The sequence below is a fragment of the Phyllostomus hastatus genome, unplaced genomic scaffold, assembly GCF_019186645.2.
Source record: "Phyllostomus hastatus isolate PE091 unplaced genomic scaffold, TTU_PhHast_1.1 phas_contig_495, whole genome shotgun sequence".
Taxonomy (NCBI): domain Eukaryota; kingdom Metazoa; phylum Chordata; class Mammalia; order Chiroptera; family Phyllostomidae; genus Phyllostomus; species Phyllostomus hastatus.
This window is the reverse complement of record NW_025333895.1, coordinates 5317193-5386557: the sequence shown is the minus strand read 5'-3', so window position 1 is coordinate 5386557 and position 69365 is coordinate 5317193. Positions and strand designations below refer to the sequence as shown.

Genomic DNA, 69365 nt, shown 5'->3' with positions numbered 1-69365 from the left:
AAGGGCGCTCAGAGACGCCACCTCCTGGATGGGCCAGGGTTTTTGCCACTGGAAGGGAAGGAGGGGCGGGGACAGCTGTGATCTGGAGACCACTTCAGGTGTCCTTCAAAAACCAGGACTGGATGAGGGTGAAAAGAAGACCTTCCCAGGGCAGTATGGAGCCTGGGGTGGCTCTGCCCAAGTCCCTGGCTGCTGGGGTGCCCCGATCCTGGTTGAGGGCAGGCAGGAGAAACTGCGGGCATGGGAGGCTCCTGCCTGGCCCTGCAGGAGCCCAGGGGTGTTGGCTGGCAAGCCAGCACTCTGCTCTCCTTTGGAAGGCGGCTTCCTTCCCCAGGGCATGTCTGCCAAGGAGCTCTTCCTGGAGACACTTTCTTACTCAATCCCCTGGATTTGGTACAAAGAGAGGAGGCTGTTTAAGGACCCTGAAAAGTCCCGGCCTCTGCTTTGTGGCAGCGTGCCTCAAGGAGAGAGGCCCTGACAGCCAGAGGGTGACGGTGTCTCCCCATCCAGCCTCACCCGGACACCTGCCACGCCACAGCCCGATTCCCTGTGGGTTCCCCAGCTGTTCCCCAGGTCCTGCTTCCCACCCATGAATCCAACATCCCGATTCCCCTCCCTGCAGTGGGTCATGGCTTTATCTGTGCCGCGGACCACACGGTATTTGGTGACACCTTCACGCCTTGTTTTGTTTGAAAATGCATAACAAATACCTAGAGTTACACCTCGAGCCGATTAATTTGAAACACAGCTAACAAAATTTTTTTAAAACCACACCGTGACGTCACAATAAATGTGCTGTTTTACTAAGCATTCACCAGACCCAGCAGGAAGCCTAAAGCGAAGTTGTGAGGAGCCAGAGTTTGAGGGATCTGCGTCCACTTTGAAGTGCTCTGCCGAGACCCGTGCTTTGTGCTTTCTGCGGGGAACAGAGCGCCGGGACTGCAGGCCGCAGGGGCTGCTGGGTAGTGCATCCCCAAAGGGAGCTCCACTGAAACCAGAGGGGAGGGAAAACGAAGATGTCCCTTTTTTCCCAAGTTCAAGAACGCCCTGAAGTCTGTCCGTGCCACACCCCAGGTTAAGGACCCATTCTCTGCTCCAACTGGGAAGCGGGCAGTCCACTCACCAAACACGGAGTTCTGGGAAGGCAAAGAAGGGAGGTTGGGGCGGGGCCGTGGGCGGGGCCAGTAGCTGAGGGGCAGGAGTCCTGGACTTTTGGTAGAATCCCCTGGCCCCATTTCAACCAATGAAATGTGAATATTGAAGAAGGGGGCGGGACCAGTTTGCTTGCTGGTTTCTCCAACCTGGGGCCCTGGGGTCTAGGGTCCCAGATGGAAGAGGGAGGTCAGAAAGAGGGCGGAAGATGAGGGTGTCAGCCAGAACTGGATCCAGCTCGGGGAGAGAGAGTGGACCAGTCAGCTCTTGATTGGTTATGCCGTGGTGACAACCAGTCTCCCCATCACGTGTCTCAAAACCGAAGAGATCTACTTCCTGTAAAGGTTAGATGTCGGCTGGGCTGCGTGAGGACCTCGGCTCCACTTTTCCGTCACCCGCTCTTGAAATCCAGACCCAGACGTGGCTGCTTTCCGGGTGGAGTGTAGGCCCCACGAGGGCCCGCGTCTGGCTGTCTCACAGGTGTGTGCTCAGCAGCCCGGGCCGTCCTGAATACCCAGTGTGTGCTCAACAGCTGGCATTGCGTCTCCGCCCAACCCTGGACCGGGGTCCACGAATACGCTGCTGAATGAATGAATGAATGAATGATTGAGTGAATGGACGGCCGGGATGCACGCCCTGGATGCACGAGCAAGGAGGCTGCGACCTCGTGCACGTGCATGCTTGTTCTTTGCAGGAGGGGTACCGGCGTGCTCCCAAAGTTAGTGAGGAGGGGCCGGTGATTTGGGCAAGGCTGTGCCCTGGAGGGGGGCTGGAGCAGGGGAGGCCAGGACCCTGCACTCCCCAGCCTGGTCTCCACTCCTTGCTCCAGCACAAACCAGGGTCTCACTGAGGTTGCTTTGTTGTTGGAGGGGGAGGGGAGGACCGAGAGTGAGGGGGCAGCAGAAGCCTGCAGCCAGCAGCCTTCCGTGCTGACACATTCTGCTCCTTCCTTCCTCCCTGACCTCCCTGCGACCTCCATCGCCTGCCTGGGCCCCTCCACAGAATGGGGGAAGGGACAGGGACCTCCCAGTGTCACCAGGCTATGTCCAGCCCAGCTGGGCTTCTGCCTTCCACCCCCCAGTGCGCTGCCATCCCCTCAGCTGCTGCCTGGGCCCTGGGGGAACCTGGTCAGGCTGGAGGCGGGCAAGCCACCTCGAGGCCCGGCGTGGCCCGCAGCCCAGACCGCCTACCCGGTCCCTCACTCCTGCCTGGGTGATAGGTGACACGGGTCACTCCGCCTCTCCGACCCGACCCGTAAGCCCACTGTCTGCAGGGACCGGTAGCACTTGCTCGCGGCCTGCGGCAGCTGTGAGAGCGCGTTCATAGAGCCCTGACACCAAGCCGGACCCTGGGAAATGCTCACTAGTACGATTTCGTCATCCTCACGGCGCTCTCTGCCTCCGGTCTGCCTTCTTGCATGGGGGACCCTGCGGGCCTGGCCCCACACCCCTGGTCCACTGGGGCAGGTCTGTCTGTGCGGCTCCGAGTCCCCAGCCTCTGGCACAGCTCCTGGCACCGAGTAGGTGCTCACAAATGCCTGTTGGAAGAACAAGCCAGCAGTTACTTGAGGGGGAAGCCCTTCCTCTCTCCGCACTCCAGTGTCCTCGTGTGAGATTGTGTCCACAAACTTGGAATCTCTGCTGTCCCTCCTGTCCTCCTGCAGTCAGGACTGGGTGTTCCTGGCGTTGCTGTGCTGAGTCCGTTTATACATAAAAATGTGCGATGTGTAATATTCACATCATAACACATCCCCAAGTCCTCTCGCCCCACCTGGGCACCAGCCACCCTCTTGCTTCCCGGCCTGCTCCTGAACTTTGACCTTAGCCCCTGTCACACAGCGTGCTGCAGGGGTCTTCAGAACACAGACCTCCATCCGCAGGGTGGGACAGGAGTCTTGAACATGGCTCATAGGGCCTGCTCAGCCCAGGCCTTGGGGGCATCCCGGCCTCCTCCAAAAGCCTCCCCCAGCCCCAGTGCATGAGCCTTCTCCCTGCTGCCGCTTCTTCCTCTACAGGCCCTTTGTGCGTGCTCTTCCCTCAAGCTGCAATGCTGTTCCCTCCGTCTTCACCTGGGTAACTCCTACTCGTTCTCCAGAACCCCGCTCTTGGGCCACCCGCTCTGGGAAGCCTTTCCCAACCTCTCCTCCCACCGGGTCCAATCACCCCATTACCGACCACCGTAGCCCCGCACCTTTCCCCCCACCCCCCCCCCCAGTGCCTGAGCCCTGGGCCCTGCGGGACAGTGAGCCAGCAGCCAGCGAGCCCATCTGCACATGGTTCCTGGCCTGGTGCTCAGCGTGGCGCCTTGCAGGGGCCAGGAGGGAGGGGGGCATGGCCTTCAGGGGACATCCCCGAAGCCACTCTGCAGCTGGTCCCCAGCAGGCCTTAAGGGAGGGCCTCAGAGAGGCTGCCAAAACGTGGTGAGGGCTGAGTGTGTGTGTGTGTGTGTGTGTGTGTGTGTGGCCCGCAGGCAGGAGCCTCTAGCAGAGAGGAGCAGAGGGGGAAGGGAGGAGGGGAACGAGCTGAAAGCCCAGCCCAGGGCAGTGCAGCAGCAGCAGCAGCAGCAGCAGCAGCAGCAGCAGCAGCGAGGGGATGTGAGAGCGGGGAGGCGGGGCTGGGTGGGGCTCCCCAAACCTGTGGGAGGACACTGCAGAATTCTGGAACCCTAGGCCTGGCCACTCGCCTGGTCCCCTAGCATTCCTGGTGGCGAGGGCTTGCATGCTGTTACTCCACGACCCCTGTTTGAATTTAGGCTCTGCCCCTTAAAAGCTGCGTGACCTCCGGTGAGTCCTTTGCCCCTTGAGGCCTCGGTTTCATTGGTTGTAAGGTGGGTGTGCTAGCACGTCAGTCTGCTGGGGCCGCCGTACCAAAGAACCACAGACCAAGTGGCTTCAACCACAGAGATGTGTGTCCTCACAGTTCTGGAGGCTGGGAGTCCAAGATCAAGGTGGGGGCAGGTTCGGTTTCTTCTGAGGCCTCTCTCCTTGGCTTACGGATGTCCGTCTTCTCCCTGTGTCCTCACACAGTCCTTCCCCTGTGTGTGTCTGTGTCCCAACTTCCTCTTCTGAAAAGGACACCGGTCCTCTGGGGTTAGGGACCACCCTAGCTACCTCATTTCACCTCGATCGCCCCTTTAAAGACCCCACGTCCACACTCAGTCACGGTTTGAGGCACTGGGGCCTAGGACTCCCACATATAGATTTGGGGGGCACAGTTCAGGCCCTGCTTTGCTTTACCTGAAAAGAGGCTACACCCACGGCTGGCATGCACGTGGTTGGTTTGGGAGTGTACTCTCGGGACGAGAGGGAGGGATGGGGGAACACGAATTGTTGAGTCCACCCCGTTGGAAGTCTGGGGGCCCCGGCCCCCAGCTTGTCTCAGAGTCCTTATGAAACGTGTCTCAGGACCGTCTGCTGGCGGCTACTTCTCCCCTGGATCAAGGGTTGGCCCATGGGGCGTCACAGGTGAGCATGGATGACTGGTGGGTGGGTTCCTGGGCTGGGGCACGGTGTCTCACACTGGGCATCACAGAAGCCCCAGGCAGGGAGGTGCGATGCCCCGCAGGCCTAGGGCGAGGCACTGCCAGGCCAGAGCTCGCGGCAGCTCTTTCCACCGCTGGCCCCGGATGGGGAGGTGGAGCCGAGAGGTTTGCAGAGGTGCGGGAGACGGGTCGGGTGCAGTCCGCCCCGGGCAGCACGCAGCTCTGCCCCGGCCCTGCTCAGGTCCAGTCCATCAGAGTCCCCTTCCAGGCTGGCTGCCCGCCGTCCTTGCAAGGGGTTACCGGAGTCGGTGACGTGAGATGGTTACCGAGACGACCTAGAGCCCCCTCAGCCACGTCTGGGGTAGACCACCCACCCCTGAACAGGAGCTCCTTTCCTTGCCCCCCGGGTCCTGGCATGAGGACCCCAAGGAGGTCGGCGGGCGGTCACAGCTTCGAGTTCAGGGGTCCCACACTATCACAGGTAACCAGGTAACCAGGGCCTCATCCGACAAGAGCTGACGTTGCAGGGACGAGATACACAAACTGACAAGCGGGGCACTGGAGGGGTCAGGGGAGGGGGGTCCTGTTTCCACAGCCGGTTCGTGGGCCTTGTGCCCGCTCCTTGGGACGTGGCACCCGTGACTGGCTGTGAGTGCCGTGCACAGGGTGTCAGGACACCAAAGCCCGGAGAGGGCGCAGTGTGCCGGAGTCCAGCTCGGCTCCCAGGCCTGCGCTCGGGTGACCACACCCCAAGAGCAAGGGCGGGGGTCGCGGGGAGAAGAGGACGGGAGAGGAGCGCCCCACACAGCACAGGCGCTTACTGTCACACAGATCTTCGCTGAGAGACTGAGTGAATGTCTGGGTGGGTAGCTGGATGGACCCATGGACAGACAGGTGGGCGGGACCTAGCTCTGTGTTGTTCCAAACCCCGGGCACCAATCCGGTCCTTCCCTCCTCTTTCATTCATTTTTTTTAAAGATTTTATTTATTTGTAGAGAGAGGGGAAGGAAAGGAGAAAGAGAGGGAGAGAAACGTCAATATGTGGTTGCCTCTCGCGTGCCCCCCACCAGGCGACCTGGCCTGCAACCCAGGCATGTGCCCTGACCAGGAATCGAACCAGCGACCTTTGGTTTGCAGGCCAGCGTTCACTCCACGGAGCTACACGAGCCAGGGCCCCTCCCCTTTCTACCTCATTTGGTTGCTTGCAGGCTCTCAGCCCGTGATGAGCCCGGCTGGGTGTGCCAGGAGTCCGAAGGGAGAAGACTGACAGCCTCAGAACTTCACCACCAGCGCCACTTTCCAGACGAGAAAACAGAAGGAGCGGGGCCCTGGGGTTTGCCCAGCCCCAGAAAGCCCCACCTGGTGCCCACCGGTGGGTGCCTGGCTCACCGGCCGCCTGGGTCAGGAGATGTTGGTAAACTGCGTGCGTGTGTGTGGGGGGTCTGGTCAGCAGATTGGATTCCCTGAGGCCCACCTGTCACTTTGAGGCCCCCCGAAGTTGTTCTAGCACAATCCCTGACACCCCCGATGAAACTCTAGTTGGCTTCTGGGGGGCACAGCAGGGCTCCCCAGCCCCCTGACCCAGGGAATGGGCCGCCTCCTCAGCACCACTCCCTGCGCCCCCTGCTCTGTGACTCTCCCCTACTCTTTTCCTTTCCTCTCTGCCGCCTCTCACCCTTCTCCAAGGTCAGGAGGCAGGACCCAGGGGCCCACCTCCGTGCCCCACGCGTCCTGCGGTCCCAGGCGGGCCTCTGCCCCACTCGGAGCCTCAGTGGCCCAGCTGGGGCAGGCCGGCTCCCTGAGTCCCCTCTGACCCTGACCCTCCAGGGCTCCTTGACCACCAGAGATCTGCCGTCCCTTCTCCCTCTGTCTGCACCCCCTTTCTCTCTGGACCCCCTCCAGTGCCCGCTCTGGCCGGCCTCTCTGGCCTCCTAAGCATGCCCCTACCCCACATCTCCCCGCGCCCTTCTCTTGCTCCCACCCCTCCTGCCCGCCGTCTTCAGAGAATGCCAAGTCTGCAGGTTTCCTGCGACCTTGAGCAGCCAGCGGGTTGGAAGCGGAGCTGGCAGCTCAGAGCTTTGCAAAGGGGCCTCCGCCAGCCCAGCGGTGTCCTGGGGGCCGCACTGCCTCTGCGCCCCCTCTCTCCCCCACACCCTGGCCCGCTCGCCTCCTTTATTTCTCACCACGGCCTCTACTCTTCTCACCGCCTCCTTCACGTGCGCACTGTCTGGCTGTCCATCCCCTCGTTAGAGTGTCCGCTGCACGCGGGTGGGGGCTCCTGCGGGGGTCACTGCTCTGTCCCCCACTCCTGCAACAGCACCCGGCCTGCGGGCGCTCTGTGAGTCACTGATGGATGAAGATGCCCTTTGCTGCCTAACAGAGGCCACCGTTTATGGCGCCTACTTGGGTACCACCTCACTGTCCCCATCGCCAGGTCTCCATGCCCAGGACTATGCCAGGGCCCTGTAGGAAGAGGGGGAAACTGAGGCTCAGATACAGCCCCAAGAGAAGAATGAGTCCAAGGTCACGCATGGGTAACTGGTGGAGATGAGATCCGAACCCACATCTCCAGGCCTTGGCGCCTGTGCTCTTAGCCCTTCCCCCCCTGCCCCCCCCCCCCCCGTAGCCAGGGGAGGTCACCCGCTCTGTGAGTCCGCCAGGAGAAAACCAGGGGGGCGGGGCCAGTCAGCCCAAGGGCCTTTGGCCACGCCCCTACTGGTGGACTGGAGAAACTGAGGCACGAGACTTCCTCGGGTTCCCTGGAAACCTCCTCCCTTGCCCCGCCGCACTCCCTCCCTGGCCCCGCCCCCTCCCGGGCCCCGGGACCCGAGGCGGAGCTTCGCCCGCGCCCACCGGGAGCCAGGAAGGCAGAGAAAAATGAGTTTTCCTGCCGCCCGGTGGCGGTGTCAATTGATCGGGAGCAGGTGGGGGCCGCGCGCCGGGCTGGGGGCCTCGCTCGCAGCTGCCGGCGCACAATTATCGGGAAAAAACTGGGGCGGCTGCTGCGGTGAAATTAGTTATCGATCCCTCGGCGGGGCCGCGGGGCCGCGCTCGGCGCGGACGGCTGCAGACCCCGGCAGGCCCCGCTGGGCGGGGGAGGGGGAGAGGAGAAGCGGGGGCGGGCCCGCCTCACTCCCCCCACAGCCCCCGCCGTCCTACACCTCCTCCTCCCCGCGCCCTCGCTGCGGCTCCGCTCTCTCCTCTCCCATTCAACCCGTCGCGGTATCGACCCACCGCTGACCCCGCGCGCGCACCTGCGCCTCCTCCCAATCGCGCTCCTCTCCCCAGCTCCGGGTCCTGCGCTGGTCCCCTCGCCTGCGGGCCTGGTACCGGGCACCCCGCACTGTGCGGGGATGCCGGGGTAAGGGGACCCACCAGCTGGTGGGGAGGAACAACCTCTGGGCAAGAGGGGGCGGATCCCGCGTGGCTTGGGCAGCTGGCGCAGGGGTGGGAGACAGCCCCGTCTCCAGTAGACCGGGTTTGGAGCCCCGCTGCCTGGGAAAGCGCGTGGCCTCTGTGAGCCTCAGTCTCCTCATCTGTGCACGGGGCAGTTCCTACCTCTTGCTTGTGGGAAGGTAAAATGAGAGGGTTCGCGAGAAGTGCCTGCTCTTGTCGCCCCCTGGCAGCGCGCTGGTGGTTATTCTGTGTTTATATCACCGATTCTTCCCCGCAGTCCTGAGGAGATGGGCCATGCCCCCATTTTATAGATGAATAAACTAAGCTTGGAGAGGGGGGTCGTCTTGTGCACGGCCACACAGCCACACAGCGAGGGAGTGGTCCCGAGACTCCAGAGGCCAGCTCTCCGAGGGGACGCTGGAGGGGGTCTCCTCAGCGGGGTGCTGACACATCGCAGAGCCCGGGTTGCTGGGTTGGTCAGGAAGGAGAGGGTCAGGTCAGAGACCCCCCAGCCCGCCTGGCTCAGGGCAGCTCGGCTCTGCAGCCTCCACGGAGGAAGGAAAGAGGGGGTGATGAGCGTGGGGGGTGTTCAGGCCCGAAAGCAGGGGTCTGAGCTTCATTCCTGCCCCCCTACTCACCCGTGTGTGGGCTTGGGCAAGGCCTTCCCCAGAACTTCTGCAAAGGGGGGTTGGACCTACTGCCCCTGACGGCTCCTGAGGCCCACCCGCCTTCTCTGCTGCCCCCCCCACCCACGTGCCAGCTGCAGCCTCATTCCTCTCTGCAGCACCACCCCACCCAGCACCCACCCTGGGCCAGGCACTGTGCTGGTGCGGAGGACACAGCCCAGAACAAGCCAGCCCCCAGCCCCCGTGTCTGCCCTCTTGGGGCAAGATGGGCATTGAGCAAGTCATTACACGGCCAAGTAGGCGACCTGTGGTAAGTTCGAGGGACTGTGGCGGGAGGCGGCTGAGCCTGCAGGTGGGGTGGTCTGCCAGGAGTCGCCTTCCCACAACAGGCGACCTTTGCGCTGAAACTGAAGGTACAGTGGGAGGGGTCAAAGGCAGGGGAGACGAGCCTGTGCAGGGGGACGGCCAAGGCCAAGGCTGGAGTCCAACAGAGACTGGGAACCTTAGGGGAACTGGGAAAGGCCGGCGTGCTGGAGGGCAGGAGCGGAGAGGGAGCGGGAGGTGGGCCAGGCCGGGCCCAGGAGGGTGTGGGAGCCGGGAAGGAGGGTAGCCCCTGTGAAGGGGCGCACTGGGCCATGGCTGGGTGTGCTGGGCCTCGCTGCCGGAAGCCCAGCCCCTGGAAATCCTGCACTGGAGGCCCGGCCCTGTTCTTCCCTCCAGGAGCCTCAGCGTCCTTGTCCGTGGAATGGAAATAACAAGCTCCGTCACTGCAGGGCTGTGGGCTTCAGAGCAAGTCAGCCTTGGGTTGGAGCCTTCCCTGAAAGCTGGGGGACCTTGGGTGTTGCTGACAGCAGCTCAATCAAAAGGGCGGGCCAGCAAGAAGCTCGGGGTGTCTGTGCTCCCCCCACCCCCAGCTTCCGTGGCTCCCCAAATGGGACTGAGAGGCGGTGCTCAGGATCCAGAACACGCCTTCCGTTAGGCTGCTGTCAGCATGCAGGTCCATGTGAGGACATGCATACATGCACATGTGTCTTTGTATGTGTGTGTCATGTACCTGGGCCTGGTGTGCGTATTAGCGAGTCTGCAGGTACATTGTGTGTTAGCTCTGTACATGCATGAACAACTGTGTACATGTTTGCATGCATGTGCGACTATGTACACGTGCATCTCTGTATTGGTGCATGCACCTGGCACGTGCCTGTGTGTATCTGTTTGCACTCGGTTTTCGGTGCACGCCTGTGTGTGTGGGTGACCGTCTCCGAGTATGCTTATGAGCACATGGAACGTGTTAGGGTGGTTGGTGACGTGGGCTGTGAAAGAATTCACACAGAGAAGAAAGCGCAGAGAGTAAAGGGTTTATTTTCACTTTCCGAAGGCAGGGGAAGGGCTTGGTGTGGAGAAACGCACCAGCATCGGCACCAGCCCCGAGGGGTTGGGGCTGGGAGTTTTGTGGGGTGAAGGGGCGGCGGGAGAGCAGGGCGTTGCAGACAGACGGGCTGCAGCTCGTCTCCGTGTCATCTTCGGGTGCGGGGTCCGGTGGTCGGTGTTTGAGGTGGTCTGGTCTGCCCTGTTTCGTGGGTTCCTGCAGCCTCTGCACCTTCGGGGTGCTGCCAGTCATTTTCCAGGGCTGAGGATAGAGGCTCATCAAACGATGCGGGTCAGTCATGCTCTGTGGGGCCCAGCCAGCTCTGGGTGCGCAGAGCTGCAAGGACATGTATGAAATGTCCGTGTGTGCGTGCACATCTGACGTATATTTGCATTCTGGCGCACAGTGTGTGAGCATGGGCATACATGGGTACGCGGCGCACATGTTGTGCGTGCCTGCCTGTGTGTAACTCTGCTGCACACATGCACACACGCAGGGAGCTATTCCGAGGGCACGCCCATTTCTGAGGCTGCTTACGTTTGTGCCTGCATCTGTGTTTGCCTCCACGCACATTCTGAGCATGCACGCGCGTGCCCTGGTGTGTGCGACCCCACGCTCAGGGAGACAGCAGGCTGCCTGGGGAGGGCGTGCTTCCCCATGTTTCGGCAGGGCGCCAGGACAGAGAGCCTGGGTGGGGCCTGGCTGGCTCTTCTCTGGGAGGGTGCTGAAGAGGGAGGCAGAAGCCAGCCAGGGCCACCCAGCTGCCTCCTGCACCCAGCTGGGGTTCAGGGAAATGGCCTCCCCCCAGACCTCCAGGGCTGCCTGGGGAAGAGGGTCGGGGGCAGCAGGAGGCCTTGCTGAGTAGGCAGAGGCCTCCCCTGGGCCCCTTGCCAAGGGAGGCTCTCCCGGGCCCGGGAGCCGGCAGAGAGAGGCATGCCACCGCCTGCCACGGCCCTGCTGGGCCTCACACCTGCGCCCGGCCTCTCTGCTCGGAGTGAGGGATCCAGCAGGCTGTGGGGCTTGGCTCCTCGCCACTTCCTCTCCACCCCGCAGCCCCGGCAGGATGCGGGGGTGCACCCTTCTCCCTTCTCCAGCTGCCCACCTGGGTGGTGGGGGAGCCCAGTGAGCAGAAAACCAGCTCGCTCGCTCTCTCTGCGCCTCGCTCCCTGCCTCCATGATTCCCAGCTGAGCCTGCGATGCCCTTCCATCCACCACTGCTTGCCTCTCCCTGACCCCCCCCCACTCCCTGAGCCCCTTGTGGTTTCTGGTACCCCAGTGCCTGGGGTCACCTACGTGCCCCTGGCACAACTTTTCTATTTAGGGCGGCTTCAGGGCCTCCAAGAGTCTGCCTCGCCTCTCTCCATTTACAGTGTCCCTCCTAGGCACCACGAGGACCCCCTGGCCAACATGCTGTCCTTTTCTCCATCCTGTCATTCTCCCCCTGCCAGGGACCCTGCCTGGTCCTGCACCACGGTCCACCCTAACCCGGTCATTGCCGGCATGGCCGCAGCTCTGGGTTCTGAAACTCAGCCCTCCCACCTCCCCCTTGCCCCCCTCGTCCGGACTCCTGCATGGGACCCTGGGACAGTCCTACCCCAGGGTCAAGCCGTCCTGACCAGACTTCACCTCCGAGTGACAGCTGTTAGACCTGTTTCTCACCACAGCCGCTCCGCCCAGCACCGCGCCCCTTCAGGCTCCCCACTCCCTCCCTGGGGGTCCCTTCTCGGGTCCCACAGGGCTCTCTGGTTTGCTGCTTGATTCACTGGCGGTGTGCCCTGTGTCGGCCTCGGGCCCTCCGTTCTCCCCGGCTGTGCCCACCACGGTCTCCAGTCCATTGCCCTTTTTTAAAAAGATTTTATTTATTTATTTTTAGAGAGGGAAGGGAGGGAGAAAGAGAGAGAGAGAGAAACATCAATGTGTGGTTGCTGGGGGCCGTGGCCTGCAACCCAGGCATGTGCCCTGACTGGGAATCGAACCTGCGACACTTTGGTTCGCAGCCCGAGCTCAATCCACTGAGCTACGCCAGCCAGGGCATTGCTCTTGAATGCTGGACCTGTCACTGTTGCTGCCCTTGGACACCTCCTCTGTGCTCCCCCAGCCCACACAGGTCCTCCCACCCCAGTCCCACCCCACCGGCCCCTTCTGCAGGCCTCCCCCCCGGGGGGAATGGTCCCCAGCCATGGTCTCGTGGGCCGGAAGCCGGGGCGTCACCCTTGTCTGCTTCTTCTCCCACACGTTCCCCGTGTTTCGGCTCACCCAGCGTCTGTGTTGGGGTTCACTGAGCTCCTTGGACACAGCTTTCATTGCGTTGGAAAAACCTCAGCCATTCTTATTTTCACTAGTGTTTCCGTTTTCTTCCTCTTTCCCCCTGGCACTCTGATTACCCGTCTATGCACTCCGCTGCTGGAATTACGTGATGGCTTGCTGGTGCTCTTTCCTTTATTTATTATTTATTAAGAGCGAGGGGAAGGGAGGGAGAAAGAGAGGGAGAGAAACATCACTGTGTGGTTGCCTCTCACGTGGCCCCCCTTGGGGCCCCAGCCTGCAACCCAGGCATGCATCCCACTGGGAATCAAACTGGCAGCCCCTTGGTTCACAGCCGGTGCTCAGTCCACTGAGCTACACCAGCCCGGGCTCTTTCCTTTTTTTAAAATTCTTTTTCTCTGTGTTTCTTTTTGGACAGTTTTTATGCCTGTGCCTTCAAGTTCACTGATCTTTTCTTCAGCCTTATCTAACCTGCTGTGAGTCCCATTCCGTGTATTTTCCTCTCGGACATAATTTTCAACTCTTAAAAGTTCCTTTTGGCCTTGGCTGGCGTAGCTCAGTGGTTTGAGCGCGGGCTGCGAACCAAAGCATTGCAGGTTCGACTCCCAGTCAGGGCACATGCCTGGGTTGCAGGCCACGGCCCCCAGCAACCGCACATTGACGTTTCTCTCTCTCTATTTCTTTCTCCCTCCCTTTCCTCTCTAAAAATAAATACATAAAAATCTTTAAAAAAATATATAAAAAATTAAAAAAAATTTTTTTAAAGTTCCTTTTGGATCTTTTTCTTATCTTCATGTCTCTAACATTTTGAAAAGATGGAATACAGTTGTAAAAACTGTCTTAGAGCCTCGGCTAGTGTGGCTCAGTGGATTGAGTGCCGGCCTGAGAACCAAAGGGTTGTTGGTTCGATTCCCAGTCAGGGCACATGCCTGGGTTGCAGGCTGGGTCCGGAGTAGGGGGTGCGGGAGGCAACCACACACTGACGTTTCTCTCCCTCTCTTCCTCCCTCCCTTCCCCTCTCTCTAAAAACAAATAAATAAAACCTTAAAACGCCAACAGCCGTTTTAGAACCCTCCACTGCTGACTCGAACATCTGTGTCACTTCGGTTCCAGTTCCGGTTCCCCTGGTGGATTCTTCTTTTCCTCGCGTGTCCCGTTTTCCTGCCTGTTCGCCCTGCCTCGTCATTTTAAACGGGTGCCAGGCATCTTGACTTTTGGATGTGTTTGTATACTTACAAATCTGCCTGAGCTTTATTCTGGGAAGCCGTGTAATGGCTTGGGAACCAGTTCACCCTTTCGGGTCTTGCTCTGATGGACGTTGGGTGGGTTTCCAGGAATGCTGAGGCCGGGGCCCCCCTGCGTCCTGGGCCCGCCGCCCCGTGAACGGGGAGCGTTCCGGTCCGGTTGGTAGGCACGGGCACCGTTGTCTGCCTGGGGTGAGCATCAGACGCTGTTCCCGCTGGTTCTCTCGGATGGCTCTCTCTTGCAGCCACTGTTCCGGGTGTCTTTTTTGTTGTTGTTGTTCTGAAATACTCAGCTGTTTCAAGTGGGATGGGGAATCTGGCCTCTTGGCCAGGAGCTGGAGTCAGTCACGAGGTTCTGAGGCGCGTCCGTCCTAATAAGTCTTGAAACCCTCAGCTTCTCTCCCACCCCTGCCACCGAGGCAGAGCTCATTACCTCTCGTTCGGGTGACACCCGCGACCTCTCAGGGCGCCATCTCTGCCCCGTTCACACCGCTCCCCACGCAGAGCCACCAGGGCGGGCCTCCCAGATCCCCCGCCGACCCTGCCCCTCCCCAGCTCCCACCCTTTTTGCCTCTCATTGTCTGAGTTCATTTTAAACTCCCGTCTGTGGCTCCTCGGGGCTTGGTACAGCCAACCCGACAATTGCTTGTCGTTGTCCCAAGGGGTCATTCTCTGTGCGGGGCCTTCGCTGAGCTGTGACTCCTGCCAGGAGCTCCCGCCCCTCCCCTTCTCTCCGGCTCGTCCTGTAGCCCTGGCCCAGGTGGCACCTGCGCTCTGCAGGGGGCAGTCCCCCTCCCCTCTGCGCACCTGCCCCCCCCCCCCCACAGATGGCTCTGGGCTCTAGCCGCCTGGGAGGGCTGTTCCCAGGACTGCGCCTCCTGAGGGCAAGCCCCTGGCCCTCCCGCCGAGCTGCCTAGCGCCCCCCTGAATGGAAGGGTGAGTGAGGAGAGAATACTGGATAGTCGGGAGGGCTGGCACGATGGGGAGGGAGGCTGGGACCGGGGCCGCAGAGACTTGCAGCGTCGCGCCCGCCCTCCCCAACTTGGCGCGTGGTTCAGGCCCATCACAGCCCACGACAAAGGGGCCTCTGAGGCCTGGCCTGGGTCCGACTGTCACGACACTCGCCCGTTTCCCCGGCATCGTGGAACGAGTCTCAGTCGTGCTGAACTGTCCTTGTTTGACTGGTGGGGAAACCGAGGCCCGGTGGCAGGGGAGACCTGAACCCCAGGTCCCGCGGCACATCCGTGGCAGAGGCCAGCCGGAGGTCCGGGTGACAGTTCTCGGTTCTGCGATTCCGGGCTTTGGCAGGGAGTGTGGAAAAAGCAAGTCCCCCACTCACTGTGTCCTACGGGGGCGACCTCGGGGGCGACCTCGCGGGCAGGCTGTGGCGCTCTGGGTCGGGGCCAGGACTTCTCGGTGACTGCGTCCCCAAGAGGCAGAACCCACCGGTAGGGAGGAGGAGGGGAAGAGTCACTGTGAAGTGGCCACACAGCTGACGAAGAGGGGATTTGGAGGGGAGGCTCAAGGTCAGCCCAAGGTCAGACCCTGTCCAGCTTAATTATTCATTAACCAGGCTAGTCCGGGCACTGAGTTAATGACCCGCACAGAGCTGGGGAGGGGGCGAATTCTTCCCCCGGGGGTGGGTGGGTGTGACCTGCAAGGACAGCGAAGCCTGTAAGCGAGCAGTGGGTGGAACAGCTCTTCCTTCCTTCATTCCTTCCTTCCTTCATTCATTCACTCATTCATTCACTCACACACGAATTCACTGCTCCCTCCCTGTCTGGTGGAAACACACCGCGGTGGGGACAGCACAGTCCAGAGCGGTCAGTGCTGTGGCAGAGACAGCCCAGGGCCCGGGGGGAGGGGGGAGCACAGAGGAGACCCCGGGGCCAGGTGGGTGAAGTTGACATAGCTGCTGGAGGGGGTGAGGCCCCCCCCCCGTAGGCCTGCAGGTCTCACGTGACTGGACCACGCCCCATGGTTGCTGTTGCGGGGGCAGGGGGCAGGGTTTGTTGGTCTGTAACATTCCCTGCCATCAGGGATGGTGCCATCAGGGATGGTGCCATCAGACCAACTTCTGTCCTTGCTTTTCTGTCACAAAGAGTGGCCTAGCCACCCTGCTGCCCCCATCCCCACCCCCTGGCCCTCAGGCAATACTCGAGGACTGATGGATGAGGAAGGGCGGCCTCTCCCTTCTCGGGTCCCGTGGGTGCCCAGCTAAGGTGGAGGTCCCATTGGAGGGGGCCTCTGTGGACAGAGACACTCCAGGAGCCATCTGTCCCTGGCCCCAGGAAAGGATGGCCTGGGTCTAGGTGGGTCTTGTGCGCTAGGGCCGGTAGCGATGGAAATTGGAAGGTGGGGGGGTTCAGCCACAGGACAGCAGGGATGGCGGTGGGGGGACGAGGAACAGGTTCGGAGGCGGTGGGCTGGTTCTCAGGAAGGAGAGACAGGAGGAAGGGGGGCGAGCAGCTCCCTGGGGCGCCAGGGTGTCCCGGGAGTGCGGAGGGATACCGCGGAGGGGAGGGGTTCCGTGGTTGGGACTCCCCGGGAAGCTCTCTGGAGGTGCTTGTGTGTGTCACAACACGTGCATACGTGTGTGTGCGTGTCTGTGTGTGTCAAGGCGCGTGTGTGCTGCCGGTTCCGTACCCATCGGGTTTTCGACCGCTCCAGAAGACCCTGGTCTCCCGAGGCCCCAGCCTCTGTCCTTCCCGCGGAGGCGTTCTTGTCAGAGACACCCGCCCCCTGTTCTCTGGCGGGTGGGGGGGTTTCGAGCGGCCTGGGCCAGTGCACAGAGCCTCGTGGGTCCTCACTGCCCTTAGGGAGCTGCTGGGAGGCTCTGGGCAAAGGCGGCTCTTGTTATGGAAACTCCACGAAATCGCCCTGGGGACAGTTCACAGCCCAGCCTGTCCGGGTGTGAGAACCAGAACCCCAGGGCTGGACCCACGCGAGTAGCCTCCGCGGGGTGAGCAAGGGGAGGAGTGAGCAGGCGAGGTCTCTCCCAAAGTGGCAATGGCACCCCAGGATCTGTCTTGATCTCCCTGGGCTGCCTCGACCCCTGCGGGGCGCCCGGGGCCCTAACCTGTGCGGCTCCCTCTGCATTCTAACAGGTGGGCCCCACGCTGGGGTCCCCTTCAGGCTGGGGGGGAGGTGGGCCTCCAGGGTTGGAGGTGGGCGCTGAAACCCCCTCCCAGGCGGCGGCACCCACAGGGGCGGAAGCTTCAGCGGCAGCCTCAGGGTGTCTCCCTACCCCCGCCGCCTCTCAGCACACGGGCAACAAAGGCCCGAGCCCCAGAGGAGGGGGCGTGTTTGTTGAGCTCTGGGGCTGGGGGGGGGGGGGCAGGAAGCAGATTTTCAAAGCGGTTTCACCCTTTGTTACCCCTTCCTGGCTCCGCCCTCGCGCCCCAGACTGCATTCCAGACCCGGAGGGGTCCTGCCCCTGGGAGAAGTCCGCTGAGCCGAGGCTCGGGTTACAGCCGAGCTGCGCGGCGGGCGGAGGGGCCAGCTGTCCCAGCCTGACGTGGAACATTCTTGAAGGCTGGCCTTTGGGGCCACCGCAGCCCCACGCTGGAGCCCCCTCCGGGCCCTTGGGCCTCGCGGGTGGGAGGGAGGGGAGAAGGACAGAGCCGCCGTGGGCTTAGCTGATGATGGGGAGATACGGGGGGTCTGGGCCTTAGGTTTCCCGCCCCCAGCTCTGACCTCAGACCGCGCGGGCAGGGTGACTCCTGATTTGGTGAGGTAGGCTGCGTGAGGTGGGAGCTTTCTTTCCAGACAGGGCAAGCTCTGCCTATCCTGTGTCCAGTGCTTATTTCAGGTGTTCTGCACATCATATAAAATGTCCCTCGTCTTCCACGCCCTGCTCCGGGATTTCTTACTGTTGTGTCACCGTGTGACGGCCACCCCCAGTGACAAGACGCGGGGCATTGCCATCACTCCGGAACGCTTCCTCCTGCCCTTCCCACTCTTGCCCCCCTCCCCAGGGGGCCCAGGAGCCTGCCCCCTGCACCCCCAGACTGCCTGGCCTGCTCACACAGGTGCGGCCAGGGCACGCGCTGTGGTGTCTGTGTGACTCAGCACCGTATTTCACCCGCGTCATCGTGTGTGTCCCTAGCTGTCCCTTTCCATCTCTCAGTGGTGTGTCTTCATTTACCCCTTCTGTCGTTGGCCACTGCAGTCCCTTCTCCCCTGGAACTCTGATGGGTGAAGCTGAACACACGTGTACCTGTCTTGTGTGGAGAGGGGGGGATTTCACGTGACACTTTCGTTCCTTCCTGGGTTCTCGACCACGAGGGCCCTGCAGAGACACAGGGCCTTTGCAGGTGCTGCTCCCTCTGCCCGGTCGCTGTGCCCCGTCCCGCATGACTGGTTCCTTCTCCTCGAGGCCGTGGCTCAAGGGTCCCTGTCTCAGAGAGCCCCTCGCCCCACCACCTGGTATAACAATGTCCCCCAGCCCTCCGCTACAGATTTCATTGGTTCCATTGTCACCGTGACGTCACTACCACCTGCGGCCACCTAACCCCTGTATTATTTGCTGGGTGCCAGGCCCCTGCTGGAAGGCCCCTGAGCTCTGTGGGCAGTCACTTCGGCCTTTCGTACCCCGAGCCTACAGTCTGGGTGATCAAACATTGTGGTGTGTCTGCAGGCGTTGGGAGGTGGAGACCCTGCTGGGCTCAGAGGTGCAGCCTCCCCTGGGGGCGGGGGGCCACCTGCAACCCTGACTCTTGGCCCAAGAGGCCAGCCAATGAGGGGTGGGAGCCGAGGAGGGGTGGGAGACCTGTGGGTCACACTCATGCCTTCCTTATCTGTGGCTAAAGCTTTGTCAACACTGTTCTGCTTCTAGAGCCCAGGGGTGGGTGGGGGCCAAGCCCCGCCCCGCCCCTCACTCCTACCCCGCCCCCCCCCAGCCCAGCTGCACAGTGGTCGGTGTTCTAGAAACAGGGGCGGAGGAAAGCCTCCCGCTGAAGCGGGCGGTGTGCAAGCCGCGGCTGCCGGCCACAGGGAGCCGTCCGGCGTTTGAGGAGGGGTAGCCAGCTGGGGCGGTCTAGCCCGGGCTGCAGAAAGAAGGGCTGGCCTCAGTCAGCTTGCCATCGGCCTTCTGCAGGCTGGGAAACTGCAACACGTATTTTCAGGGTTGCTTCAGGCCCCGGGTGCAGGAAGGAAAAGACTGGGAGTCCTCGGAACTAGGCTAGCTCGGCTGCCGAGAGCAGCAGGTTGGGGGAACAGCCAGGGGCACCAGACCCGGCTTCGAACTGGGCCGTATGTGCCCCCACAAAAGACATTAGTACCTTCCAACCGTGGGGTGGAGCCCCACTGGGTGAAGGACAGGACCAGGAGGGAAAAGGGGTGAGCCCGTGGTCAGTCCCCTGCTGGTGAGGGGCAGGAGCAGGTGAGAGGCCGGCACTGAGTCCGAGGCAGAGCTGGCTCCCCTTGAACCGACCTCCCTCAAGCCCATCCCCTGCCTCCCCAGAAAGCCGGGCTGGAGAGGGGTTCTCTCTGTTGGATCCTCCTCTCTCTCTCTTTTTTTTTTAAGATCTTATTTATTTATTTTAGAGAGGGAAGGGAGGGAGAAAGAGAGAGAGAGAGAAGCATCAATGTGTGGTTGCTGGGGGTCACGGCCTGCAACCCAGCATGTGCCCTGACTGGGAATCGAACCTGCAATGCTTTGGTTCGCAGCCCATGCTCAATCCACTGAGCCACGCCAGCCAGGGCGGGATCCTCCTCTCTTTACCCACTGGCAGGCCCCCCGGGGTGGTGCCCGGGCAGGGAGGGTGAGGAGGGGCTCAGCCTGCGTTCCTGTTCCCTAGTGGCATTCAGGAAGGGCTGGCCTGCTTCTGTAGGAGGGGCAGGGGGAGGGGGTGGGGCAGCCCTGCCCCCACCCCACTGCCAGAAGCTTTGGGAGTGCAGAGGGGTCAGCCACATCATTAGCACTTTCTAGTGTTTAGGGAGCCCTCAGCATTTGCCAGGAGGAAGCACTCGACCAGGTGGGGGTGACTGGTGGTCAGGATAGGCCTGGACCTGCCCTGGGGGTCATAAGCTCAGGGAAGCTCCAGTCCAGTGCTGTGCTGAGGAGCACTGAGGACAGGCCGGGGAGCGGCGGGACCGGAAGGAGAGAGCGATGGGAGGGGTCAGGAACAGCAGCGTCCAGGCCTTGGGGTGGGGCTCCCAGGAGGGCAGTGTCAGGCTGGCCCGAGAGCTCGTGAGTTCCACAGCAGGGGGTCCTCAAGGCCCCAAAGAGGCTGCCACGAGCCCCTGTGAATCCTCGTCAGTATTCTCCTGTGTGGCTCCAGCCCGGGCCACCTTTCTGTTCAGCTGCGGAGCTTCTCACTCTTCCCCGTGCGGCCAGGTCAAGCTGGGTGGGCGAGGAGGAGGGAGAGGAACAGCTGGCTGAAACTGCAGGGTCTCTGGCTCTGCATCCAGGGCACCTACTGTGGACACTTTGTGGGTGGGGCCCAGGAATCTGCATTTTAAGAACCATCCTGCCTTTGTTTCCTAAGGCTGCGGAGACCACTGACCATGACCTGGGTGGCCCAGAGCCACAGGTTTATTCTCTCGCAGGCCTGGAGGCTTAAGTCCAGACCGAGTCTTGCAGGACTGAAATCAAGCCGTTGGTAGGGTTGGTTTCTTCTGGAGGCGGCCACGAAGAACACCTTCCTTGCGACTTCTGGCTCCTGGTGGCTGCATCCCTTGGCCTGTGGCCCCATCACTCCAGTCTCTGCCTCTGGCTTCCCATCACCTCTCCTGTATCAGATTCCCTCTGCCTTCCTTGTACAGGACACTTCTGATTACATCAGGTCATCCAGGATAACCTCCCCATCCCAAAATCCTTCATTTCAACAATCTGCAGCGCCCCTTTTGCCACAGGTTTCGGGGATTAGGACTCAGGTATCTTTAGGGGTGATTCTACAGCCACACTCCCTACCCCCCTCACCAGTGAGTCCAATGTAGAGGGTCCAGCTGTCCCCCTGAGAAACCCTACTCGGAGAATCTGTTTATTTGACTGACGGCCTCTCCCTCACAGTTCTCTGAGCTGAGAGAAATGGGACGCCACTGAGCAATCACTTAACCAGCCTGCGTGGAGTGCCCACTCCTTGCCACACCCCGCGCTGGACGCTGGGAGCCCCGCCGTCAGTGGACCCGGCCGGAGAGAGAGAGAGAGTTTTGCCTGGGGACAGGTCCAAAGGTTTCATGAGTTTTCCAAAGAAGTCAGTGACTCAGAAAGCTTAAACATCTGAGCCAGATAGAGGGAGAAATTAGGCTCCTGCCCCTGATCCTGAGGCCGATGGTCTTTGTAGCAGACAGAGCCTCCTTTCTGCTGTGTGTGATGTCTTTTGTCATCCTCCCGCCCCGCCGGTGCCCCCCCCCCCCAGTAAGTGGCAGCTGCAAGGCCAGCCTTGCCCGCTGGTACCAGAGGTCTGGTCCGTTCTAAGCCAACCATCACCTGGAAATCTGATGGAAACCTTGGCTGGCCCACTGGGAAGGGGAGGGGAAACTGAGTCTCAAGAGAGGGTAGGCGACTCTCCCAAGGTCACCTTTGGGCACAGAGACACAGGATTAGAACTCAGTCCTCCTGGTCCCGGTCCAAACTAGAGCACTTTCTTCTTTATTCATTTATTTGTTTTCAGAGGGGGGGAAGGGAGGGAGAAAGAAAGGGAGAGACGCATTGCTCGGTTGCCTCTCACACACCCAACTGGGGGCCTGGCCCGCAACTCAGGCCCACTACCCAGGCATGCGCCTGACTGGGAATCGCACCTGCGACCTTCTGGTTCACAGGCTGGCGTTCAATCCACTGAGCCTCACCAGCCAGGGCCAGACTTGAGCACTTTCTGCCGCACACTGCCACGCACTGCTGCCCCCCACCACACACTGCTGCCCCCCACAGGGGGCTGGCTGACCAGGCCTCAGGAAGGGGCGAGGGGGCGGGGCAGGAGAGTAAAGGAAAAGAGTGTGTTGAGGGGAAGGCCTGAGTTCCAGGGCCTGTTCTGCCTAGTCCCGGAGGTGACCCCAGGCCAGAAGGAACTTCACTGCCCTGAGCCTCAGTTTCCTAATCTGTGAAATGGGCACAGCAGCACCCACCTCACAAGTAGTTGTGAAGATGGCAGAACCTTCTCACGGACCGTCCCCTCTGCCTGGGATGTCCCTCCTTGGCCCTGCAGGGGACCGGCTCCTTCTCACCCTTTTGTTTTCAGCTGGAATGGCCCCTCCTCAGGGATGCCCTCCCTGACCACTCCTGTCTAGAGAAGCCGCCACCCCGCCTTGCCCCCTGGCTGCTATCTCATTAGCTTGCTTGCATCATTCTTGTTCCTCATCACAAGCCGTGCTCAGTTCATTCATTCATTCCTCTGTCTGCTGTCTCTTCTCCACCAGGCTGTGAGCCGCGTGAGGAGGGCAAGGAGCCTCCGCTATGGTGGTCTATGCCCAGCATGCCCAGCATGCCCAGCAGGGCCTGGCCAGCGGAGGGGCTCAGTAGACACCTGCGGGAGTGGCAGACGAACGAAAGACGATGTAAGGGGACACGCTCAGCTCGGTGCCTGTCCCGTAATAACCGCTTAGTAAGCGCTAGCAAACAGGCTTGCTACAAAGTGACCACAGACTCCCATCTGAGCCTGTCCACATCCAACACGGTGGCCTTTGGGTCAGTCACTGTTTGAGCTCTGCTGCCTTGGAAAGAGCACAGGGTGCAGCTCCCGGGGTGGGGGGACCCCTCCCCAGGCGGGTTGTGAGTGGTTTCCCGTGGCTGTGGGCGCAGTTCGGGGCATGGCGGCAGAGACCTGGCACTGGCCCGGGCGTGGAGGCTGGGGTGCCCGCTGATCAGGTAAGGGGACCTGGGAGGTCCTCAGAGGCGCCCCAGCCCAGGCTGGGCCCACCTGTCCGTCCTCCCAGCTCCTACCTCTGGCAGGTAATGACCTGTTTGTATGTTGGTCTGACGTGACGGTCCCTGGCTAGAGTCCATCGTGCATCCCCCAGACTTAGCACACACCCGGCACATAGTAGGTCTCCATACATATTCGTTGAGTAGATTCATGAATAAGATGCAATGGAAGCATCTCTGGGGCTGTCATTTTTAACCTCTCTGAATCACTGACTTACTCGGAAAACTCACGAAACCTTTGGATCCGTCCCCAAACAAATGAACTCAAAGTGTGATGTACAATTTCAGGACTCGCACGGAGCGCCCCCCACTCGCCGCCGTCAGCCACGAGGCTCAGCTGAACAGCTTCCTATGGTGGGGCGGGGAGGGCCGGCCCTGCCTGGGAGACTGCGGGGAATCCGTTACCAGGAGGCGCCCGGCGGAGCCCACCCTCCCCCAGCAGGCTGCTGTGGAATGGAGTGAGTCCCTTTTCTCCTACTCTCCGGTCTCCGGGGGAAGGAAAGGAAGCGAGGAGGAGGCCAGCTGGCGGGAGGGGGGAGAGCGGGAAACACAGAGCCAGGAGGAGAGGGGAAAGAGAAGATGCGAGAACCGGAGAGAAGAGGAGTGACGGAGAGGCTGGGCCCCGCGGAGGGAAGCACAGGGCAGCTGGGGAACAAAGAGAGAGCGCACGGCGCACAGGCGCCGGCGGGGAGCGGGGCTGGACCCGCCGGCCGCCCGCGCGTCGGTTTCTCTGTCAGCGCGCGGCTGATGAACGGGCCGCCTTCCAGCTCCGAGCGAGCCGCGCCGCGTTCCTGGCAACCCGGCGAGCGGCTTCCCGGCGGGGGCGGGGCCTGCAGAAAGGTTACATTTGCACAAAGTGCCTGCGCAGCGGCCCGCAGGGGCTGCAGGGAGGGGGCGCGCGGGTGGCCTGCGAGCCGGGCGAGGAGAGAGAAAAGGCGGCGGCCGCGGCGGTCCGCGCTGCCTGGGTAATGGAAACATTCCTCTGGGGGCCGCGCACAGAACTATCAGGTTACCCGCAGTCGCATACGCTACGGCTTCTCGCGGGGAGCGCCCCTGGTTCTGGCGCCCCAGTCCCAGCACCCACGCTGTGCACCCCGGCTGGAGCGCCTTAGGCTGTACGCCCCAGCTCCTGCAGGCTGCCCATGCACCCTAGCTGGAGTGCTCTAGCCTGTGCGCTTCAGCCCGTGCACCCCAGCCTGGGCGTCTCTGTTCTGCGCACCCGAGCCAGCGCTCTCTGGGGCGTCGCCTCGCCTCACCTCGCCTCCGCAGCTCCTCTCTCTGCCTCCAAAGGCAGGTGAAAGAGCCCCGCTTTCCCAAATCCTAGTGCTCCAGGCCTCCCCGCTGACGGTCCCCCTTTTCCCCAAGAAGGCTGGCGTTTGGCTGGAGCCCAGCCTGCAGTGAGGGGTGACTGCACGGGCCAGGTTCGCTCTGACTTGGGGGCGCGCTGCCACTCGAGGCTGGCCTCGCCTTCCCTCGTGGTTCGCCGCCGGTCCGCCCAGCTCTCCAAACACTGCGCTGTGGTTGCCTCTGGCACCCAGTTAGGCGGTGTAGGCCTTGTTCTTCCCGCCCCCTTGCCTTGTGTCCTTCCGGGGCTTGCAGACCGTCTGGGGCTCCCCATTACTCCCTCTGCGTCCCAGTTTACACCCCGGGGTCCTGTCCAGCACGGGGGTGGGGTGTGGTGTCAAAACTCCCCAGCACCCCGAGTCCCCCTGTGTGGTTGGGGCTGAGGGTTAAGGGCTGCTGACCAGACACGTGTCCGCCTTGTACGTGCTTCTCTCTCTTCTCTCTCTCCATCCATCCCCCCAACTTCCCACTGGACTGAGTCTGTCAGTAAACACTGTATTCCTTCCATGCCTGCTGGCTATCCACCAGCTTCTGGGCCTTGTGCTGGGCCCTGGACGAAGCCTGGCCGGAACCAGAGGTGGCCCTTGCCCTCCAGAAGCTCAGGCCCTGGCAGGCAGTGTGGAAACTGCCCGGGGAGGGGAGGTTAGGAGCTGCACCCCGAGGCCAGCAGATTTTGGTTTAAATTCTGCTCTTCTCTTTCCTGGCTGGGTGTGTCCTTGGGTAAGGTGCCCTCTGACCTTCAATTTGCCCAGCCGTCAGATGGGGGCAGGACAGCCGTACAGTCGCCTCACGGGGCTTGGCCGGGCAGATTTAAGGAGACCATGCCAGCAGCTCCGGGCACGGTGGCTCTCACTCAGCGGGACAGGCCGTGGCTGCAGGTCTAGAAGGAAGTCCGTGGTCACTGGAGCCCGGGCTTGGCGAGAGCGTCTCCAGGTTCAGAGGGCAGGAACGATCTGGGGTGGGACTCGGGTGGACCCTGGCACTGCAAGTGCAAAAACACCTAAAGGTCCAAAGCATGACTTCCCAGAGGCGCACACACACACTTGAACCAGCCAAGGTCAAGGCCGCAGTTCTTCTTTAACCGGGCCCAGGGGATCCTGGCCCCTGGACTCAGGGGCCGTAACACGGGAGGGCGCCACCCTCCATCGGGCTGAAACAAGTGTTCTCTGAGCCAGCAAAGAGCAGGCAGGGTCTGGCACTGCCATCCTGGGAGGCTGGCCACCGTGAGCGTAAGCGACAGAGCAGGGGGAGGGACAGACCAGGGAGGGAGGGAGGGAGGCCCGTCATGTAGGTCCCCTCCAGAAGGTAGTCAGGCCCTTGCAGAAGCTTTGGGCCCATGGTGTCCTGGGCTTCTCAGAACAAGGGCCAAGTGCAGTGGGAAAGGGACAGGGGTCAAGAACATCCTGTGCTCGGTGCTGCCTTGATGTCGCTCCTCTGGGGCCTCGAGAACTGGCCGGCAGTCAAAGGGAGTCCGGGCTCTGACCTTGAGCGGGTGATCACTCCAGGCCAGTCTGGTTACCTTGCCCCATCGCCCTCGGCCAGCCACAAAGTGACAGTTGGCATGGACCGAGCGCTTGGCACGCACCATGAGCTCACAGGTATGGTCTGTCTCCCAGCAGCCCCCAGACGCAGGTATCGGTTAAGTTCGTTCTTTACAGGTGAGGAGGCTGAAGGTCAGAGAGCTGGAGCTGAGCGTCGCGCAGGCAGCCGTTGGGGAGGCTGGAGCCCACGGCCAGCCCCGCTGAATGCCAAGGTCTGAACCCTTCTCTCCTCAGTGCCCCGAGCCACCTGGTGGGGGACCCGAGGTGCCAGCAGTGAGGGGTGTGCTGAGGTGAACATTGGCCTCTGGATGACAGGCCGGTAATGTGCTCACTGTATAGAGGAGCTAGCAGCGGCTTTGCGTTGGGGACCTGCCCCAGGCCTCATTGCTACGGAGTGGGGTCCATAAGAAATAAAAAAATAAAAAAATAAAATCTTAGCACACTGAAGCTGGGAGGGGTCTCGAGGGTCTTCTAGTCCCAAGTTCATGACCCGGATAGGGAAACCTCAGTCCAGGGAGGGCCGGGGCTGGCCGCCCTCTGCAGCTGCTCCTCCTGCATCTCGGGCTGGCGCCCTGCCCCGCCCCGCCCCGCCCCAGCGAGGACCCCAGTGTGGGAGTTCCGTGGAACACCTGGGAGGAAATGGGAGGTGAGTTGGGGAGAGCAACAATAATAGGGCCCAGGTTCTCGTCAGAGGCCCTGGAGAGAACTCCTTTGACCCTACGCCAAAACTTCCCTCTGGAATTCCCCAGGCGGGAGAGGAGGAAGGAGGAGAGGTGGGGGCGGTGGGGAGAATGCAGCTCAAGTCGGCCAAGGTCACAGCCTTCCTTCTGGGTCCTCCCAAGTCCCAGGGCGGACTGGCTGTCCGTGGCCCTATGGAGGGTGTAGGGGGGACAGGGCAGGGTAATGGAGGGGTGCCGGAGCCCCAGGAAGGGGGCTTCCATTGCTGTCCCAGCCCCTCAGGAAGCCCCTTCATAACCAGGAGAGAAGAAAATGCCGGCAGACTTTCTCCCTCCACTCTTTGTCCCCCTTGCTCCTCCCTCCAGCAAAGTAGAGGGGTCCCTGAAGACAGAGCTCAGTTTTGCACCCGAAAATGTGGGTGCTGCTCACCTCGCCAGGTCCTTCAGTCTGAGAAGCTGGGGTCTCATAGTGATCTTGACATTGGGAGACCGGGAGCCTAACACTCTGGCTGAGTCTAACATCCTGCACGCGTGCATTCTACCAAGATTGTGAAGGCTCCTGGCGGGTGCGGGCAGCCCAGTGCTAGACAGTGGGGTGCAACCGTGAGTAAGGCAGACCCTCGGCTGCCCCCCGGAGACCCCCAGTCTGCAGGTCTGCTCCTAGCCTGAGAGTCAGCGTCACAGGTCTGCCAGAGCCGTGTTCCCGCCGGCGTGGCCCCTGGGGACCCGTGTCGTCTCCGGAAGCAGGGCGGAAGACGGCGGGCCCTGGAGAGTGGCACAGAGATCTTGCTTCCCTGCGGTTGTCACCAGTTTTGGCTCCAATGAGCCCTCCTAGAAATTCTCTACAGGTTTGGACGTCTCTGACGTCAGCGGGGCACCCCTTTCCTCCAGCTGCAGAGTCTGGGTAGACCCCGAGAGCAGGGGCTCCGGCCCACGTGTCCGCTCTGTGCTGGTGGCGGTGGGCCGTCTGCGCAGTGGGCGTGTGGGAAGGCATTCTGTGATGGACACGGGCCCCCCGGGCTCCGGTCAGCCTCAGAACGTTTAAGCAGGCCCTTGGTCCAGCGACTGACCCGGGAGAGCCCAGCCCCTGCTCTGAGTTCAGCAGGCGTGTGTGGGAATCCTGCCGGGAGAACAGGAGCCAGAGGCAAGAAGGTTCCCGGGCCTTTGAGGCGGGCCCCCTGCCCCGGAGGCCCCGGGAGCTTCTTCCTGGGCCCGCCCGCCAGTCCCCAGGCTGGTAAACCAGGGGTGGGGGTTGGGGGCTGGAGACCCCAGTCTCCCACAGCTTCAAGCTCCTCGGCCAGGCCTCGCCTCCACGTCCTGACACAGACGGGTGAACTGTCCTCCTGGTCAGCCATGGCCCCCCTCGTGCTGTCTGTCAGGAGGGACCAATCAGCGTGAAAGGGGCGAAGGGGCTAGGGGGCACCAATCGGCAGTTATGGAACAGTCACGGGGTGTCGCCTACAGCACAGGGAGTCGCGTCAACAGGGCTGTGCCAGCTGTGGGGCCAGGTGGGCGCTGGAAATATCGGGGGGACACTGTGACTGTCTGGCCGCGCAGCTGCACACCTGAAATCAACACGAAACAGGACTGAAAGGAAAAAGAGACAAAGAGAGGCTGTGGGCTGAGGTGGGGGAATCACTGGTAACACCCCCCGCCGCCCAGGGTGGGGGCTTCGCAGCATCGTCACAGCCGCAGAGAGGGGATGCAAGGGGACGCCAGCCTGGCTCCAGCCTCCCAGCCTGTGCCCTCCCCTTTGCTCCCCCCAACATGTGTCCACCTCCTTTTCTCTCCCAGCATTGTGTGTGTGTGGGGGGGGGCGGAGAACCCCCCACTCTGTGACTTAACCAAGTCACAGTGCGATGACCCGGTATCGCGACTCTCCTGGTGTCCTACAGCATCCGGCCCACGGCACCCCCTGGACAGCCCCTCTCCCTGCCCAAAAACAGGGAACCTGACCCTCAGCAAGACTTCTGGCCTCACTTCCAGCTTACACGAAAACCAGAGATGAAGGGAAGGTGCAAGCAATGCCTTGAAGGAAAAAATGGACAAATTCAGAATGTGGGACATTCCTCGAGACAGCTGTCCTACCCACTGCCAGCGCCCTAGCGTCATGAAAGTGACAATAAAGGTGACGGGCTGTTCTAGATGAAAAGAATGCAAAGAGGTATGCAGCGCATGATTCTTGCTTGAGATGTAGTTTTTTAAAAATATTTATTTATTTTTAGAGAAGGAAGGAAGGGAGATAGACAGAGAGAGAGAGAAATATCAATGTGTAGTTGCCTCTTGTGCGCCCCCTACTGGGGATCCGACCCGAAACCCAGGCATGTGCCCTGACTGGGAATCAAATCGGAGACCCTTTGTTTTGCCGGCGGGCGCTCAATCCACTGAGCCACACCAGCCAGGGCAAAATGTGGTTTGAAAACATATCATGTGGATAGGCAAAACCCAGAAATGACAATAATGCATACAACCAGTTGAATTAATATATATTTTAATAAAATATTATGTAGAATATACAAATTTAGAGAAGAAGGAGGAGGAGGAGGAGAGGAAGAAGGGCCAGGGGGAGAGGCGAGGCCACACAAGGGCATTCATTTTCACGCACACCGTCAGCGAATTTAATCTTGTGGGATCACATCCACAAACACCGACGCCCTCAAATACCACCGCCATCAGAATCACACCACTTGTCTCTTTCAGCGGGCCATTCACCCAAGCATCCCAAATGCTCTGCGAGCGCTCATTAATTAGCTAAGCCCTAATTAAATAGTTGTCATTGACTGAAAATATCTTGACTGCGCACACTCGACCGACTCCCGGCTTACTGATTGTGACTTCGCCCTCGCTGTCATTGGGCTGGAAATGTGCGGCGCCAGGGCGTTAGAAGATCACGTGCTTCTCTGGCGAAGTACACAGGGCTGCTGGGGAGGGTGTCTGCGGGGGACGCCAGTGCTGAGGACCCCGCACGGGCCCTCGGGTCTTGTCCGTTCTCTGACCCACCGAGGCTTTCCAGGCTGAGAGCTAAGACGGACCCCGCGTGCCAGACCGCCCCAGAAGAGGAGTTCTAGGGCGGCGGCAGCCTGGTTACTGCTCTGGCAGCACGAGGCTTTCTCTTTCCACTTCTCATTTGAAAAGTGAGCGGGTCGCTGAGGTCCCTTCTACCAGGAGGAACTTTCTCCTGGAGGGAGCTCCACGTAGTAGCTACTGTGTTGGCACGGGCTGGGGGATGATGCAGATCAGTAGTGTCCTGAGCGAGGGCCTGCTGTGACATCAGTGGGCTGATGGTCAGTATGTCCCCAGGGCACTGGGGGGGGGGATGGGGACTGGGTGGCTGGCTCAGGGGTCTGAGATCCTTGGGCCACCCTATAGCAGAGCAGCAGGCAGGAGCAGAAGTTCACAGCCCAGGACTGGGGGTGGGGACGTGGCACAAAGAAGGAAAGACCCACCCTGGCTGGGGTGGCTCAGTGGATTGAGCACTGACCTGCGAACCAAAAGATCACAGGTTCAATTCCCAGTCGGGGCACATGCCCGGGTTGCAGGTCAGGTCCTTAGTTGGGGGTGTGAGAGAGGCAACTGATTGATATTTCTCTCTCACATCAATGTTTCTCTCCCTCTCTTTCTCCCTTTCTTCCCCTCCCTCTAAAAGTAGATGAAAAAAATCTTTTAAAAAAGCATTTAAAAAAAAAAGGAGCCCTGGCTGGCGTAGCTCAGTGGATTGAGCTCGGGCTGTGAACCAAAGCATCGTAGGTTCGATTCCCAGTCAGGGCACATGCCTGGGTTGCAGGCCACAGCCCCCAGCAACTGCACATTGATGTTTCTCTCTCTCTCTCTCTTTCTCCCTCCCTTCCCTCGCTAAAAATAAAAATAAATTTAAAAAAAAAGAAAAGAAGAAAAGACCTAAATGGGACAAACAGGCAGGAGCTACCCTAGGGTGGCATTTGAACAGCAGACAGAGAAGGAAGGGGTGTTTCCCCCCTGGCCGAACTGTGGGAATTTGAAGGGCATAGTTGTAAGGGCAGTACTAGGACTGCGTGAAGCACTGGGCGACCCTACATTATTTCTTGACGCTTCCATTTCTTTGTGCCCTGACCGGGAATCGAACCAGCGACCTTTCACTTGGCGGGGCAATGCCCAACCTACAGAGACACACTAGTCAGGGCTAGAGGTGATTTTTAAAATACGGATTTATTTTCTTTAATGGTCATTGATATACTGAGTTTTCTCCTTAAGTAGACTTTAAACCTATATTTTTCTAGACATTATTTCACATTTTCCCATAGAGTCGCATAAAGTTGCTCATAGCAGTATTATTCTTAAAACTCACATGGTACCTGTGATTTCGCCCTCCTCTCACTAGACGTTTGCACCTTCCTTCTTCTTCGCCGTGATTAAATGCCGGGCATCCGTCTGTTTTATTGTCTTTGCCAAGGACCCACTTTTGGCTTTGTTGATCGTTTTGGGGCTTGTCGATTTCCTTTTCATTTATGCTCTTATCTTTATTGTTTACATCTTTTCAATTCTCTTTAAAGCTTATTTTGTTGGTTGAAAGCTCTACTCATGTATGTTTAAGTGGTTCCTGTTTCAGAGGAGATGCACTTAAGACTGTGTATTTCTCTATAAATGTCTTTTTTGTTCCGTTCTACAAATTTTATTTTGTATTTATCTCTTTTTCCTCAGTGCCAAGTATTTCCTAATCCCCACAGGGATGACTCTTGGTGTCCTGCAGGGGGCTCCGTGCATAATTTCCCTGTCCTCTCCTGGATTCTGAACTGAGAGATAAGACAAAGGGTGAGAGGGAGGTGGGGGGGAGAACCATCTTTTTTTTTTTAACTAATAAAGATAAGGTTGGAGGATGAGGGTAGATGTGACAGCTAAATGGGTTTCCTAACACTGAAAATGGGGATTCGGTGGCCTTCACCTGTAGTCACTGTGATGCTGTGGGTGGTGGGTGGGGGCCAGAGAACCACCACAGCTTATAGGCAGCTCACTTCCAAGAAGAGAAAAGGAGTTGGTATGGCCAAGCAGGCCAATTTTATTTTCCCCACATTGACCAATCAGGGAAGCCGCTCTTCCTCCCTAGAGCAGAGAGTGGCTGGGAGTGTCACACTAATTGGGTTCCCTCCTAACAGAAGGAAACATCTGGAAAAGGAAAGAAATGTTCCTACCACCATTTCCTGTTGAACTTGAGATAGTTAGGAGTGTGCTGTTCAGTTTTCAAAGATACAGTTGTTGTTCTTTTTATTTTTTTAAGATTTTATTTATTTATTTTTAGAGAGGGAAGGGAGGGAGAAAGAGAGAGAGAGAAACATCAATGTGCAGTTGCTGGGGGCCGTGGCCTGCAACCCAGGTATGTGCCCTGACTGGGAATGGAACCTACAATGCTTTGGTTCGTAGCCTGAGCTTAATCCACTGAGCTATGCCAGCCAGGGCAGCTGTTGTTGTTTTTAATCTGCCTTTGTTGTTGTAGCTGACTTCTGATTCTTGCTGCGTGGTGGGTAGAGAATGTGGCCTGCTTTATATGCACCCCAAAATGTGTTGTGTGACCCCACACAAGGGCAGTTTTCATAAATGTTCATGTATGCTTGACAATCACATGTTGTATGAGTCTGCTGGGGCTGCCATAAGAGAATACCACAGCCCAGACCAGCGTGGCTCCGTTGGCGGAGCACCAGTCTGCAAGGTGAAAGGTCACTGGTTCAGCTCCTGGTCAGGACACAGGCCTGGGTTACGGGCCTGGTCCCCGGCTGGGAAACAGGCAAGTGCGAGAGGCACCAACTGACTGGTGTTTCTCTCCCTCTCTTTGTCCCTTCCTTCCCTCTCTCTGAAAACAAATAAATAGAAAAAAAATTTAAAGAAAATATCATAGGCTGGGTGGCTCAAGCAACAAAAATGCATTTCCTGACAGTTCTGGAGGGAGGGGTGCGGGAGTGGGGTGTCGGCCGGGTGCCCGCCGAGGGCTCACAGACCTCCCCTCTGTGTGTGGCCTCCCTGGTGGCCCTGTGCCCAGACTGCCGCTGTGCAGGGGACGCCCGTCAGGTTGCATCAAGGCCCGTGGCAAGGGCCCTGTTCTGTCTTCCCCACCTCTGGAAAGGCTCTCTCCCCAAACACATCCCGTGCTGCGGTGTTGAGGGCTAGGGCCCCACCAAAGGGACTGGGGGCACGGTTTAGCCCAAACACGTGCACCCTTTGTTGGTGTGGGCGCGCAGGTTCCCGCGGGCTTCCCCACGGACTCGCCCCGCCACACTCCTCACTGCTGTCGTTCACGGCTTCCGTCGCTTGTTTGAATGTTCTCTGCTCGAGGCCTTCACTCTGGGACGTATTAAACCCACCCGCCCCCCCGTTTCTCTTGCGGATTTCTCAACGTTTTTGAAGTCAGTTTTTCCAGTTTCTGCTTTACTTATTTCAAAGCTGTGTAGTTAGGTACAAAAAGCTTTTTTTTTTAGATTTTATTCATTTTTATTTATTTTTTAGAGAAGGAAGGGGGAGAGAGAGAGAAACATCAGTGTGCGGTTGCTGGGGGCCGTGGCCTGCAACCCAGGCATGTGCCCTGACTGGGAATCGAACCTGTGAGGCTTTGGTTCGCAGCCCGAGCTCAATCCACTGAGCTACGCCAGCCAGGGCTACAAAAAGCTTTTAATTGTTGGATCTTTTTGGTGGATTATGACTTTAGTCATCCTCTAGTGTCCCTCTTCAGCTCTCCGAATATTTCTTGGCCTCGGCTGTATCTCGCCTGATACTATTAGTACCATCTCAGCTTTCTTTTGGTTGGCATTTACCTAGTGCATAGTTTTTCATTATTTTATTTTGGGTCTTTCCCTTTTCTTTTGCTTTAGAGTGTTTTCCTAACCAGCGTGGTACTGTGTTTTGTTTTGTTTGTGTTGATCCGATAGGACGTACTCTTGTCTTTTCAGAAACAAGTGAAGTTCATTTACATTTATGATGACTGTTGATCTATTTAGACTTACTTCTGCCATTTCATTTTATTGGTCTATTTACCCTACCTTTAAAAATTATTTCTCATGTTCTGTTACCTGTTACATTTATAGATTTATGTGTTCCCTTTTTTCTTTGGTAGTTTGGAAATGATAGCTATACTTCTGTGGAACTAGCTGTCCTTGAATTTTTAACATTGATACCTAGAAACGTATTTTTGTAACCATGTCCAAAGCAGTGCTGTCCAAGAGAAATAGAATGTTAGTCATGTGTATTATTTTAAGTTTTCTAGTAACCATGTTGTAAAGTCAAAAGAAACAGGTGAAATTAATTTTAATAATATTATGTTAAATATTTAACATTTGTATATTATTATATAATATTATATATTGATATTATATAATATTAAATTTAATATTAAATATTAAATTTAATATGTGATAATTTATTAATAATAATAATAATAATAAAACAAATGTTATGTTTTCTTTAACATAATATATCGTAAATAGTATTTTCAGAATGTAATAAAAATAAATTATTTATTTATTTATTTATTTGTTTTTAGAGAGGGAAGGGAGGGAGAAAGAGAGAGAGAGAGAGAAACATCCATGTGCGGTTGCTGGGGGCTGTGGCCTGCAGCCTAGGCATGTGCCCTGACTGGGAATCGAACCTGCGATGCTTTGGTTCGTCAAAATAAATTCTTGATGGCGTGGTTTCTACTTGCTGAGCGAAGAATCTGTGTTTTCGTGCATGAGGCGCAGCGGCTGGCGGGCTGCTTTGTCCTGGGAACTCCTGCCCCTTGCACTTCTGGGAAGCACTCAGCTGTCGTCTCCTCGAACATTGCTCTCCTGTCGTTCCTCCTGTAGCACACGTCTGGAAATCTCTGCTAAATGTAAGTGTGACCTTCTCATGCAACCTTCCGTTTCCCTGCGCTTCTCTTTCCCGTTTCCCACCTCTGCTCCTGCGTTGCCCCCCCCTACCAAACCCTGCACGGCCGGCTTCCTGGCCCTGCCCCCCCCCTCGGTGTCTGGTCCAGAGGCCAGCGCAGCTCCGGACCTGTTGTGTCGGTGACTGTCATCTCATTCCCATGTGCTCTTAGGTCATATCTGCTTGTTTTACATCGTATTTCTCGCTACTCCTTTTCCTACCTCTTTGAGGAGCTTAAGCACGTTTCTTTAAAAGATTTCTTAGAGAGTGGCCTTATTTGAATTTCGCCTCCTGATTGCTGAGCTTGCTGACTGCTGTGGGGGACAGACTCTGCGATGCCCCCCCCCCCCCCAAGTCCCAGTATAGCTTCGGGCATGTGTGCTCCCCCGTGACCCACTCTCCGTGAGTGTGGGCGGGACCCGCAGCTGCACGTAGTCGATAGAGTTTGGCCAAGGGCATTGCGTCCCATGATTACGTCATATTATGTAAGACTTTGTCTTGTTCTAGAGACTCTCCCGGAGTCTTCTGACCCACGAGTCTAGTGATCGTTATATTCGCTTTGGCCGTCTTTCATTTGTCCGTAATGGCTGGGTATAGAATTCTAAGTTTGAGGTGTCTTTTTCTCGGGATTTTGAAGGCATTTGGCCCACCGTGGTCTAACTTCAGTGGACCCATTGAGAAGTCTGGTGGCATTCTGACTTTCCATGCTTTGTCACGTAATAGAATTAACAATGAAATAGAATTTAAGACCCTGTTGTGTGTGTGTGTGTGTGTGTGTGTGTGTGTGTATCTGGGAGCTTGTATAATTTTCTTTTTTTTTAAAGATTTTTAAAATTTATTTTATTTTTAGAGAGGGAAGGGAGGGAGAAAGAGAGAAAGAGAGAGAAACACCAATGTGCGGTTGCTGGGGGTCATGGCTTGCAACCCAGGCTTGTACCCTGGCTGGGAATCGAACCTGCGACACTTTGGTTCACAGCCCGCGCTCAATCCACTGAGCTACGCCAGCCAGGGCTATAATTTTCCATTTGTTCTCAGTGACCTGAAATTTCACGTTGATGTGTCTGCATGTGCAAATATTTTTATCCATTTCGTTGGACACTTGGTGGGCACTTTTTAAAACAGATTTTATTAATTAATTTATTTGTTAGACAGAGTGGAAGGGAGGGAGAAAGAGGGGGAAACATCAGGGTGTGGGAGAGGCACTGGCATCGAATCAGCGACCCTCTGGCGTGCAGGGCGCTGCCCAGCCTGCTGAGCTGCACCAGTCAGGACTCGGCGAGCACTTCCGATATGGAAACATGTACATTGAATGCAGAGAAATTTACCTGAAGAACTTCCTTAATGATTTACACACGCCCCTTCTGTGTTCTCTGTCCTTCCCGGGACTCCCCTTATTTGGATGCTAAGCCTCCCAGGGTGACGCTCTAATTTCCGTGTGCTCTCTCCTGTGCTGTGTTCGCCCGTGCGCTCTGCTTTCTGGGATATTTTTTTCTTCTGAAATCTTATCTCCCGCCCCCTCCTCTAAACTTTTAATTTGTGCTGCCCAAGAGATCATTTTTTTGTGCTCAGAGTGTGCCTTTTCCATAACGTTCTGTGCTTGTTCAATCTGTGCCATAGCTCATGTCTGTGACGATGCTAACCTTTGTGGGCTTTTTTACGTTTTTTGGGTTGTTTTTTCTTTTCTTTTCTTTTCTTTTTGCTTTTTTTTTGGCATTTTCTTCTCCTCCTCATCATTGCCAGTGTTCCCGCTAAGTTGTTGTTTTTTTATCTATTTGTTATTGTTTGTCTTGAGTTACGAGCTTCCTTTGTGCGCCTGGCGAGCCTTGACTCCTGCACACACAGGGGCTTCTCAGAGCTCAGAGCTGTCCGCCCACCAGGGACCCCACGGGAGGTGACCTGGCTGCGCGCTTGTCAGTGGGAAACTTCTGATGTCGCTGCCTTTAGATCTTTCCTTCTGGACTTCTCCGGTCCACAGGGAATCACTGTTCCATCTCCTGCCTAGAGGTTCACAGGAAGCCTGGTGGCCGGTTGGGAATGGCGGTCTTCGTGCAACCTCATTGAATCGCCGGTTTCCGTGAGATGCCCCCGTCCCCAGCTGGGTCCGCCCTTCCCCGGTGGAGGGCCCTGTTTTGAGCCACTCCAGGGCACAAACCCTGTGTCTGCTGCTGGAGTCGGGTTGAGGCGGCCACCTTAGGGGATGAGGTCTTGGTTCCTCGATGCTCATTAAACTGTAACCCAATCTGCCTTTCTCCCCTCTGCTGTCAGAAGTCCCTGCTACTCAAGTCCTGAGCCTTGGGGGGTTCTGTTTGTTCTAGACTTTCCCTACTGCCAGCTTAGGACTCCATTTTTTTTTTTTTTGCGCCCACAAAGTTAGCTTCCACTCACTGGTCTGCTTCCCAGTTTCGCTATGGTCCCCTTTTCTTTGCCACTGTCGAATTTTAAAAATTTCTTTTCTGCCATTTCGAAGGAGTTTCAGGAGGGCGCAGGGATACATACCTGTGTCTACTCTGCTGTCTCTAACCAGAAACCCTGGCTGTTCTTTTTTCTGTAAATTTAATTCTTTTTGGTCGTTCCCAAACTTTGCCGTCACTCTGAGCACAGCCAGGTGGTGGCCTCTCTCTGCGGGATCCAGCACTTGAAATTCTTGGGGAAGGGGAGGGGGGATCCAGTCCCGCTGCTGGTGTTGCCCCAGACTCTTCTTTCTAACTCCTTTTGTTCTGTAGTTTTACCCTTGCGAGCTCACCTGTAGGGACCTTTGTCTGCAGGAGGCCTAGGCGGCAGCTGGGGTAAGGTCACAACCCCTTGCCAGCGTTTGCATTGGTTCCTGCTGGTGCCCAGGGGCCTTCCCGGCCAGGCACCCCTCGTTGTGTTAAGTTCTTGCTCGCAGACCTTGCGGGGCACCCCAGCAAGCAGGGCAGTGCACATTTAAATCCCACTGAGGCCGAGTCCTTAGTTGCCAGTCCTCAGGGCCACCCTGGGTCCCCCCCTCCACCCCAGCCCTGCCGAAGAGCTTCCTGGAGCCCCATCTGAGCAGAAACTGGGGTGTCTGTTTGCTGGTTTTTTACCTTCCTCCACCTTTTCCCTGAAAATAGAACTCTGGAGACTGTGGCTTGGAGATGGGTCTCATTTATCATTCTTGGCTTTGTAGAGCCCAAAGCCTTATTTCCACTCCCCACAGGGGCTGTAAAATCCTGTCCCCAGGCTGCTGAGACCCCCAGCCTCGCGGCCCATGCCCGCCCAGCGCAGCACCCGCCCCAGCCCTCCCGATTTCAGCTCTGGTTTTCAGCTCCTTCTTTGTTTTTATCCCCGGAGAGTTCCCCTCCTCTCCTGCAAGCTCAGCCGTGCCTTTAGAAGGATGTTTGTTATATATTAGCCACCATTTCCGAGCAGGATTTTGTAGCAGCGGGGTTTTCTGCTGCGGGACGCACAGGGCTGCGGGAAATGGCGGGCCTGTGTTTTGCGTGCGTTTCCAATGTCTTTAGCGTCTCCCATTCTCCGCGGCGGAGCGTCCTTGGGGGCTCTAGAATACGAGTACATGGACTCGAAGGGCCCTGTTTCCATCCAAGAGGCGATTTTGCCAAGGGGCCCCGCACAGCCTGTCACGGCTCCTCCGGCTGCCCCTGCCGTCTGGCACTCGAATCCCAGAGAACAGTCAGGACCCATCCCGGGTGGGACCCGGCCTCCCGGGGTGGGAAGGGGCTGATGCCCACCCAGCCCCCCCAGGCATCCTGCCCTCCCGCCGCACACCCCATCACAGGCTCGGTGGGTCTCCCCCTTCTTTGAACTTGCAGTTCCCACTCCGCCCAGGCGGCCCTCTGAGTCCGGGTGGTGGCGGGCTTGCCCTCCCCGGGGACGAGGCCCGTGGCTTTCCTTCCTCTCTGTATCCCCGGCACCCTCAACGTGACAGCGGCGTAAACACCGGGAGATGAATGCGTCTGACGCGTGGCCCAGAGAGCCCGCACTCCCACGGGCCTGGCTCCGATGTGGGGTTTACCGAATTAAAGCAGCTGTTACCGCCGGGTCCCTAAACCCAGCCGTGCCCTTCCTCCCCCCGCGGCGCAGGCGCACGCCGGCCCTGCCCCGGAGGAGCAGAACCAGAACCGTCCTTGGTCCTTCGGCATTTTAATAGGGAGGTGGCGGGTCTTTCGAGCTAAAAAGGATTCTAATTAGCTCTCCCTGGAGCAGCGCTGTGCGGCGGGGAGCGGGGAAGAGGGAAGAGGGAGCAGGCACTGGAAGAGCGAGTCGGTCACTGACTCCTCCCTGGCCCCTCCCTCTCACGGGTGGGTGGGGTTCCAGGGCCCAAGTTTGGGAAAGAGAGGTCTCTTTCCCAAGCAGAACTGGGTACTCCTCTCCCCAGAGCTATGGCCGCCCCCCACCGCCCCCACTCCCCCCCCCAACCCCCGCAACTTTGCCTGCCCCCGTCGTCGCAGGATGAAAGGAAGGTCATGGTGACAGTGAGTTTACAAGGTACTTTCCCTCCGATCACTGGGAAGGGAACGTGACCAAGGTCACGCAGGCGTACGGGCTGAGGGGTGCGGTGAGGGCCGCGCGGTCCTGTGCGGCAGCCACTAGCCACGTGTCATGGCTGAGCCAGCGCCTGAGATGGGGCTGGTCTGCATCCAGATGTGTCTTTAGTTTACAAGCCAGCACTCAATCCACTGAGCCACACCAACCGAGGCCAGATGTGTCTCAAGTGTAAAATACACACCAGATTGCAAGGACTTGGTATGAAAAAGTAAATATCGCATCAATAATTTTAAGTATTTGTGACAAGTCAAATGATAATATTTTGGCTCTATTAGATTAAATACAAATATTATTAGAATGAATTCCACCAGGTGTTTTTTGGGTTTGTTTTGGGGTTGTTTTTTTTTAACTTTGTTTTAATGAAGCCACCAGAAAAACTTGAAATGACCTGTGTGGCTTGTGTTTGTGGCTCCAGTCCTATTGCCATCGGACAGCCCTGGCCCAGGGTGGGAGCCAGGTGACCCCTCCGCAGAACCCCCTCCAGTCATTGCCCATGGCCACCGCCGAGTGGGCCAGCTCCAAGACCAGCCGGGCAGGCGCCTCTGCGGGCTCCGGATCAGATGCTGTGGGTTTAGGCCCAGCTGCACCGCTTACGAGCCTCCTGGTTTCTCCATCTGTACATGACACAGTTGTGCCCACAGGGGAACAGGGTGGTTCTGGGGGTTTGAAGAGAACCTTCCAGGGGCCCGTGCTCGCCCTGGTCACCACTGCCACTAGGCTGTGCCAGCACGAGGGCGGGCCCTGGCCTGCTGTGCCCTGCACAGCACGGAAGGCCAGGATTGCTGCGCGCCCGAATGAGGGCCGCTTCTAGCCGTAAGTGGCCTGGGACGGGCTTACCGCCGAAACAGGGCGCTGTGGCCGTGAAGACCAGCCTTTCTCGACCCATTTTCTGCCTTTGCAGGTGTACTGCATCTCTGAGGTGCGCAGCCCTGCGCGCAAGCAGGTTTTGAGAGCTGCCCTTCCGTGGGGCACTTGGAAGCAGAGCCTGAGTTCGGGTCCTGGGGTGACGGCAGGAGGCAGGAGAGGGAGGCGGGAGAGGAGGAGGAGCAGCAGCAGCGGGGTTGTTCTCCCGTGCTGGGGGGGAGGGAGGGCCGGATTCCACGGAGAACTCTAGAAGTATGCAGAATGCCTCCCAGAATTGTCCTCCAGAAGGTGGGAGGAGGGGACAGCTCTCCACTGGCTCTGGCCCCCCTCCCCCACCCCTGGGCAGAAGGGCGTTCCACAGACCTTGACCCCCGCCCCCCACTCCTGAGCGGTGCCAGCAGCTTCAGCACTCCTCGGGGAAGCTCCGAGGCAGGAAAGCCCCTGCTAGAGGTGGCCCACTGGTCAGTGTGAGTCGGGGGTGGGGGGGGTATGGACGGTCAGAGGGGGCACAGGGAGCGTGGTGTGGCAGAAAGCGTCTGTTGCAGAGTTCACGGACACCAAAAGCAGTTCAAAGTGCAACAACAGATAGACAAAGAGCGGCAGCGGAACCCAAGGGTTGTGTCAAAGACGGAATGGGCCGTGGCTTATGGGAAAGTCCGGAAGGCCAGCTGAAACCTCACTCATCTGCTCGTTCACGCCCCCCGTTCATTCACTCCTCCGCCGACACCTACTGCGTGCCGCCTCCGGGGCAGGCTCCAGCCCGCCCCGGAAAGGGCGACAGACTCAAAGAGAGGGGTGAGGATGTTACTGTGTCAACCGCGTGGACCCTTCCTAACTAGTGAGCGAGGCAAGTCACCTGGAACCCCAGCCCTTCGGTCTTCCCTGGGAACAAGAGGCGGGTGCTGAGGGTCTCGCACCTGAAAGCTCCCAGGGGGGGTCGGCCTCCCCCCTGGGTCAAGAGGGACTTGGAAATAAACTCACCGCCCGTCCTGCCTTCCTGAGCTCACCCATCCCACAGCCTCTCAGTGCCTACTTGGTGCTAGGCTGTGGGCCAGGTCTGGGGGTGCAGTGGTGAATGAGGGGGAGCCCCTGCCCTCGGGAGCTCGTGGTCTGGAGGGAGAAAACGAACCACCCTTGTGGAGAATCTCCGAGCCCCGGGTTGGAGTGGGGGGCTGCGGTCCGCTGGGTTTTGAAAAGCCTTCGAGAAGGAGGAGGCACAGTCAAACACTCACCCCAAGGCCTCTGGGCCCCAGATGTGAGCTTCTGGCACAGACCAGCCCTGGCTGAACCTCGTAACTGGCTGCTTGGCAGAGGACATTGGCAAACCCAGGCTTACTGCGGTCCATTTGCATATCATTTGCATCTATCTGCATATGTGGTGGCACAGCCTGGTCTCTTATGCATTTAAATTGCAAGTTATTTGTCTCTCTTTGAAAGCTCTCATTTTTCTTCCCAAGGGGGGGCTGGCTCCATTTCCCCTACTTGCCCTTCTAACATAAGACTGTTGAGTTCATCCAGCATGGTGCAACGCTAGAGATCTTGGGGTGCAGTATATGTTGATTATTCTGGCTTTCAGGAAAAGTACTTTGTTATTTTTAAGACCTCCGTGACAGCTAGTGCAGAAGGGAGCATTGGGCATGTGCCCCCTGGGTCACAGATGGGGAGACCAAGGCAGAGAGTTTGTTTTTTTCAAGTGAGGTGCCCTGTTAGAGACAGAGCCGTGGCTACAGGTCAGGGCTCCCGATTTCTGATTCCGTGTCGAGAGAGTGCTCCGTCTCCTTGTGAAGATGTGTGGAAGGGGGTCCAGCGAGGGGAGAGACTTCCCCCAGGCCCCAGCGGGGCCGGGTGCCGTCTGGGCTCTCACAGCTCTGCCCAAAGACCGAGCCCCGCTGGGACGGTGGTGCTGGTTTGGGCTGCTGTGTCCCTGGCTCCTGCCGTGTCCGTGGCCCCTGCCATGTCAGAGGGGTCCCTCTCCATAAACACCACGTGCATCGAATTCTCCTGAGGTGTGCTTAATCTCAGTGAGTGTCACCCTACCCAACCCATCCCATCCACCTGAGACCTGAGTTAGCGCAGACCTGAGCCGGCAGGAGTCCGTCCCCATTGGCCCTCTGAGTGGGGACACTGGGCTGCCCAGGAGGCACAGTTCGGGCCACCCCCGAGGATGTAGGTCAGCACATGCACCTTGACCTGTCCGTGAAAACTTAACCTGTAGACCTCAGCCTGTGTCCTGGACTGTGTCGACCGAGCAGGACGGGGACTTAATGAGCACGCACATCGGGTCTAGCTGACCATCTCGTCGCTTGGGGATCTTTACTTGCAGGGACGGAACCGTGTAGTTCACCGCTGGCAACAGCTCCCATTTGTCGAGCACATTTGTACAGAGTGGCTCTGGGCTTGTGCTCGGGTTACTGAGGTTCCTTACACTGCAAGACAGGGACTGTGAGTCCTGTTTTGTATGCGACAGGCCACTGAGGCTCAGTGAGGGGAAGCACTTTGTTCCGGGCCACACAGCAAAGTAACAGGGTCGAGGCTCAACTGCAGGGGCGGCTGACTCCAGACCCCGCCAAAAAGGACCTGTGCTTTCCACTAAACCACATCACTCCCAATGCCAAGTCTAAAACTAGACCAAACAAGAGCCCTAACTTATAAAAGCTGGGCAACGTAATGTAGCATTTTCACAAAGCCCAGACTTGTGCGCGGTGGAGGAGTAGCTTATCTCAGGTTACCTTTCTGCTGGTAACGATTATAAAATCTGGAGCAAACATGTAAAACAAATGTGTTTGGAACTCCTGGAGAGTGACCAAAAACAGACAGAAACTGGAGAGGACGTGACCCTTGAAACACAGCAGCCATACTGATGAGAGACTCATGCGTCTGGCGTTTCCCCCGAAGGCATTCCCGGGTTCAGGCGGTGCACAGGAGTGGAACTCGAGCAGAAAGCAGAAGCCTTAGTGGCTGATGAGTATGAAATTGGAGCTCGGGGCCTCCAGAGCCGCTGGAAAGCAAGAGAGGAGAAATCCCAGAACAGAGCCACAGAGGGAGAAACTCCCCGCAGATCCTTGGCTAACTCCGGCACGGGGCGCGACTCCCGGAAGCCCAGGGGAAGACACAGCTGGAAGGCTGAGAATGCTGAGCAGAGGTTTCTGCAGCTGCTCGGCTTTAGGGGAGCCAGATTTTCTTGTTCAAATCCCACCACATTAGAGTGGTTTGGTCAACGTATCAGGTTCTCCACGGAGACTCGGCGGGGGGGGCGTGACTTAGGAGTAATGATTCAAACACACCTTCCATAATGAAGTCTGACACCAAGCCTGCATGAGATTAATTAAGGTGAGTGGCCAACAGTTCAACAGAATAATAGGCAAAATCCTTCAGGGGAAGCTAACACAATTCAGAATCTCGACATTGTATCATCAAAATGTCCAGCATAAAATTAAAAATTACTAGATAGGGGAAGAAACAGGAAAATGTGACACATAGATAAGATTTTTTTTGAAAAGTCAGCGACACAGATTCAAAGATAACCCAGATGTTGGAATTAGTAGACAGGCTGCTAAGTCACTATGAAAAATCTATTAAAGCTGCTATAGGAAAAGACAATTATAACGAAAAAAGACGTGGGAAATTTTATGAGTACCTTAGTTTCCTAGGGTCGCCAGAACAAAGCACCACAAGCTGGGTGGTGTACACAAGAAATGTATTCTCCTGCCATTCTAGAGACTAGAGATCTGACATCCAGGTGTTGGCAGGGCGAGTTTCTTCTGAGGGTGTGGAGGGAGAGTCTGTTCCATGCCTCTATCCAGTGTCAGGCCATGTCTGGCAATCCTTGGCTTGTGTGTGCATCACTCCAACCTCTGCCCCCATCTCCACATATTGTTCTCTCCATGTCTCTCTCTTCTCCTTTTTTTTTAAAGCATTTTATTTTTATTTTTTTCAAAAGATTACTTATTTATTTTTAGAGAGAGAGGGAGGGAGGGAGAAAGAGAGGGACAGAAACATCGGTGTGTGGTTGCCTCTCATGCACCCTCTGCTGGGGAACCTGGCCTGCAACCCAGGCATGTGCCCGGCCTGGGAATCGATCCGGTGACCCTTTGCTTCGCAGGCCAGTGCTCAGTCTGCTGAGCCACACTAGCCAGGGCTCTGTTCTTTTCTCATAAGGCCACCAGTGATATTGGATTAAGGACCCACCTTACTTCAGTACTTCACCTTAACTAATTGCATCTGTAAAAACCTTATTTCCAAATGAGGTCATATTCTGAGGAACCGGGCATTAGGAATTCAACCTGTCTCCCTGGCAGGTCATATATCAACCATAACAAGGGGAGATATGGAAATTTAATAAAAAACTGGATTAAAATCTAAACTGTAAAATACATCACCTGAAGTCATTCATTGGATGGGATTAAAAAGCCATATAAACATTCATTGGATGGGATTAACCACAATACAAAAAAGACCAGTGACTTTAAAGCAGATCAATAGAAATTATCCACTGTGAAGCACAAAGAGAAAAATGACAGGAAAAAATGAATGTAGCCTGAGTACCCTATGGTAGTAAAGGATTAAACAGTCTTCACACACATGTAACAGAAAGTGAAAGAAAGATAATGGGGCATAAAAAAATATTTGATGAAATAATGGCTAAGAATATTCCAAGGTTGATGGCAAAAACAGTTAAGGAAGTTCAATAACCCTTAACCAGTATAAATACAAAGAAAATCATATTTAGGCACATCATGGTCAGACTGTTGGAAACCAAAGGTAATGAGATAATCTGGGGAGCAATTATCTCCCAGAGGGGCAGAGAGGCATTAATATATAGAAAAACTGATACAAAAAAAAACAACAGACTTCTCATGAAAACAATGCAAGTCAGAAGGCAATGGAACAACATTGCTAAAAGTAGTGAAAAAAAAATCTGTCAACTTAGAATGTTGTCAGTGAGAATGCCTTTGCAAACAGAAAATCAAAAACATTCTTGAACAAATAAAACAGCAAATTCGTTGCCAGTAAACCTGCATTATTGGAAATGCTCAAGAAAGTTCTTTAGGCTTAAGGGAAAGGATACCAGATAGAATTTTAGATTCATAGCAATAAAATAGCACTGATAGTGGTACATATGTAAATAGGCACAAAAGACTGTTTTCCTTTTCTCAACTTCTGTAAAAATTAATTGACTCCTTAAAACAAAAATAATGGTGTATTCTATAACACCTATAGAAGTAAAATATAGGACCACAACAGCACAAAGGACAGGAGAGAATGAAATGTAATTCTATTTGTAAAGTTCTTACAGAATGCATGAAGTGGTATGTTGTTGTTTTTTTAAGTTTTTTTTATTTCTGTTTTTTTTTTATTTTTATTTATTTATTTCTATAGAGGGATGGGAGAGAGAGAGAAACATCAATGTGCGGTTGCTGGGGGCCGTGGCCTGCAACCCAGGCATGTGCCCTGACTGGGAATCAAACCTGTGATGCTTTGGTTCGCAGCCCACGCTCAATCCACTGAGCTATGCCAGCCAGGGCTTGAAGTGGTATGTTTTTATTGGAAGGTACACTGTGATAACTCAAGAATGCCTATTGCAACCCCTACGAGAGCAACCAGAGATCTGAAGAGATACAGCTAAAGAGCAAACAGAGAATGGAATGTTTTTAAATATCTGAGTAACCCAACAGAAGGCAATGAAGGAGGAACAAAGGGTCGAAGAAGAGGAGAGAAGAAAAATAGGTAACAAACAGCAAGAGGGTAAATGTAAGCTCATCCACAACAATAAAAATGTTCAGTGTAAAGGGACTAGACACTCCGACTGGAAGGTGGATGTTGTCAGACTTGCTTTGAAAACGGTCTCCTGTCTGCGTTCTTGCTCCGTAAGTGGCAGAATTCAGTGAGGGGTGTCAGAGCTCTGAACACGCTGCCTGGCCCACAGAGGGTGCCTCTGCAGTGAGAGCTCTGAACTGACCATTCGAATCCCATTTTCCTGGCAGCTGTCAGTCAACTAACTTCCTATGGGGAAGGCCGCCACGGGCCGTCCACACAACATCCTGCCTGGCTGAGCATCCATTCAACTGGCCCTTGTTGGGCAATGTGGGTTCTTTACCCACTGTCCAGGAGCCACCCTCCCCCTGTACCCGCTCCAAAGCAAAAGGGAAGGAAGGATAAGGCACAAACCAATGGATCCTCAAAGCTGCCACTGGAGCTGAGCTTTCCTGAGGCTGGCTGGGGCCAGCAGCTTGTGGCCAGTGTGGCAGCCTCGTGCTGCCCGGTGCCCTCTTCCTCCCAGTGGCCTGCCCCCCAATCTCCAGTGCCTCAGGGTTGCCAGCAGGTCCTTTTCCCCCAGGGGAGCACTTGCTCTCTGGTCCGGCAGGTCAGCTCCTTGCTTACCCCTGGCATCCAGCCCCCTCGGGTCAAGCCAGGACACCCAGCCTTTGGTCAGCGGGTTGTGGGTGCAGGGCAGCAAGGCAGTGTGGTGGGGCTGGAAGAAGAGAGGTGGCCCTGGGCCCCACCAAGCCAGGGTGGGCGGTCCGCTCCAGGCTACCCCTTGCTCGCTGGTGGTCTGTGTGCCTAAGGAAAGGGGACAAGGGGACCCTGATCTGTACCCCCACGGGTCCTTCCCTGCACCCCACATCTGACCTCTCAGTTGGATCCAGAGCCTGGAGGACCAAGGTGCTGTTTCTAGTGACTTCCCAACCGTCCAGTCCAGAGGTCTCCCCCTCCTCCAAAGCCTCATCACTAACTCTCTTCCGGCAGGAGGGCACCCTCTAGCTGGATTTCTAACACGACGCACTATTTTTGCCTGGTTTTGTCCTTTACGTGTGTAATAAATGAGGTCTCTGGCACAGGATGTCTGTGAGTTTTGTCTGTGCTGTTGTAGACCGTCCATCCTTAGAGCTGCCCAGCGGCCCACTCCATAGAGTCTGTAGCTCGTTTATCCGCTCCACCGCGGCGGCAGGGCGTGGGCGACCGTCCCCTTCCAGGCTCCGAGGAACAGTGCCGCTGTGAACACTCGGGGCGCGTCCCTCGGTGAACACTCGGACTCACTGCTGCCGTGTACATGCGCGGGAGCCGAGTGCCGGGTCCGAGGGGCCGGCCGCTCGCTCCGAGTAGAGCTGACACCCGCGTCCCACGGGCGTTGCATCAGCGCACGTTCCCGCCACGGCCCGCGAGTGAGCGCCGGTTGCCCCGTGAGCCCCCCGGCCCACGGGATGGTCCGTTTCCACCTCGGTTTCCCCGGCGGCGTCGGAAGCGGTAGCTCCCCAGGGACCGGATCTGCGCTTCCGCCGCGGAGGCACAAAGCGAAGAACCTTTCCGCACACTTGGCAGTCATCTGGGTATTCTCTGGGAAACACTTTAATTCAAGGATTTTCTCCATTTTCCTTCTGAGTGGCCTGCCTTGTTCTCATTGACTTAAACGGCCAGTCTGCTCGGTCCCACACACGCGAAGCCACGGCGACTGGACAACATTTGCGCTGCGGCTGGGGGCAGGTCCCCGACAGAAGACATAATATGTAGCATAAAAGCAACCTGATTCGAATCGACTTTGCGTTTGATTGGTCCGTTTGTCCTGCTTTTATTGTTGCGTAAGAGCTACAGAGGGGTCACGGCTCACGTTGTGGCTCACGTTGTGTCGGTGGGTGTTTAAGTGACGCCACAGTAACAGTCCCTTCAGGCGACGGTGAGGACCCCCCAGACGCCTTTCTCCTCTTGGTGAACATGACGTTTCCAAAACACGAAGCCGACCGGCCAGTTCCCCAGCATAATGCGCCTCAAAGCATCCTTCTGGCTGGGACGGCGATGGAGCCCTCACCCCAGGCCCTCTGGCCTCTCTGCCCCCGACGCCCCTGCACCCCAGCACCTGCGCCTGCTCCCCGGTATCACACCCTGAAGCCGCTGCCTCTTTCCGGACCAGGGCCCTCGCCCCACATGGCCCACGGGCACAGGCCCCAGCTCTTCCTGCTCCCCACTTTGGACCGGACTTCGCCCAAGGCCACCCCCTTTGCTAGAGGTGATTGCTTACCCGGACTCCTCCCGCCTATCACATCTCAGGGAGGCCCTCCCTGTGGCCCTGCAACTGACCATCCCGGTTGAGCACCTTCCTTCTTCACGTAATCTCGGCCACAGTTTTTAATTTAAATGTGCCATTTTTCCCCTCCTGGACTGCAAGTCCCGTGAAGGCAGGGGCGCATTTCTCTCCCGCTCCCCTTCTTTTTCTCCTGTGTCTGTGTCAGTGCTTGGCCTTTGGTGAACACTCAAAGAAGGTTTGTTGAGTGACTTCACGACCTGAGCTCGCGTCACCTTCACACCGTATTGACGCTGAAAGGCAGGGAGGGCCCCAGGTCATGTGCAGGGCAGGGCCAGGGGCCCAGCTCTGCTCGTCCGACCACACAGCATGCAAAGGAGAGTCTTCGTTGGCCAGCAGCACGGGGCCAGGCCCTCCTCCTGCCCGGGCCCAGGAGACCCTCAGAATGCTGCAGCCCAGGATGCTGAAGCCCAGTTCCTTTGTGCTTCTGGTGAGGAACGCAGAATGGAAGGGAGGCGCCAGAGCCCCAGCAGCACGCGTGGTGACGTGCTGGTCTGCGGGGTGGAGACTGCGGATTCTGTCACCGCCTGTAGTCCAGGGTTTCGTGCTGAAGAGGATTTCCATGAAGTGCCCACGTGTTGAAAAGGGCACTATAGGCTACTTTCTCGAGTGAGCGCAAAGTCTGAAACACCTAAAGCATCTCATCCTGCTGCGAGAGGGCCTGACCCTCGTCAAGGGACCTCGGAGCAAAGGACGGCACTGACGCGTTCCGACGACACCGCCCCAAGGCCACAAGGCCGCCCTGGGTGGGCCCGAGAAAAGAAACGGACCTTCAGAAGAAGGGGGGAGAGAGGGAGGGTGTCGCTGTGACATTATTTTATCATGAAACTAGATCAAAATAGAAGTATGCCTTTAACATTTGTTTAAAATTTGTATAAAAGAAAATTTCCTTCTTTTTTGGTTCTCTATGAAATGTGATTCCAATCAAGGAAGGAAGGGAGGGAGGGAGGAAGGGAAGGAGGGAGGAAGGGAGGGAGGGAGGGAGGGAGGGAGGGAGGGAGAAAGGGAGGGAGGGAGGGAGGGAAGGAGGGAGAGAGGTAGAGAGGGAGGGAGGGAGGGAGGGAGGGAGGACAGGACAGGGATTGTCCCCAGCCCCATGGTGAGGCAGAGTCCCGTGGTGAGCCAGTCGCCTGCTGGTCCCGGCCCCACGTCAGTGACACCTGTCACCCTTCACCCTGCCCTGAAGTCTCTCGGAGGCAGGAGACGCGAGGCGGCAAGGGGTTCGGGCTGGAGGGAGACCCTCCGAGTGCGGTTGGGTGTCCCAGCCCCGTGCGGCCAGAGCCTGATGACAAAGGCCTGCCTTGCTCTCCGGCTGCCCCAGAGCCCCACGGAATGGTACGGAGTTCCTGTTTATGGGAATCTGGGAGAGGACAGGAACATTCTGGAAGAAAGACTGGGGATGCTCGGAGCGAGGCGGGAAGGACAGTTCCCAGCTGAGGAAGTTCCCTGGGCCTGGGCCTGGGCTGGCGGCTGCAGGGGCTCCCTGAACCCTTCCCGGGCAGAGGAGGGGGACGTTTTTAATCCCCGTTTTTATTGAGGGAATTGCAGATTGACATAATGTTGTGAGAAATAAGACAGAGCGACCCCAGGTACCCTGTCCCCAGTCCCCCCACCACCCTGCCCCCCGCCCGTGGAAATGTCTGGTGGGTCTGCAGGGAGCCATCACAGTGGGGGATGGGCACCGACACCCCCTCCGCCCCCGCCCTGGGCAATCTTCTGCAGCTTTCCCCGTCTCACTCAGACTCTCCTGTGTGTGTGTGTGCGTGTGTACTTAGTGCTGCACGATTTTATCGCAGGTTTGCATTTCCTCCACCACAGCCTGCATCCAGAACGTTCTGTCACCACAAGCCTCCCTCCTCTTGTTCTTTTGTGGCCACATCACCATGTCGCCCCGGTCCAGGCGTCCCTAATCTGTCCTCTGCTGCTGCTAAAAGTTGGTGATTTCAAAAATGTTATCTAAACTGAATCGGCACCTGTGTAACTTTTCGGGCTGGGCTTTTCCCCTTGGCCGGCACCCCTTTCTGAGCCAGCACCGAGTCTGCACGGCTCCCAGCGCCAGGCAGGGGACGGGGGTGCCGGTTAGTCCCATTTCCCAGCTGAGCAAACTGAGTCCCTGAAAGTCCAGAGCCAGCACCGTCGAGGGTCCCCCTTGGGGGCCCCAGCTCCCTCCCACAGCGGGGAGCATTTTCTCCAGGGAAGGGGGCTCAGAAGGGGAGGTGGGCCGGGGCCAGGATGCAGTGGCCCCTCGACCTTCCTCAGCCCTGCGGTGACCCAGCCTGTCCTCTGCCTGCCCCGTGTGGTGAGGGGGTTCCCTCCTTCCCTCCCAGCCCCTCCCCAGGGCTGTCCCTTCCCTCCATTGGGAGAAGGTGACTGAGGGCCTGCTGGGTCCAAACCTGTGGCCTTGAGGCCCTGCTGGCCACTGAGAAGCAAGGTGGACCACCCTCTGCACCTCAGGACACCCCCCTCCCCCGGGGAAACGGGGGGGGCGGGAAGGATCGCACCCTGCAAATCCGTGAAGAGGCAACGTGTGAGGAGCAGTCAGTGCAGCGCCAGGCGCAGAGCGAGCCCCCAGCGCACGCCGCCCGAGGCCCCGTTTGGCGATGAATTATGTATGGCCTTCTGGCAGCCCCGCTCGCTGGGGCTGGCGTTCTCCGAGCTCCTCCCGGGCCTCGCTCTGCAGCGAGGGCCGCGTGCTCCCCCGGCGGGCCCGGCAGCGTTCTTTGTCTCTCTTCCAGGGACCTGGCGGGCTTCTGGTGGCCGATTTCTCAGTGCCCCGAATGCCCATTTCACAGGTTGGAGAACCAAGGTCTGGTCAGCTCAGGAACATGATGATGATGATGAGGATGATGATGATGATGAAGCAGCAGTGTCAACAACTTGGTACCCAGCTGGTACCATGGTGATGGCTTTATTGTGCCTTGTCGATGGGCACATTTAATAGACAGTCATTCCTTCAGCAAAAATCCAGGTGCCCACCTGGGCAGGCACTGTCCCAGGTGCTGAAGGCCCGGGAGGCGACAGCGCAGTGCCCTGCCCTCACGGAGCTCAGGTTCTCCTGGGGCGCAGCAGGCGGGCAACGGATGAGTAACTGACGGCATGTGCGTCAGGTGGTGGCGGCTGCGAAGGGAGAAGGAGGTGGGGTGGGAGGAGACGAGACAACAGGCCCAGGCCTCCCCAAGGAGGTGGCACTTCAGCAGAACCACGGTGCCCCGGAGGAAGTGGAAAAGTGGCCCCCCCGTGAGATGTCTAGGGAAGGAATATTCTAGAAGGCAGCAGCAAGGGCCAGGGCTCGGGGCAGGACATGCGCCCGTGTGTGAGGCCCTGCCTGGGAGGTGCCCGGTTCTCAGGGCAACCCCGTGAGCTGCCTCGTGCGGGAGAAGAGAAACCGAGTCCGACACTTCTGACGACCTTTGCCCGCGCATACACTTGGCTGCAGACGTATTCATACGCTGGATTCCAGGGGCTGCCCCGCACGTTGCTGGGGTGCTAGGAAATACGTGGTGTATGTCTTTCTGCAGCTAGACAAGTTCTGAGTTCTAGAACCGTCTGCCCAGGGATTTGGGGTCAGGGCTGGGGACCCCCTGTGTGACCCAGGTCTTCGCCATTCCTGCTGCGGACCACGCCCACCTGCCTTGTGTCCCGGACCCCCTTTTGTGTCTCTCCTGTCCAGCCCGTGAACGCCCAGCATCGGACCGGCAGCAGGGCACTCCACAGCCTACAGACAGGCGGCGCGGCCTCTGCCCGCCTGCGGCTCCCGAATAGGCCCGGGCTGGCCACTGCGAGTCGAGTCAAGGCCATGGAAGCCACAGCCTGGGCCTGTGGTTGCACGGCTCTGAGGCAGGTCAAGGTGGCAGGCACAGGGCTCACCCACAGACCCACCCGTGTCAGTGCCTAGCGGCCCGAAGAGGTGTTCGGGCCCAGGGGACTCGCCCTGTCTGACACTGGCATCAAAGGTCTAGAGGGGGAATGAATGGCGGCTGTCCTCCTTCCCCGTCCAGCTGGGCGTGGAAGGTTCCAGGCAGCCCATGGGCAGCAAGTAGATGCAGAATCAAAATGGCTCTGCAGGGGGAGGAGTGGCCATAGAAGAGGACCAACCACCGGGAAGGAAGGGAGGGAGGAAGGGAGGGAGGAAGGAAGGAAGGAAGGGAGGGAGGGAGGGAGGAACGGAGGGAGGAAGGGAGGGAGGGAGGAAGGGCGGGAGGAAGGGAGGGAGGGAGGAAAAAGGGAGGAAGGGAGGGAGGGAGGGAGGGAGGAAGGGCCAATGGGCAGTGGCCCCCTCCCAGGGAAGGCCTCCTCCCAGCCTCCCTGCCTCCAGGTGTCCCTTCTAATCCCTCCTGCAAAGGTTCCCGATTATTCTCCCTAATTAATCCTCCTACTTGAGCCTCCAAACTTCCTGGCTCCCCATCCCTTGCTTCCGAAGGCCGTTGGGTACCTGGCCTGCCCCTCCCTCCAGGAGCACACCTGGGCCCTCACCCCCAAGCCTTCATCCGCGCTGGCTCCTGTGCGCGGCACTGCAGACAGACCTGTGGGCTGACTCCACGGGAGGCCATCTTTCTACACCGGCCTGGGGCCCCTCGGGTCCACGCAGCCGGCCGGTGCCGCATCCTCCCGGTCATCACAGCCCCGCGTGCCCCGGCCCCGCCGCTGGCCCTCCTGGCCTCCCTGCCGTGGGGGAGGTCCCAGCTCCCAGCTGACCTGGCACCCGAGGCCCTTCCTGGCCAGCGGGGCTCCGGCCTCACTGTTCCCCTAGCTCCCTCCCGGTCACCCCCGCGTGCAGTTCAGCCTGTCAAAGCTGCTTAGGGTTCTGGGGTCCTCTGAGGTTGCCCTCTGACTTTGGGGCCTTCTTCTGTGTGGTTCCCTCTGCCTGGAACGTCCATCCCTCCCCTCGTGGCCTGGCTGACTCTTGCCCATCCTCTAGCACCTGGTCTTGATTCCACCTCCTACAGGAAGGCTTCTTGGATTGGCGGCCCCTCCCCCAGACTCCCAGAGGCCCTGGGTCGCCAGCATCATCATAATCCCCCTCCAGGTTGGAGCCGGCTGACTCGCCCGTCCAGCCTGGGCCGTGGTCTCATAGGGGCAGAGCCCCGCATTGGCCTGTGTCTCCGCCAACCTGGCTGGGGGGCTGCGTGCACAGGAGACACTCAGGGAAGCCCGGAGGGAAAGTGGGAAGTGTTACAGTGACACTTGCTGGGCTTCTGCTCCCTGCCCAGCCCCAAGACACCGAGCTAGGGCGCCCTCCGGCCACACCCAGCAGCCCTGGGCTATTATTATTCCCTGTTGATCTGTGTAATGGGCATCATCCCCATCCCATCTAGCAGCCTTGTGAGGATGAAGGAAACAGTTCAGGTCCAGTGCCCGCCCCAGTCCCGGGCATTCCTACGCATCCCACTGTCCCTAGCGCTGGAGCCGACTGGGCCCGTGGGGCGGGCCTCGGAGACTTGACATCCGGGCTCCTCCGCTCCCTGGCTCCGACTTCGGGCAGGTCACTCAACCTCTCGGGGCCTCAGTTTCCTCATCCGTAAAATGGGACAAATCATAGGTTTTCTCCCTCCCTCCCTCCCTCCTAGGCCATTGTCACCGGGAAGTTCTCCCCCTGTACCTATCCTAAATTCGTCCTGGGCTGATTCCTCTGGAAACCCACCCAGGCCTGGACGGACAGAATCCCAGAACTGCCCAGCTCAGCCCAGAATCCAGTGAGGTGAGCCGTCACTGCCAGCTCCTGGGGTGTGTGGGGGGGGGAGCGGTGCTGGGCTGTCTCCCCAAAAGCCTCCCAGCCAGAGGCAAAAGCAAAGCCACCTTTGTCCCCCTGCGTCTCAGGCCTTGCGGACAGACAGGGCTGAGTACGTGTCTGAAGGGGAAGAAGGGGAGAGAGGCGCGAGGGCCTGGGGCGGGAGGGAGGCAGGAGCGGGGACAGGCAGCCGGGAGGGGAAGGGCTGTGGGAAAGCGAGGGTGTGGGGCAGGGCCACGGGGCTGGGAAAGGGAGCCCGGGGAGGCCGGAGCGCCGAGAGGGAGGCCTCATACCAGACACTGTCTAGACGCAGCAATTATTGTCAGCTCGGAACACCCAGGCTCTGCCGGCTCAGCTGAAAGGGAGCTTAACAAAGAGCTGAGAGAGGAAGAAAGCAGGGAGAAGAGCGCCCGCGGAGCCGGCTCCTGGCCCGTGGGGCTCTTTCTCTGCCTGGAGACTCCCCTTTGTGCTCCGCAGAGATGCCCCATCAGGCCAGGGTCACGTGTGGGTGTGGGGACGGGAGAGCAGGGTGTCCTGTGCTGGCCCTCGGGGGGTGGGGGGACAGGATCCCTGTTGCACTCGTGTTTTTTGATTTAGAGGGTGGTGGCCGTGGGGACGGAGCAGAGAGCAGACCTGGGAGTCGGAAACCCGGTCCCCCTCCCTGCCCTTCCCGCCGTGTAGCGCTGGCCAGGAATCCATGTCCCTGAGACTTGGTCTTCTCATCTGCAAAATAGGCGCAACAGCACCGCCTGGCCCGCGGTGAGACGGTGGTAAGCCCACTGCTCTCCCGGCCCCCTGGGGGGCTGCAGCCCACGCCCCTCACTGTCATGCTGGGGAGCCTGCAGGGCCCCGAGGGACCCACCGGAAAGCACCCTCTGGCTTCACGATGGCCATGTTGCAGACGATGAGATGGGCGCACAGAGGCCAGAGCCACTGGCCAGAGCTCACAGCCAGGGAGCGATGGACTCAGGTCGGGTCTGTCCCTGAACCTCACCCATGACTTTCTGATGTGTGCTCGTCTTAGGGGCGGGAGGGCTAGTGGCAGGTGGTAGGGCTGATGGGAAAGCCACAGGCCCACGCAATCCCAGAGTCTGCAGGTAGGGCAGAGAGGTAGCCAGGCTGTGGCCCCTGCTGCTGCCTGGAACCAGGCCTGGGCTGGGCCACTGGGTCCTGGTCTTAAGGGCAGCTCTGAGCTGAGCGGACCAGCCCTCCCATCCTGGAGAGGACACACTGGCCCCGAGAGGGAAGTGGGCCTGGGTGGCCCTGGGTGCTGCAACAAGGCCTCCTCGGCACGGTGCAGACGCTGCCCTCTGGCCAGTGCCCGGGCACCCCCACCCTGGCTCCCTGGGGAGGGGTCAGATGCTGGCCTGGCTTCCAGGGCCACAGGTGGGGAGTGAACGGGGTAGTGCTGGGTCTTCAGAGCACTGGCCAGGGCCCGTGGGCCTCATCCAACCACATCCTCTGGCCCGGCCTGGCCGGCCTTCTCTGGTCCTGCAGAGGTTCGATGTGACCCCTGAGTCCAGCCTCAAGTGAAGGGCAGAATGCTTGGTGCGAGGGACATACATACACTCACTCTCACACACTCACGCCTGCAGGATGCCCCTCAGCTGGGCCGCTGACACACCACAGTCATACACACCCCCTCTCTAGCTTTGGGGTGCACTCACCTTGGGGTACAGGCACTGCCTGCTGAGAGGCAACCCCACGTGGCTCCAGCCGCCCATCTGTGGAGCCTCCCTGCGTCCTCCCTGCGTCCAGTGCCGGGAAGCAGCCCTCTGTCCCCACAGGGCTGCGGCTCAGCACTGACTGCAGCAGGGCCAGAATCGGCCCCTCTTTCTGGAAGACTCCACAGGCAGCTTCCCTTTGGCCTTCTCGTCTCTGTGCCTCGTTCACGCTGTTCCCTCCGCCTGTCTCCACTGCCCGCCATGTCCCAGTGCCAATGCCTGACCTGTCCGCCTGCTCCCGTTGGTGGCCCTCAGCCTCAGGGCACAGCACCAGGCTGTCCACGGCACAGGCCAGAGCCTGGCCCCTCCCTGATACCTCCTCGGCCTCCGTCACCCCACCCCCCATGCCATGACACGGAAACTCCTGTCCTCTGTTCCTCCCAAGTCACGTCCAAGGCCGGCCTCCCCTCCATCTCAGAGGCAACAGCCCTGAGCCAGGCTGCTTTCACTGTCCTGGGACCTTGGCACCCCTTCCCTGCATCCACTCCCATCCCCTACAGTCCTGAGTGAGCTTTGCACATCTGGGGTCCCCTCTCTCTGCTCCATAAACTCTTCCAAAGCTTCCAGCGGCCTCCAGGACAAGGGCGGCAGCCTCGTGGGCCACACTGATCCTCTCTCAGGCTCTCGGGTCTGTGCTGTAGGACCCATCCACATTGTCCCTGCCCCTCCGACAGTCACTCTCCCCTAGTTAGCTGTCCTGGTCCTCAGGCGCCCTCCCCAGGGAGCCCTCCTATAACCCCTTCAGATATCAGGTCCCCAGGACCAGCCTTCCCGGCCCCCTGCACCGTCCCCTCCCAGTCTGATGCCCACCCAGCATTATTTAATGCATTATTCATAATGGTTGGTGCAGCCTCTGCCCCCCAGCCCTCAGGACTGTGAACCCCATGTGGACACGACAGTGTCTGTCTTGTTTGTCGCTGTGCCCCCCCATCCTCCCTTAGGCCCCTCTCCCAGGTTGGTTTTCAGCCTGGCCCCACCCTAAGGCAGAAGAAAGGGGGCCCTAGGTCCCTCCTGCCCACCCCTCCAGGAACCAGTCCCTGCGGCGGCCATGAGGTGTTCAGAACAGCCTGCCTTGCCCTCCCCCAAGGCCCCCTAGTGGGCAAGGACAGGTCTGTGTGTTGCGGGTCGGCTGGACAGCACCCCGCAGCAGGGCTGTGGCTGCCTTGGGCCCCCTTTCCCCGGACTCTGCAAGCCCCAGTGCCTTGCAGAGCCCTGGGCTGGTGGTGCCCAGGCACGGGAGGCCCGGCGGCGGGCAGTCTGGGGTGGGTCCCGTGGGACAGTCCCACAAGACGTGCGGGGAGGGACTGAGGAGGGTGGCAGTGCCCCCCCTACCCAGTCCCCTCCCAGAGACCCCTGCCAGCTGCCTTCCTCCATTCCAGCCGGCCCTGCCTCTGCTTCCCCTCCGCTCCATTGTGAGTGGCCTGCCTCCATCCTCCCCTCCCTCCCCCTTCTCTCTCCTTATTCCCCTCCCCCCTCCTCTCCTCTTCCCCCACCCGCCCTCCGCTGCTCTCCTTTCCTCCCTTCTCTCCTCTCCTCTTTTCTCTGAGTCCTTCTCCCTCGCCTCCTTCCTTTCTTCTTCCTGGGTTAAAAATAATCAACTTTCTGGGAAGCAGCCGCTCCTGCTGAGCCTCCCTCCCCGCACTTGGGAGCCCCTGAGAATAGCTTTCTGCGGTTCTCAGCTCCAGCCCCTCCCCTCCCCTCCGCCCCCTCCCCTCGAGCTGACTAATAAGCCGGTCTCGGCGGCGGCGGCAGAGCCAGCTCGGCTGGAAAGGCATTAAACCGCTTCGTGTCCAGACTGCGGGACCGATGCGCAGCCTCTGCAGTTGGGCCCGGAGGGGCCCGCGGCCCCGGCAGCCCTGGCGGCTGCCAGGACCAACGCTCTGAGCCGCACGTGTCAGCCGCTCAATCAATATTGATGGCTGGATGAACTTTGCCCTCTGACCACCGAACTCACCGCTTACGCAGCTAACTCGGGGCTTGGTGGCAGCGAGGGGGCATCTGGGGAAGTGTCAGGCGCGCACACTGAAGGGATAAAGGAAAGACAAATGGGTCGCGGCCACGTGGAGCCCGTGCCTGGGCCAGGAAGCCTGCTAGGCCCCGACACCTTGCCCACCCCACCCCACCCCACCCCCGGGCCCATTGGGCACCGCCCGAGGAGGTCCGGGTCCTCTCTGTAACGGGTAGGCCAAGGGCAAGGAGGGACCCAAACTGTCCTAGGACCCAAGGACGTCCACCGGTGGTCTGGCCTTTAGTGATCATCGTCTCCCATCTTGCAAAACGGGAAACTGAGGCCCAGAGAAGGCAGGACGTCTCCAAGTTCCTGCGTTAGACCTTAAGAAGAGACCCTCAGGTCCCGCACAGGGGGTTCCGCGGGTGTAAGGTGGGAGGACATCAAGGTCAAAGGTGAGGGGTAGTTGGGGAGAGAAAGAACGCGAGCGCGGCTCTTCCCCCGCCGGCTCCGCCCACTCCGAACGGTCCATGCATTACCTCATCGCGGCGCGCGCCCATTGGCTGGTTCCTCCAGAGGCCGGCCCAATGCGGCGGAGCTGTTAACCCTTTCGGCCCTGCGGACTAAGCTGTGCTGTTTGCTACCACCTGTCTCCGCGGCCCCACGGGGCCCAAAGGAGACGGGGAAACGCAGCACAAGGGCAGGTCGTCGACCGGAGAGCCCAGTGGTCTGAGCACTGGCTCAATCAGCCTGGTTTGGGCCTGCCCCCCGCTAGCAGGATGTGTAACCTTGGGCAACAGGCCTCACCTCACTAAGCCTCCTTCCCTTGTTTTCTCAGCTGTAAAAAGAAGTGAATGATGCAACTCCTGCCCTCCCCAATCCCTTCCCCGAGCGTTTGCCAAGTGCCCGCGCACGTGGGCTGCCGCACCATATTGCCTCCTCGCTGCAAGAGGCGCAGCTATGATTACGGGTTTTCAGAAGAGGAGACTGGCTCAGACCTGCGAAGCCACACAGGTCACACAGGTCACACAGCAAGAAAGTCACAGAGCTGGGATTTAACTCCGAGTCCGTGAGCTTTCTGAGCCCGGACTCCTACCCAGGGCAAGATACTGCTTCTGCCGGGGGCTGCTGCTGGTCCCGTAGTGGGGCTAGGACCCGCGTCCCCTGCCAGTCACACCACCACACACCACTGTGACCAGATGACACCTGTGACAAGCAGGAGAGCCAGGGCCTCCGTGGAGGAAAGGTTTCCTGGAGGAGGAGGGGCTGCAGCTGGACATTCAAAGGGTGGGGGGAGCAGGAGGACTCTGTGACAGAGACAGAGGGACTGGGCAGGCACAGTGAGGGCGTGGGAGTGGGGTCAGGGAGCTCTGAAGGAGAGATCCCTGTGGGATCTCTTGCGGGCCAGCCTGCTGGTCAAGGGTCAGCCCCGCAAGGGAGTGGCTCCGGGGCTCTGGAAGGCTGCTCCCATGGGCAGCGCTTGGGGGCAGGACCCCAGGAGGAACCCTGTGACCTCAGGTCTCAGTATTTACAAGTTATAAACCAAACCAACACACTGCTAAATAAAATAGCTTCTGTCCTCTGACCTTGACAAAACACCTGCCCAAGGACAACTGCCCCCGGGAGGCTGGGTTTGTGTTTGGAAGCCTGGGTTCCAAGCAGGAAGCGGCAGCGTGGGAGAGGTGAGCCTGCCTGCGGCTTTCCCCTCGGGTGCTGTTTCACCCTCTTCCGTGAGAGGGTTTTGCGTGCCCAGGTGTGGACACTCCAGCCCGTGTGCATAAACTCCGTCCTCACTCCCTGCAAACCGCCGCATCTTGGCCACACCTAGGGCTTGAGGGTACCCAATCAAATGAGAGCTCAGACCACCCTCAGGAGGAAGAACCCAGGAAATGGATTAGGCAGGGGATTGCAGGGTTCTAGGTGGGCAGATCACGGACCTAGCTGGGCACATCCCCTTAGACACAGGATTCCTGGTCTCACGTGGAACAACACCGTGAGAGAAGGGCCAGAGTTGTGCCGTCAAAAGCCTGGAACTCCACCCAAGGGTGCTGCTGAGGTGCCTGGGCACTGCCGCAGCGGGGCGGGGGGCGGGGGGTGGTTGCTCAAGCTGGAGGCGAGATTTCCGGTCCTTCTTGAACCTGCTCCGGACCATCACCTCCGGCCCTGTACTCTAACCCTGGCCAGATCCTAGGTGCCATCCTGAAGTCCTCCCCAACCCCCAGCCCAGTGCTCACCAAGACCTGAGGAGCATCCCATCCGAAGACGTCGGCCCCCTTCCCCTCTGCCCACTGCCCTTGCCGCTCTCCAGACTGGCGGCGGGATCCCGCTCTGTGCCCACCTCCCTGGCCAGTTTGCCCTCCACGTTGGCCAGACAGATCTCCCCCAAATGCAAGCCAGACTGCCTCTTTCCCCCTCTGCGCGTCTCTGGCTCTCCGGGCTCTCGATGCAGCCTTCCCAAGCTCCAGATGTCCGGCTCCCCTCAGCCTCCCCTCCCTCCCATCACCTTTGGTTCTGAGCTCCAACCTTCTGCATCTTCTCTCCAGTCTGGATATCTGTGTGTCCTTCCTGCTGCAGCCTCTGCATGCGTGCTCTCCCCTCTGCTAGAAAGGTGCTTCCTGTTCTTCATCTCACCAGTCCTGGCCTCAGCGCCCCCTCCCCAGGGGACCCTTAATCCTCCCTGAACCCCTGGACCAGCAGAAACTGCATGCAATGAACTGATTGGCTCTGGAGTTGTCTGTTTCGGGTGTGTTTCCCGCCTGGACTGTGGGCACCCAGAGGGCAGGCTCGCTTAGTTTTGCTTGCTGCTCCCTCTTCAGTGCTGGCGGAGTGCCAGGCCAGAGTAGGGGACAATGAGGCTTCGTTGGACAGATGGGTCTGCACTGGACTAGCGATCAGGAGGCAGAACAACGGCGGTTAGTATCTATTGCCAGCTCACTGCGTGCAGGGCCCTCTTTCTAAAGGCAGCATGTGTGGTCACTCCCTTCTTTCTCGCAGTCACCTCTGAAATAGGAACTGTTATTCTGTCCTTCCTGCAGAATGAGGACCCTGAGGCACAGGAGGGTGCAGAGACTTAGGCTCACAGCTGGCAAGCGACAGACAAGATTTGCACCCAGGCTGTTCCGAACACCACGACAGTGGGGGGGGCAAGGCTGGAGGCAGTGAGCCCAGAGGAGGGGCGCTACTGCGGCCCTGATGTGTGGTGGATGGCCTCCTGTGTGAATGTGCAAGTGCACCGTACAGGCGGGACACACAAAATGTGTACGTCGAACGGTCAGCGTGACGCACAAGGCGTAGGTGTGTCTGCGGTCTGTGGGATGTGGAGTCCGTGAGTGTGCGTGTGTGTGTGCATGCGCCTCTGTGTTGGTGACCCCTGCAGTGGGGTGCATCTCTGCCTGTGTGTGGTGTGATCCGTGTCATGTGGGCGGGTGGATGTTGGTATGTGTGTGCATGTTGCGGGGTGGTGGTAACTGGGGCACCCCTCAGGGGAAGAGCTAAGGAGGGGGCGTTAACTAGGAAAACGGGAGAGGACAGAGAGTGCCGTGGCCAGAAGGGAGCAGGGAATGGCCCTTGCAAAGGCCTGGAGGCAGGAAGAGGCAGCCCGCAGCACTAGGGGGCTTGAAAGAGTTCCAGGAAGCTTGGGGGGTGGGGAGGGAGAGGCAGGGATGTGGGGGCGGCAGGGCAGGCCTTCCTCTGTTCGCTGGAGGGGGAGGGCAGAGGAGCAGAGACAGGCTGAGCCTCAGTGACCACGTGGGAGGGGCGGTGCTGGACCGAGGGCAGATGCTGGGTGGAGCGCCTGGCTGGGAGCCTTTTCGGGGGCTCCTGACCTGAGCCCGGTCTCGGCTCAGCCCCTGAGAGCAGCAGCTGAAAGGTTCCTCGTTTCCCATCTATAATTTGGGTCACGAGATTACGTGCTAAAGGCCCCCAAAGAGGCCAAGGGCTGCAGATGTTTTTGGCGCATTCTCTCTGGGCCGCTCTGGCGAAGGCCTGGGCGGGCATTTGGTAACAAGTTTTCCCAGCAGCCCAAGAGGCCAGAAAGGCTCTGCAGATGGCAAGCCCTGGCACAGCCCTCGGCTGGCAGCGCACCGGCCTGGGGGCACAGGTGAGGTGGCAGCGGGGGTCAGGATGTGAACCCAGGGGACGGGGCTCCAGTGTGGTAACAGTTCCCCCATGGTCTTCACACTGCAACTTGTCTTTTCTCATCGGATCCTCTGTGCTCATGGATTCCACGTGGTGGTTATACGGGGTTATCCGTCCTGCTTTAGGGATGGCGAAAGTGGGCCAGGGACCCAAGGCCTGCCCAGGACTCACTCCAGGCGGTCCTGCTCTGGCACACTCCACGGGACAGGCCGAGAAGGGCAGTGGGTGTTCTCAGCGTGTGCCCCCTAACGGTGTCCTGGCGCAGCGGTGACCGTGTGTGATACCCAGAAAGAACTTGGAACCGGGGGCCCAGCTCCACCACCCACCTGCTGTGTGACCTTGGGCAAGTCCCTTCCCATCTCTGGGCCTGGGTTCACGCAGCTGTGCAATCCACTTACTGAGTCTGGGAAGGTTTGTTCTGCCGAGGGGCAAATGAGGAAACTGAAGTTTAGAGGGGTTAAAGGATTTGCTCAAGGTCAAGCAATCCGCATCAGGCGACTTCGGATGTTAATAGGGAACCCCAGGGTGCGCCCTTCACCGCGGCCTCCTCCCCAGCCCCCAGGAGCGGCGCCCTGCCCCCCAGCGGCCCCGCAGCGCCTGGCTGATGCGCCTCACGCGGTTCCTGGCCCCGCCAGCTTGACGTCAGGCCGGGCCAGCGGGGCCTCGCTCTGCACAAACAGACGGAGCGGGCGGGCCGGGCCGGGGGCGGCGATGACTCAGGGCCCCGAGACGGGCCGGGAAGCGGAAAGTTTTGTGCAGATGACATCACCACCGGGCCGCGAGGGCCGGAGGGGGCCGGCTCCGGGAAACGGCGGCCTGGCCTGGCGGGCTGCCCGGCTTGGGGCAGTGAACGGAGGGGCGGCCGCGGGGCGGGGGGCGGGGGCCGGAACGCCGGACGCCACCCTTGGCCACGCGGAAAAATACCCCCGCCGGCCCCCTGCCCCAAGTCCCGGCCCAGGAGCCCCATCCGCGTTCGCAGTGAGGAGCGGGCTCCACCCGCCTGCGAGGACGCTGAGCTCCCCAGCGCTCCGGAGGCGCCGCATCCATCCTGCTGCGTCCCTGCATTTTAATTACCGCCACATTAATATTCATGAGCCGGGACTCGAGGGGACCGCGGGCTGTCATTTCCCTCGCCCGCGCACTCCCCCCCACCTTTTCCCGGGCTGAGTCGTGGATTTTTTTTTTTTCCCTCCTGCTCCCAACCCCGCCCTCGCCAATGGTCGTTGGTGCGCAGCAGATCTGGGGTGCAGGAGTGTGAGTGTGTGTGGGTGCCGTGCGTGAGCAAGGGCGAAGGCACAGTAGACTGGGCCCAGAGTGGGGAGCTGAGTGTGAGTGTGGCATGTGCCTGTGTGCACATGTGTGTGTGCCCGTGTGTCTCTAGGCAACTCCAGGAACTGGGTGCGGGTCTGGCCGAGGCAGCTGTGTGGCGCGCAGGTAGCCTGGGCCTGGGAAAGGGTCAAGGCTGTCCCCCTAGCAGGACCTGCTGGTACACATGGAAACAGGCTGGAGAGAGGCTGGGCCTGGCTCAGTCACCCATGAGTCAGTGGCACCCATAAGTCAGTGGCGCAGTGGTATTCAAGCCCAGGGCCTGGCTGACCCGCTCTCTCCCCCTCCGTGGTCTCCGTGCTGCTGTTTATGACAACGGTAGACAGAATTTCCTGAGCTGGCACCTTAGATGGACCTGCTCAGCAAACCTGTGCAGGAGGGGGTGCTACCAGTCCCCCTTGCAAGTGGGGAAACAGGCAACTGGTCCAGTTAGTGAGGGGTGGAGCTGGAGCCCAGAAATATCTGAGTCCAGAGTCCCTGCCTTTAACAACTGCACCATGCTTCCCCTGTGGAGTTGTGTGGGGGTCCCCACTGGGGTGACCTGGGGGTGCCCGGAAGTCCCTCAGGGCCCCAGGCAATCCCACGCCCTGTGGTCACTGGGGGGTGGGGTTTCACCAGCAACAGCTTCCTTTCCAAACAGAGCCTGTTTACTGAGGCCCTTGGCTCCCCCCCCAAATCCTGCCCTCAGCCACCTGCACATCCGGGAGTCCTTGGGAGGCGGGAGGTGTTGCTTCAAAAAGAAGACAGGCAGACTTAAGGCTCCTGCTCCTCCCCCCTGGGTGGGGGCCAGGCAATCTCTCATTCATTCGTTTGTCCACCCAGCGCATGCTTGCGGGCCTGCTACGCGTCAGTCACTGCTCTTGGTGCTGGGGGTTCTCGGAGTTTATGAGGAGCCCACGCCAATCTGTTCCCAATTCCAGTCATCTCCACCCGGAGTTCCAAAATCTCTCTGTGCGCATGTTCACTAGGGGTGGGGGTCAAGAGGCACCTGTGCACAAAGGACAGCTTGCCACCCCTAGACTGGCCACAGCAGCCCGGGGTGTGTAGGCGCTGGGGATGGGGCGGGGCAGAAAAGCCCGGTGTCCTCTTTGGGCTGGTGGAGAACCAGCCACGCTGGGCTCAGCAGCCTGGGTCTTTGCTTCCGTCTCCTTCGGGAACCTGTCCTCCTCCGGCCTCTAAACCAGCTAATCCCAGGCGCTGGTCAGTGCATCTTTCCCTGGCCCCCCTCCCTCTCACGTCCGTCCTGCCCCAGGCCTGCCCGGAACTAGCTGACTGTGCCCTCCTCTCAGCCCTTGTGGGTTGGGCTGGAACTCACGTCCTAGCCATGCCTTCCCGCTCCCCCCTCCAGCCTTTTCTCCCCTCCCAGGGCAGCTCCCATTGGAGAGGAAGGAATAATGGTTTCACTGGGCTTCACGGGTAGAGTAGGAGTTGGCCGTGTGGACTGGTGGGGAGAAGGGAGGAGAGGCAGCCAGGCAGAGGGGATGGCTCAGAGGGGCGCCTGCAGCCCCTCTTCCAGAAACCAGAGGCATGACGTCAGGGACAATGGCAGACTGATTTTCTCCTGCAGAGCCTGAGGCTTGTTCAGCCTCTTTGTAGGGACTCTCAGCTGTGTCTACTCTGGTGCAAACCCCACCACTCTCTCGGGGGGAAGAGCCTGGGCAGGCCACTGCGTCCGGCTCCCCGTCTGTCAAATGTGGAAGGAAGCACTTTTTTTTTGTTTTTTTTGCTGTATTATATTCAGATTAAGAGACACTCTCCACAGGCACCTAGCGCAGTGCCCGGTGCTCCTACGCAGAACCACAGTCTGTCCCAAGGACACAGAGAGGCTCCTGGGAGAACTGCGTCCAGACAGTGACGAGCCCAGGATGGGATTTAAAAAGCGGCCTGTGTCGCACAGCCTCGCCAATGGGGAGGTGCGTGGGGGGAACGGGCACCTGGGAGGGGTAGGGCCGGGCTGAAGCCAACAGCCGTCGGAAGTGACTAGGGCTCTAGCTAAGAGCAGGGTCTCCAGGAGCCCGCCCACCGTCCCCCTGACTGGGAGATCCCGGCCGCTCCAACAGCCAGCGGGAGAGCCAGGGCTCAGAGAGCCCGGCCCAGCAATCCTGGCGCCTCCCCGCCCCAGCCAGCCACAGCGCTCTGCCTTCCAGCTCCCCGCTCTCCTCGGAGCATTCCCTCTGTTTTTCTTTTTTTAAAGTGTACAAGGCAAAAAAAAAAAATTTTTTTTGAAAGGAAGCACTGTGAAAGTTTACACACTGCGTTCTGACCCCGTCCTTCCCACTTTGTGTGTGCGTGTTTTCAGGACATTTCTCTGCCTACAGAACTGTCTTTCTAAACCCCCCATAGGAGGGCGTCCACCTCTGCTCTGAGACCTCCCATGGCTCCCCACTGCCACAGAGCAGAGGTAGCTTCCCAAGGCCTTGCCAGCCCAGCTCCAGCCTCAGCAAGACGGGTCCCCCTCACCCCCGAGCCACGCCTGGAGCACGTTAGGTCCTCCCATGCCCACCACGGTTCTGTCTGGGCCGTGCGGGCCTCCAGGAACAGCCTCGTGCCCGCCGCCAAAATTCCTCTTCATTGCTCAAGCCCAGCCTTCCCTGCTCCCTGTCTCCCAGCTCCTCTCCAGGGCCCTCCTCTCCGGTGCCCCCACGTCCTGTGCTAGGCTTTACGGTGGTCTAACTGTCACGAGGGTCTCCTGGAGTTGCATGTTCTCACGCAATAAGGAGCTTCTCGAAGGCCTGGCCCCGTGTCCCTATCTTTGTTGCCACCGACCTTGACGTCTTTCATATAGTAGGCGTGGCTCAGCTGGTTGGAGCATCATCCGGTCCACACACCAAAGTGTCCTGCGTTTAATTCCGGGTCAGGGCACTGGGGGGTTTGGTCCCTGGGCTGGCTCCTGTGCGAGCCGACCATGTTCCTCGCTCACACTGATCTCTCTCTCTCTCTCTCTCTCTCTTTTCTCTCCAACCCCCTCTCTTTCTCTCCCTCTCTCTAAAAAAAGCAATACAAAAATGTCCATGGTGAGGATTTTTTTAAAAAATTCAACTTTCTTTTTCTTTAGGGATTCAGGCTCTAAGCCGGCAGATCAGGGTTCGAATCTTGACTTTCTCCTTTTCCAGCTCCGTGTCCTTAAAACAGTGCATCGACCTCTCTGAGCCTCAGTTGCTTCATCTGGAAAATGAAGTTAACGATAAAACCTCCCTGGAAGCCCCGACCGGTGTGGCCATGCTGGCTGGGCGCTGTCCCGAAGAGGCTCAGCCCCCGGTCAGGGCACACGACTGGGTTGCTGGCTCAGTCCCCTTGGGGCACAGACGGGACCGAACCATGTGCCTCTCTCACATCGATGTTTCTCTCTCTCTCTTCCCCTCCGCCTCTCTAAACATAAAAAATAAATAAATAAATAAATAAATAAATAAATACATGTTTAAAATTAAAAGAGGAAAACAAAAACTCCCTCCGTGAGTAATGTTGAGATAAGCGTATGTCGAACACCCGCAGCCTGAAGCCGAGGGCAGCTGATACGTCCTACGTACTCCCTAGTGTTACTGTTTCGTGTTTCCAGCCTCACACTTGGCCAAGGTCACCTGTCCAGTCTGGGGCAGTGCTGGGACTCGGTCCCCATCTCCTCCCACCCCGGTGCTCCTCACTCCCCTCTGCCGAGTGCGGGTCCCAGGCCCATTTTGCAGGAAGACCAAAGCGAGAGTCACCCTGTCTGCCGTGTCCCCAGGTGGGCTCTCCAGGCCACTTAGGAAAGGGACCCCACAGCTCTGGTGCACCCCACCGTGTTAACTGGGGCCTCTGCTCCTCTGGTGGCCAGGGAATCAGCTCAGTGGGGCCCTACGAGACCTTGTGACCCCCGTAACTGTGACAGTCACTAAATCAAGCAGCCCCCACTTTCGGGTGCAAGGAGAGGTCCTAAGAGCTCACAGCAACCACAATCCCGTCTTCCGGGGGCGCTCGCTCAGACTCCTGGGGTGCAGGGCTTGCTCCAGGGTGGCACAGCCAGCAGCACCTGGGCCACAGCCCTCCGCTCACCACCAGGGACACGGGCTGTGCCTGTGCGGGAGCAGCGTTGGGACTGGAGCTGGAGGCTGGGCGCTCCCCAAGGCTCCGGGGGGCCCCCCCACATCTGGCAGTGCCTCCCCCGGCCCTGGCCTCACAGCGCCTGCCCGACTTCATCTCTGAGCCGCGCCCAGGCCCTTCCCAGCTCTGCCAGGGAGCCTGGAAATTTCTGCTCAGCAGCTTCTCTGGGGCGATTTCAACACGGCTCAGCGGGGGAGGGGGAGGAGGAGCCAGGCTGCTCAGCGCTCTGCTCAGGGGGGAACCGGGAGGGGGCTCCGCTAAGCTTCCCTGGGCCCCTCAGAAATAATAACAACAGACAACCAGCTCGCCACCAGTGCCACGTATGGAGAGCTGTGTGTGCCGGGCCCCATGCTCAGTCAGGACTAGCATGGCCTCACGGAACCTTCCAGAACCCAGGTGAGGCTGGCACTGTTGCTCAGCCACCCCGCAGCTGAGTGAGAGAGGCTCAGAGTGGTGAAGGCAGCCAGCCCAGGCCACACAGTCAGGAACCGGCCTCACACTGGGGAGCACAGTAGATGCAGGGCAGTGACGGGCTGGGAGCAGGCACCACTGCAGGGTTCCGGGTGGGGGGACTGGGGTGGGGGAAGCGCTGGGGGCCCCTAAAGGAGACGGAGGCACTCAGAAGTCAACCATAGCCTGACCAGAAATCCTGCAGTCCAGGGGAAGGCATGTTTAGACCCGGGGTCTCTGTTAGCATCTAGAAGTGTCCTCCTGGGGTACGCTGAGTCCCCCTGGAGACCTCATGGGGCCTGGAAACTTCTCTCTACTACTGGTCCTGGTAAGCCAACAATTCCAGACACCTCCCACCCCACCGGCTCTGGGGCTGGGCTTGTCTGGCACCGCGCGGTCAGACGGACAGGCATGCCGGCCGCCCTCCTGAGGCTGCTGGCAAGGGGCCCGGGTCAAACTCAGCAGTGGCTAAGGTGCCCCCGCTGTGTGCCTGGCTCTGAGCTCCCAGGGCTGTCACGGCCCCCCGAAGGAACGCCTGCGGGACGGGGCAGGACGGGGCGCATGGAGAGTCTTAGGCAAATACATGGGGGGTGGGGGGCGGTCTGACACGACCCTGGGCTCAGGTCCCCACCTGTTAAACGGGCAGCGCGAACCTTATCCTCCAGGGCAGGTGAGGATGCAGTGAGCACCTGGGGAACGGCGCAGGGGGACAAGGGGGGCCACCCCAGGCCTGGATCCCCGCTCCTCGGTGCCCCCCCCACACCCCCAGCGCTGCTCCCCCGCCCTGAGCCCGGCTGCCCGCCGAGGGCGATGCGTGCAGGGCGCGGCGGCGGCGGCGCAGGCCCAGGCGCCCAGTTCAGCGGAAAGGAATGTCTTGCTCGGCGGGGGGAGGCAGCGAGGCCCGAAGCCGAGTACACCCCGTCGCCCTCCCCGGGCCTCATTTATTGCGGCTCTAAAGCCTGCTCGTTCCGCCAGCCCGGCCGCTCGCCGGGTCCGAGGCCTGACTCACCCCCCCCGCCCCCCGCCCCCCCCGCCGCCGCCGCCTCCCGCCGCCGCCTCCCGCCTCCCGCCTCCTCCCGTCCGCCACCGTCAGATCCTCTCCAACGTTCGCCCAAAGTTGGGGAGAGTCTCCAAAGGGGGTACCCGCGCCCCTGCCCGCGGATGCCCCTGGCCCAGTCCCCACGCCGCCGCGGAGCGCCCTCCCCACCCGTCCTCTCCCCTCCCCGCGCCGCCCGCCCGCTCCCTCCCTCCCTCTCCCTCTCCCTCCCCCCTCCATAACTCAAAAGCTTGTCAAGCTGGTTCCAGACTCCTGGCGCCGGGCTCCGCTCCAGGAAAGAAAAAAAGGAAAAAGAAAAAGGGAAAAAGCCGGCGCGAGGGAGCGAGAGGGCGAGAGAAAGGCCCACGGAACGAAACTGTGCGCCACTGGCGCGCACAGCACAGTGGTCCCCGTCCCCCACCCTGCTCCCCCGAACCCTACGGGGAAGCCCCGCACCCTGGGGGGGCAGAGGGTGCGCACAGCACAGATCCATTATTTATGGTCGAATCAATTATTCAGCGGCCCGGGGAAGAGGCGGGGGCGGGAAAGCCTGGGGAGGGGAAGGCGGCTGCCGAGACCACCCGGCCCGAGGTCGCCGCTCTCCCGCAGGGCCCCGGGGGTCGGGGGTCGGGAGGCGGCTCCACGCCAGGAGTCCTGTTGTGAGAAAGCTGCCTCGGGGTGGGCTCCGGGAGGAGCGCGGGGGAACCTACGGAAGCAGGAGAGACCGCTCAGAAATCTAATTAGACGAGGGTGGGGGTGGGGTGGGGGGTTAGGAGACCGTGTTGGAGAGCGCTAGCTGGACGCGGGCGGGCGTGGGAAGAGCCTGGCCTGTGAATTCTTTCCTTCCTTACTTCATTCATTTCCATGTTTATAGCCACTGCGCCCTCGGCAGCTGGGCGGTGGTAGGGGAGAGCTAAGAGCCGGTAAGTGCCCTTGGAGCTGGGTCCCAGTCCTGGTGTGTTCTGCACCCTCCCCAGCTGTGCACGCATTGGCCCCGGATTCGCCTCCTCTGGGCTTCTGCTTCCTTCTCTGCAGGATGGAAATGAGCCGCGTGAGGACCTGATGGCCGTGGATGTGAGGATTCGGTGACATGGGGCACACGGGCAGGGCCTGGCTCAGAGTGGGGGGCGGGAGGTGGGTCCTCTCCTCACCCTGAGGCGAGCGTGTCCAGGCTCCAGTATTCCCACCCACTTCCACGCTGGGTCCTGGGTAACCGGTGTCCTCCCTGGATTTAGACATCTGAAGGTCATTATCAAACTCAAGTCAACCCCAAGGCTCTGCCCAGATCCCTCCATTCTGGCTAGCTTCTCATCAGCCGGGCCCCCTCACAGGCTCCCACACGAGGCAACCAGGGGGGTCTCACGGAGCCCTCTTGCTCCCCACCATCCCCTCTCCTTCCCAACCTCTTCCCTAGAGCTCTGAGGTCACGGGGACCAGGGGCTGTCAGCATAGGAGTGGCCCTCCCCAGGCTAATGTCACCACGGTCTAGGGTGCCAGTAGGTTCTGTCAAGGCTCAGAAGCCAGGAGCTTCTGTTTTCAGACTCGGTCTTCTCACCAAATCTTGCACCAGCTGTGTTAGGTGGGCCCGGGCAGATCCGGGTCTGTGTGTGTGTTTGGGGGTGGGGGGAAGCCTTTACCATCTTGAGAACCC

General features: G+C 59.0%; 1 long non-coding RNA gene across 1 annotated transcript; it reads left to right on the top strand.

Annotated features, from left to right (window-relative positions):
* The first annotated feature begins 14360 nt into the window (after positions 1–14360).
* Positions 14361–65510, top strand: LOC123823519. The gene is made up of 3 exons (XR_006786541.1): positions 14361–14465; positions 52856–52986; positions 65265–65510. It is a non-coding gene; the product is annotated as an uncharacterized LOC123823519 (long non-coding RNA).
* Positions 65511–69365: the final 3855 nt, after the last annotated feature.